The following is a 72,089-nucleotide window of genomic DNA, read 5'->3' on the forward strand; positions in this document are numbered from 1 at the left end:
CGCTTAGGTACATCGTTGGATCGGTGTGTTGAGCGCTATATAAAAAACCGGATTATTATTATTATTATTATTATTAAAGAATAAGTATTACACACTTTCATATAGTTCATTTGTCACAAGATCTAAAACAAAATGTAAAACACAAAACGACAAATTTGAAATGAGTTTTTTTTTCGGCATCGGACTGTATGCATTCAGTTCCACTATGATGAAAAAATGTTCATATTCTGCTATGGATGAGGTAAAAAACATTCTTATTAGACAGCCGTGTCAATTGTTATTGGAGAAATATATATGTACAAGTGAAAACGAATGGTCTGTTTCGCAAGTGTTTTTTGTATTTTGTAAGCAATAGATGCAGATAGTTTATAAGGGAAAGAAGAGAGAGAAGAGAGAGAGAGAGAGAGAGAGAGAGAGAGAGAGAGAGAGAGAGAGAGAAGAGAAGAGAGAGAGAGAGAGAGAGAGAGAGAGAGAGAGAGAGAGAGAGAGAGAGAGAGAGAGAGAGGGGGGGGGGGAGTGAGGAAGGGGCAGAGTATCAATGTTTTATCAGTACCCAATTCCTGTAAATTGTACCATCCTATATTCATCTGATCTGTATTATGTCTATGATATGTCTGTCTGCCTCTTTCAATCTCTTAATGAATCTCTCTCTCTCCCTTTCTCTGTCTCTCTCTCTCTTTTGTTTGCCGTCATTCGATCTCTGCAATTCTTTCTCCCCTTTCATTGTCTCCTCTTCGATTGAATGAAGCCTAGCAAATAATAATAATCTAATAATAATAATGAATATAATGTTAGCTGATGCCGAAATATGAATAAAAAAGACGGTGAGGAATAGAAAGATATACGACCATACTAAGCAAAACGTTGACAAAGAAGGTTGGGTTCTGGGAAGAGGTGACAAATAATTTGTGAGCGTTATCATTCTTATTATGCAAGTGTGGAAGAACATCAGATAAGACATGTTCCCCGAAAAGCATGGCTCTTCAAATGCCATCATATTCTAAATATGTCATGTAACATCGTAAAACTCCAGGGTATGATTTTTACGCCACGTGTTCGTGTAGTCCCATATACATCTTTCTGTGTACAGTGTTTGTAACTTTACCGAGACTTGGCCAAATTTCTTATCATTTTGATGATTCCAGAACCTTGCAATACACACAAATTCTTATATGCTAGATGATCAACCTTTTCTGGTCGATTCCACACCGTTTCTTTCACAATGCATTCGCATGACCAGAACTCAACTTAGTCTTTAACCCTGAGTACAGCTACGCAACCGATACAGAAACAGAAACAGACATGTGCTTCACTAGTACATTTTTAATAGTCGAATTACATTAGGCCTAATTTTATGAAAAAGTTCCTATTGTTTATTAGGTGGACTAAATTAAACTCTACCCGCTGAAATCTAGTTAAGGTTTGAACATGTGCTACAAATTGTATTAGTATAATAATTGATACCGGACGATTTGTCAATCACAGATTTAGACACGTATAATAATAGATTTAGTGTTTATTAGGAAACTTGATAGTAAATTATATTAGCGGTGAAGTAATCATTAAAATACGTGAAAACAAAACCAAACATATTCTAACAATTTATTTAAAAGGAGATTTTAAAAAAACGAGCAAATCTACAGTCAGTCCATGCCTGCATGCCACACTGAATAAAACCAGAAACAGAAAGAGAGACAGAGAAGGAGAGAAAGAGAGACATAGAGAGAGAGAGAAAGGGGAGAGAGAGAGAGAGAGAGAGACATAGAGAGAGAGAGAGAGAGAGAGAGAGAGAGAGAGAGGGGGGCTGTATTAATCATAAGGGAGATAATTTTAATGGAATATGCAGGAGAAATGGAATCTTGTTCTTTGCTTTCATTGCAGGTCTTCCCAGTAGACCAACATCAAACGGGGCCCCAAACAAACAACAAAGGCAACGAAATCATCAACAACAACAAGGGTAACAGTAACAACAACTTTTTATAATTATATAAATAATATTTTGCCATCTGTTTTTCAAGAAATGTTTTAAATAGCTCAGTCCATAAAAACACGAGACATTCGGAAGAATTTAATTTACCTCTCTTGCGGACCCTCCTAGCCCGAAATGCATTCAAACAGTGCGTCCCAGAAAAAAAGAGAAATATCGAGATTTTATTATAACTTAATCACAATTGTAATTAATAAATGACACATATTTTGTAGATCCTCCTCTTTCATTTGGTCCAACTTACATGATGCATATTTCACGCATGAGTGATTAAAACAATTTGAAGAGAGGCCGTACCAAAAAGTCATTTGGCGGACGATATCTGAATTCCAAAGAGAAAATTACATTTCTAAAAAAGTTAATTTTCTGTCCTTGCATATAACACCTCAATCAGCAAAAAAAGAGGAAGAAAAGAAGAGAAAAAAGAAAGGAGAAGGGAATAAAAAAGGAGAAGAGAAAAGAAAGGAGAAGAGAAAAGAAACACAGAGAGAGAGAGAGAGAAAAAAAGACAAAATAGAAAGAAGATAACCATCCCACTCCGGGGTCGGAGGTACCGAATTTGTGTTCCCAAAATCTCCGATAAACGGTTACTTTTTAAGCAACAAAGTCCGGCCCGTAATACACAAAAATCCGGCCCGTACTGACTTTACACACCGGAGAAAGAGGAACACTGAGTACAGTGACAGTAACGACGAGGGGAAAAGGGAAAAACTGTAATCGGGAGATTTGGGGTCATTCTAGAAGGCTTGGAGAACCTTTTTGAATAAAGGGGGCCTGGCCGGCCGCATAAATCTCGAGCCGCCTATATTCAAGGTTAAACGTTCAAAAAAGCCCTGCGCTACAAAGGTCATCACTCTTTAGTGAGAAATTTGAAAAGGGCACAATACTTTGGATGTCGTTTAAATTATAAGCTATATACTCAACAGTCAAATTTTAAATTAACGGTAGGGCCGCTTCACAACTTTACCCTTCATTTGGATTCAGCTCATACCAACTCGCTTGTGCTTGTATTTGAACTCATGTTGGTAGTAATCATGGACAGGGCGGCGACCCTGGGTCCGATAGGGGGACAAGTCCTCCGGGAAATTTAGAAATATAGCTAGAAAGAAATATAGCGAAAGAACGTACATATTGGGCTTTGGGATTTTCTGGAATGCACAATTTCAGCATTCATCATTGCAAAATCTCGCTTGGCCGCTACGTCCCGGCCCTTGCCCGAACACAAAAATGTGATATGACGCTTCCGGCCGTGATTTATCCATGGTTGGTGTAATAGATTTAAAAAAAATTCATTTCTACTATTAAACCTAAATGTGTGCTATCACAATCATGATTGTTTCATTCCCCTTTAAAGCAGGGGCGTAGCCAGGGGCGGTAGGGAAAGTAAGAGGACATAGGACGAAAAAGGAGCAGACAATCAAAAACATTTTTGAAAATTCTGACAAATCGAGAACGGTCCAACGAATCGTCTTATTTCTCTAATAATTTAATGAAATGTCCAAGCTTCCGCACTTCGCTCGGGAGGGGGGCAACTGAATTCAGACAAGGATGAAGAGTCAAGAATGGTACAACGATTCGTCTTCTTTTTCTAATTTAATGAAGCGTCAAAGCTTACGCGCTACGCGCGGGCGGCGAAAAACTGAATTCAGACAAGGATAAAGAGTAGAGAATGGTACAAAGAATCGTCTTCTTTCTCTAATAATATTTAGTGAAAGGTCAAAGCTTCCGCGCTTTGCGCAGGAGGGGGAGAAACTGAATTCAGACAAGGATTAAGAGTCGAGAATCGAACAACGAATCATCTTTTTTCTCTAATAATTTGATTAAAATATAAAAGGTCAAAGCTTCCGGCGCGGGAGGGGGGGGGGGAACTGAATTCAGACAAGGATTAAAAGTAAAGAATGGTACAAAGAATCGTCTTCTTTCTCTAATAATTTAATGAAATGTCAAAGCTTCCGCGCTTTGCGCGGGGAGGGGGAGGGGAACTGAATTCAGAGGAGCATTAAGAGTCGAGAATGGAATAACAAATCATTTTCTTTCTCTAGTAATTTCATTACACCATGATAGGTCAGAGCTTCCGCGCTTCACGCGGGAGGAAAAAAAACAAACACTGAATTCAGACAAGGAATAAGAGTCGAGAATGGTACACAAATCGTCTTCTTTCTCTAATAATTCAATTCAAATATGAAAGGTCAAAGCTTCCGGCGCGGGAGGGGGGGGGGGGAACTGAATTCAGATGAGGAATAAGAGTCGAGAAAGGTAGACAACGAATCCTCTTCTTTCTCTTATATTTTAATGAAACGTCAAAGCTTCCGCTTTGCGCGAGGGGGGGGGGGGAACTGAATTCAGACAACGATTAAGAGTCGAGAATGGTATACAACGAATCCTATTCTTTCTCTAATAATTTCATGAAACATCAAAGCTTCTGCGCTTCGCGCGTTATGAGGGGGGGGGGGGGGGGCAGCGAGATGCCCGAATATGAATTTTTGATATCTTTTCTCGTTTATTTTAGTGATAAATAACATTTTCACAAAATACACATTATGCTCAAATTTTTAATGGCTCGGGTCCCTCATTAGCCGAATTGTGAAACCAGAAAATTACTTTTTCGGGCAACAGGCTTCAGCCCCCCCCCCCCCCCCCCCCCCCCCCCCCCCCCCCCCACCCGATGAAAATCGAAACCGCCCCCCTCTATTAGAAAATCCTGGATCCGCGCCTGCTTTACATAACAAAGATAGGAGAACGCGGTCACAATACAAAAAGTAGAAATGCCTACAAGAGCTAAGTCACCCGTGGCAAAAAACAAAAACACGTCACTGTTTATCATGAATAGCTTTCAAAGTCATATAGAAAAGCCTTTTGAGGTACACTTTTGTTGTATACGGTACGGCGTGTGTGGGATGTGATGACGCGCGCTGGTCAGCAAGGCGTGACGGAATCATTGTCCCATCTCCATGAGCATACGATATTCAATAACGTGTCTGGGTTATACCACGAGCGGTAGGATCATGGTTATTTATAGAGAAAAGAGAGGATCCCTGTGCATACATGTATTCGAAAGACGTCGTCAAGGCACCATCTACAGTATAGATTACAAACCACTATTAAACTGATAGCTCGCCTGTATCATGGATGAAGTGACGTGTTTTCAAATTACCTAGATCAGCAGCTGATTTTGGAACACATACTATGTAAGTACGTAGATCGAGTAGTATACTGTTCAAGTGTCGTTGTATATGCATGTAGTATAGTCAGGGAGTTGCAACTCCCTGGTATAGTATAATATACATGTACATGGTATTTTGCACTGTCGAGTAGACTACGTACATGACCCTTGGTCCTGTACTACTGACATCGAACTTGCACGCGACCTACATAAACATGTACTGCTCTGTGATAAAATCATGATGATAGTACATGTAGGAACTGCTACATGTATAACTCTCATATCCCTGGTATGACCATTATGTTGTCATGTACACGTACAGTTAGGTTTGTCTGTTTTCTGACAGACATTACATTGCTCAAAGTATATTTTACCTATTAAATATGAATTCTGTATTGATACACGCATTTTGAATTATGTAATTACTACTTCTTTCAACACAATAGGATGATGTAATGCAACAACATTGTAGAGCTGTTTGCTATGATATTAATTTTCGAGAGTCATATCATATTGTGAGAAAATTTAATAATATGTGCAAGGGTATATCGGATAAACAATTTCAGAGCTGCATGTATAGTCTAATGAACTACGAAGTTGTTGAGCCAGGAAGAAAACAACTTCTGAAATTTGATCTATAGCTTAGGTGTGGCATTGACGCTCTTACAAAATATGCAGGTGGTGATTTCGTGATAATAGTCATAATTGACTGTTTGCCAAAAACACTCATCAACGACAACATTAAAATACCTCTAGTCTCAAATCAAGTCCCACACGTACTTGTTCCTCTTTTGTACATGAAGCAGCTTTAGACTTTTAGAGGTAGGCTGCTGTTTGATTCAAACAGCAGCCTGTGACTGAACGTTTCAGGTATATCCATCGATTGTGATCGGAATCCCATTTCCTCCTCACTTCAAGACAAATGTAAAGAGGAAACTCATATTATATGTTATCTTCAAACCAACTTGATATATCTATAACAGGAATATCAAGTTGATTTGAAGATACAAAAAGTGGTCGAATAAGGCAAAAAGTTGAAGGTGTAAGCGTAATTGACGCGAAAGAGGAGTTTAATGTATACCCAATAGTTTGTAGGCGAAATTGATGTAAAATACATGTAGTAAAGTATAAAATAATATTAAGTAGTAGGCGTAATCAATCAATAGGCCTATAGCTCGTTGAATGCCCCCTGTCAACAGCACTCCACTTATTTGATTTATAATGTTTTAATATTATTATATTTCTTTAATTTTATACTGAGATTTAAAGGGACTTATTAACATTGTTTAGATGCGAGAAACTGATGTGTAGGTAGTGACTTCAATGCTAGATGTACAATTAAAGATAATCTGAAAGTTTGATTGAAATTTGAAAACTGATCTGATCGATTCCTGTATTCTCCCAACCATAATATTGATATAATTTAATTACATTTTAGGTGAATGAAATCGTCACAAAGCAAGGAATTGGCTTTACATACCATTCCAAACATTTCAATGTTGGAAGATTGTCAAAAGCCAGTTGTATCTCTTATATTCATGGAAAAACGGTTGAGTGCAAATATTGGTTTGGAGAATTTACTGTCAGAGGGTGCTGCCCAGTGACGCCTTCAACAACAAAAAACATCAATATATTTGTGTTTCGAAAAATTGTGCAGGGCTTTGTGCATGTTAGAGGGTTATTATAGTAGAAGGAATATAATAAGTAACAATTCATTAACAAATTACGCATTTTTTCATCAACCTTCAACAATGTTATCGGTTCAAGTTTAAAGACATTAGTCCTCTTGATATTGTGATGAAACAATAGTTCCATTTAATGAAGGGTGTTGGTAATTACATGTCTCCACAAAATAACCTATACATATATGAAAATGTTAGTAAATCAGGTAAATTTCTAATTTGCAGATTTCCGAATTTCTGTTTCCCCGTCACATCTCTGATAATCACCATTATACTCTCTTGTATTCTTCGTTTGATTTTAATAATAATAATAATAATAACGGTGCTTATAAAGCGCTTACCCCCGCAGTCTCTATAAGCGCAAGCAAAATACAATGATGAACAATTACATAGTAAACAAAACAAAACAAATATAAATAAACCTTCTAATTTCGGTACATATGAAATATACATCAATGCGAACATAGAAGCTTATTATTAAAAGCAATTTTGAATCAATGTGTCTTAAGACAAGTTTTGAATTGGTTGACAGTCTGACAGTTTGTTGACATGTAAAAGTACTGTGTTCCAAAGTTCAGCAGAAGCTTTGCAAAAAGAGCGATGATCATAAGAAAGAGTTGACACCGAAGTAGACACGAGGTTTAATTGTGAATATGACCGTAGATTGCCTGAGGGTTTGTATTCCTGGATTAGTCGGTGGCAATTCGTCTCCCCTTTAACTGTCATTGATCCGTTCCCTAATATTTTGAGAAGGAGCTGGGGGTTGAGGGGGGGGGGGGGGGTGACCACTTGACCAAGTTATGAAATAGTAAATTAAAATTGGGTGACATTGTGTAACTCACTTTATTTTATATACTCTTTTCTTCTGTATCTGCTTTCAACGTAATATAGATATCATCACAACTATATACCGTCCTCAACATGGGTGTGGGTGAGCGAAGAGGAGGACGCCGAGCTGGAGGTCATCGACGTGCAAATCATCGCCATAATCACCACAATCACCACCATAATCACCCTCGTCATATTCATCATCATGGTCGGCTTCATGGTGGGATTCATGGTAATCGTCGTATGTTTCGGGGTCCCGGCCTTTCTACTTTCGGCTGGAGACGCCGAGGTGGTAATCGAGGTGGTAACCAAGGGGGGCCGCCGGTGGCCGTCACCCCGGTGCACTGCGTCAGCCTTATGATGCTTATCATGCTTGGCATGTTCGGTTTTATTGCAGGGATGACATTGGCCAATATTGGAGGATGGTTAGCTAGTTCTGTTGGTATTGCGGGCATGGTTGTTCTCCTCATCAGTGCCATCTTGCTCATCATCGTCATCGTCCTCCGATGTCACATGCAGAAATTGTCTCCGCAGCCAGCGGTAGGGATGGAGGCCGGGACATTGAACCCTAATATGACAGTATCCAATGTAACTTTACAAGGAGGAAGCGCCACAGTTTCACAAGTCGGTGAGACGACATCCTATATCATCCAAACAGGTGCGATGCAGCCTGGAGGAGTTGCCATGGGAACACAGCCAGGGTATCCTGGAGGCCCCGCCCAGCCTTATCCTCCACCTTCACAGAAGTAAGTTCGCTCTTTCTGAGTCCTCATACTTACCAATGTCATTTAAAGTAAAAAGATACCAATTGATAGGAACCTTAAATAAATGATACGCAAATAAAAGTCGGCAAACTTATGACAAACTTTTAAAAAAAGATGGGAGGGAGGGAGGGGGGGGGGGGACATTGATTAATGGTTGTCTAAAGGGGCACGGTAACATTTTGTTATTTCGAAATGTATACCGGTATAATAGACACAAGTTTTAGCCTTACGCTTTTTCAATAGTTTGTGATGAAACAATATTTAGGTTAACTATTAATGAAAAGTTGACACATTTTGATAGTGGAGAGGAACGTTTTGAGGTGCTTTGACAGAACCGTACCCTTAGCTCCCTCTGATTATATTTTTGTAACGCAAATGCCTAGTAATTATATTACAAACCCAATGACTTGACCAAAAGTACATTGTTATAAATATAATTTGAACAGGATTTTTTGTAATTCCTTCTAAGAACTGAATATGTGTCAACAACAAAAATTATTGTACTTTCTTTCTTTGTTCTTTTAAAGCTACCCAGTCGCACCATATCCTCCCTATCCGAACGGAGCTGCCCAGTACCCACCCCCTACCAACCCACCAGCGGCATCCATGCCTTACCCCCAACTGGGAGCCGCGCCGCCGGTAAACTACGCGGTCCCTTACCTGCGCAGCCATCGGCTAACAGTCATATGGGCGTGGTCAATCCGACCTCCCAGGGGAACGACATCGTCCCGCCCCCATCATATAATGACGTCATGACTGGTAATGTAACATACGATGAGGGCCAGGGAATGAACCCGGGAAGTGCACCAACTTAGCTGAACTTTCAAATGCTTTGCAATCAGGCGATCCAATCTTTGGAATTTTGTAAACTTTTTTCATGATATAGGGTAAATGAAAACTTCTTTTTGAACTGGTGCCATATCGTAATTTTATATTTAACTTTTTATGAATATGGCTGATGTCGAACTTTACATACTCTTATACTAAAAACTTTGAAACCATTTGCATCTATTTGTTTCAATAATCTGTACCTTTATAAATGTATATTTGTATGTCTTGCCTTGATCCTATTTATTATAACTGTTAATGTTATTTTACTTGCCTTTTTAAACGGCGTATTTGTATTTTGAAAATACATATACATGTTATTTCATTTCAAATATTTGCCTTTAAAAAGTTATACCTTAGTATTCTCATATTTTCATATTTTCATATATGTAGTATATTTACAATACAACTCGGCTGAGAATTTATTTATTGTTTTCCGATTTCGTCAAACTTTCACAATGAGCTTCTCTTATTTTTCTGCTTTATTTCAGATCAATTTGCTTTTAAACTTTTTTTATATTCTAATCGCCTTAATATAAATGTAAATGTTTTCCTAAAAGATAATGAAAAACGTATTAACAAAAAATAGTTTTCTACTTAATACGTGTAGAAAAGGTACTGTAACGGGTACCAGGATCATTGTTACTATGGCATCCTAACTCTACACACAGTAGCTTCATTGTAACATTTTCCAGTACCATTTGTAGCGATTTTTGTTTTTAAAAGCACAATGCTTATATGCCTTACTGTCACTTCCAGGTTCAAGCCGCCATCAAGAAACGCAAAACGCTTTCCGCCAGCGAAAGTTCTTTCATTTTAGAAATTGCGGTGTATCTATCAATACTTTAGTTTACTTTTTGTTATTATTCACATATCATTCGATTATGTACAAATCTATATACTAGTCATAAGCCTATTAAAGGGAAAGTCCGTCCTGATATTAAGTTGGTTTTAATAGAAGCAGGCAGAGACATTAAGATGAAGAGATCAAATGAAAGTTTTGATATTTTATGTACAGGGCAAATTGAAGAGAAGCTCGCAATATACGTCACAGTGTTGCCAATTAGTAAATCATTCATCGCAACCTCAAAAGTTCATAACTTTCTTATTTTTTATCGGAATCTGCTCCAACTTTCTCTGAACTTTTCTTCTCATTTGTTCTGCTTCCATTCCCCATTAACATATTAATTTATATTTGATAATCGCAGGAGTAATTCAGTAGGATATAAATATACTTGTAAATTTATTTTAACGGGGGAGGGGAGAAGGGGCTAGAAGAATAAAATGGGAATAGGGCTTGTGCCCTCATAATCCTCTAGATGGGATCTGTGATTTGAAATCTAATTCAACTCGATTTGTGAACAACTTGTATTTCTTTGAAATGGTTTTCCTCAACATGTTGTAATAAATGCATCTTGAACTTCATGAAAGGCGTATCTTGTTTCCTTCAATTACCATATTCACGTATGCTCAATCACTGCCAGATTGAAAGCCGGGGGGGGGGGGTGACAATCGGCCTATGTCCATGAACCACTCCCCCCCCCCCCCCCCTTTTTAGAACTAAATTTACATACCTTTAGTACACAAATGTTTCAAATTTTAAAATTTTTCGACTACAAAAAAAAACAACTGTAAATTTGATTCTCATTTGTTCTTTCTTTTATTGCTCGTTTTAATACTTGTCAGAATATTTCGGAACCCCTCCCCCCCCCCCCTCCCCCTTTAGAGAATCCTGACTCCGCCCTGTCTGTGTGGTGGTCTACCAATAATGCAATACGGAATGGTGCGTTGTGTATAGAATATCGACGTGCTATTGTCATGCTCGCTAGTCATCCAGGTTGGTTGCATGAGCTTCACCGTGAAACGATTCAAGCAACGGGCTGGAGCAGGGCAAATTCAGTGTTAAGGGCTGGTGTTATCACCACACCATTGTTTAGCACAACATCGTGTGGAACCAGCAACCTTGACATAAAATTATTGGCCAGTATGACGTCACACTTCGGTGCTCTATCATTTGTATGGTGGCCTGAAGGGACATCACGAATAGACCAAATCGCGAATTATTCACGACGGAATTGGCGACGAAATTCACGATATCGTCAATTTCGTCGTGAATAATTGGCGATAAAATTCACGAAGACATTCACGCCTGCCTGGTTTCGTTTCCAATTACGTCGTCAATTTTATTTGTCCTTGCTTACGCGGCCTGCCTAGTCTAGCGGTAAACAATCCAGCCCCTTGAAGACGATTATGACGGGACGTTTTTATCATGATTTCTGTGAATATGGTAGGTTTTAACTTCATACTATGCTCTATTTGTATTTTATCTTTGACAAAATAAGGGTAAAGCACTAAGGGTAATTGTACAGCGGAGAAGTGAGAGAGAGAGAGAAGGAAAAGAAGGGAAATGGAAAAAGGAGAGAAAGTGAAAGAAAGAAGAGGAAGAAGAAAAGAAAAGAGGGAAAGAAGGAGATAGGGGGCGAGAGGGCCTTTCCCCCTCCCCCCCCCCCCCCGCAAAGAGAGAGAGAGAGAGAGAGAGAGAGAGAGAGAGAGAGAGAGAGAAGGAAAAGAAGGGAAATGGAAAAAGGAGAGAAAGGGAAAGAAAGAAAGAAGAGGAAAAGAAAAGGAGATCGGGGGAGGCCGAAAAGCCCTTGCCTCGACCCCCTGCAAACCTAAAAGAGAAAGAAGGAAGGGAAATGGAAGGGAAAGGGATAGAAAAGAAAAGGGGAAAGAAGGGTGAAGGAGATCGGGGGGAGGGGGGGTGACAATTGGCCTATGTCCATGAACCACCCCCCCCCTATTTAGAACTAAATTTACATACCTTTTGTACATAAATTTTCGACTACAAAAAAAATATATATGTAAATTTGATTCCGTTTGTTCTATCTTTTACTGCTCGCTTTACTACTAATTGTCATAATATTTCGGAAACCCCCCTCCCCTGTCTGTGTGATGGTCTACCAATAATGAAAATAATGAAAAGAAGGGAAATGGAAAGAGGAGAGAAATTGAAAGAAAGAAGGAGGAAGAAAAAAAGAAAAGGGGGAAAGAAGGAGATCGGGGGCAAGAGGGCCTTGGCCCCTCCCCCTCCCCCCGCAAAGAGAGAGACAGAGAGAGAGAGAGAGAGAGAGAGAGAGAAGGAAAAGAGGGAAATGGAAAGAGGAGAGAAAGGGAAAGAAAGAAAAAAGAGGGAAAAGAAAAGGAGATCGGGGGAGGCCGAAAAGCCCTTGCCTCGATCCCCCCCCCCTGCAAACCTAAAAGAGAAAGAAGGAAGGGAAATGGAAGGGAAAGGGATAGAAAAGAAAAGGGGGAAAGAAGGAGATCGGGAGAAGGCGAGCCGGCCTTGCCCCCCCCCCCGCAAAAAAAGAGAGAGAAGGGATATTGAAAAAGGAGAGAACGAGAAAGAAAGAAAAGGAAGAACAAAAGGAGTGAAGGAGATCGGGGGCAACAGGGCCTCCCCCCCCCCCCCGCAAAAAGAGAGAGAGAGAGAGAGAGAGAGAGAGAGAGAGAGAGAGAGAGAGAGAGAGATAAGGAAAAGGGAAGGAGGGGAAAGAAAAAAGGGGGAAGAATGAGATTTGGGGGCCGAGCGGCCCTTGTCCCCCCCCCCCGCAAAGAGAGAGAGAGAGAGAAAAGGTAAAGAAGGGAAATGGAAAGAGGAGAGAAACGGGAAAGAAAGAAGAGAAAGAAGATAATAAAAGGGGTAAGGAGATCGGGGGCGAAAAGGCCTTGCGCCCCCCCCCCGCAAAGAGAGAGAGAGAGAGAGAGGTTTGCAGGGGGAGGCGGGTGCCTTTCGACCTTCCCCCGATATCCTTCTTTTCTTCTTCCTCTTTTTATTTCCCTTTCTCCCCTCTTTTCATTTCCCTTCTCTTCCCTCTCTCTCTCTCTCTATTTTGCGGGGCGGGCGAGGCTTCTGCATAAGCATGTTTTGCCTGACTGTAAATTTAGGGATTTTTTTATTGTCCAACAATTAAACGGAAAAAAAGTATTATTTACAAACAGTGAGGAAAATTAAAAATCTATTTTTATCGACACCCCCTCCCACCGACCCTCGGGCTCGCCGTCCCTGAATACCACCACCATCATCAACAACAATAAAAACAAAACAATACTGATAATATTTGGCATAATATCACTGTGTGTGAACGAAGATTTTTAGCTCTTTGTTACGCGCATGCACGATACCATAAACCATACGAGAAGTCTGCATAATTTTGGACTGATACTGATAGCGTAGAGACGGTACTGAGCGACGACGTCGACATCGAAGCCTTTCCCGATGTCGGATGTAAACTAAATCAGGTGGAAAATGCAACATATGATTATGAGTAAAATTAGTAAACAATTGGGCTAAATTCCCTTATTTAGAATGGATATTAAACTGCTATTGTCATAATATTTCGGAAACCCCCCTCGCCTGTCTGTGTGATGGTCTACCAATAATGAAAATAATGAAAAGAAGGGAAATGGAAAGAGGAGAGAAATTGAAAGAAAGAAGAGGAAGAAGAAAAGAAAAGGGGGAAAGAAGGAGATCGGGGGCAAGAGGGGGCCTTGGCCCCCCCCCCTCCCCCCCCCCCCCCCCCCCCGCAAAGAGAGAGACAGAGAGAGAGAGAGAGAGGAGAGAGAGAGAGAGAGAGAGAGAGAAGGAAAAGAAGGGAAATGGAAAGAGGAGAGAAAGGGAAAGAAAGAAAAAAGAGGGAAAAGAAAAGGAGATCGGGGAGGCCGAAAAGCCCTTGCCTCGACCCCCCCCTGCAAACCTAAAAGAGAAAGAAGGAAGGGAAATGGAAGGAAAGGGATAGAAAAGAAAAGGGAGAAAGAAGGAGATCGGGAGAAGGCGAGCCGGCCTTGCCCCCCCCCCGCAAAAAAAGAGAGAGAAGGAATATTGAAAAAGGAGAGAACGAGAAAGAAAGAAAAGGAAGAAGAAAAGGAGTGAAGTAGATCGGGGGCAACAGGGCCTCCCCCCCCCCCCCGCAAAAGAGAGAGAGAGAGAGAGAGAGAGAGAGAGAGAGATAAGGAAAAGGGAAGGAGGGAAAGAAAAAAGGGGGAAGAATGAGATTTGGGGGCCGAGCGGCCCTTGTCCCCCCCCCCCCCCCCGCAAAGAGAGAGAGAGAGAGAAAAGGTAAAGAAGGGAAATGGAAAGAGGAGAGAACGGGAAAGAAAGAAGAGAAAGAAGATAATAAAAGGGGTAAGGAGATCGGGGGCGAAAAGGCCTTGCGCCCCCCCCCCCCCCGCAAAGAGAGAGAGAGAGAGAGAGGTTTGCAGGGGAGGCGGGTGCCTTTCGACCTTCCCCCGATATCCTTCTTTTCTTCTTCCTCTTCTTTATTTCCCTTTCTCCCTCTTTTCATTTCCCTTCTCTTCCTCTCTCTCTCTCTCTATTTTGCGGGGCGGGCGAGGCTTCTGCATAAGCATGTTTTGCCTGACTGTAAATTTAGGGATTTTTTTTATTGTCCAACAATTAAACGGAAAAAAAGTATTATTTACAAACAGTGAGGAAAATTAAAAATCTATTTTTATCGACACCCCCTCCCACCGACCCTCGGGCTCGCCGTCCCTGAATACCACCACCATCATCAACAACAATAAAAACAAAACAATACTGATAATATTTGGCATATAAGTTATATCACTGTGTGTGAACGAAGATTTTTAGCTCTTTGTTACGCGCATGCACGATACCATAAACCATACGAGAAGTCTGCATAATTTTGGACTGATACTGATAGCGTAGAGACGGTACTGAGCGACGACGTCGACATCGAAGCCTTTCCCGATGTCGGATGTAAACTAAATTCAGGTGGAAAATGCAACATATGATTATGAGTAAAATTAGTAAACAATTGGGCTAAATTCCCTTATTTAGAATGGATATTAAACTGCTATTGTCATAATATTTCGGAAACCCCCCTCGCCTGTCTGTGTGATGGTCTACCAATAATGAAAATAATGAAAAGAAGGGAAATGGAAAGAGGAGAGAAATTGAAAGAAAGAAGAGGAAAAGAAAAGAAAAGGGGGAAAGAAGGAGATCGGGGGCAAGAGGGCCTTGGCCCCTCCCCCTCCCCCCCCCCCCGCAAAGAGAGAGACAGAGAGAGAGAGAGAGAGAGAGAGGAGAGAGAGAGAGAGAGAAGGAAAGAAGGGAAATGGAAAGAGGAGAGAAAGGGAAAGAAAGAAAAAAGAGGGAAAAGAAAAGGAGATCGGGGGAGGCCGAAAAGCCCTTGCCTCGACCCCCCCCCCTGCAAACCTAAAAGAGAAAGAAGGAAGGGAAATGGAAGGGAAAGGGATAGAAAAGAAAAGGGAGAAAGAAGGAGATCGGGAGAAGGCGAGCCGGCGGCCTGCCCCCCCCCCGCAAAAAAAGAGAGAGAAGGAATATTGAAAAAGGAGAGAACGAGAAAGAAAGAAAAGGAAGAAGAAAAGGAGTGAAGTAGATCGGGGGCAACAGGGCCTCCCCCCCCCCCGCAAAGAGAGAGAGAGAGAGAGAGAGAGAGAGAGATAAGGAAAAGGAAGGAGGGGAAAGAAAAAAGGGGGAAGAATGAGATTTGGGGGCCGAGCGGCCCTTGTCCCCCCCCCCCCCGCAAAGAGAGAGAGAGAGAGAAAAGGTAAAGAAGGGAAATGGAAAGAGGAGAGAACGGGAAAGAAAGAAGAGAAAGAAGATAATAAAAGGGGTAAGGAGATCGGGGGCGAAAAGGCCTTGCGCCCCCCCCCCCCCCCGCAAAGAGAGAGAGAGAGAGAGAGGTTTGCAGGGGGAGGCGGGTGCCTTTCGACCTTCCCCCGATATCCTTCTTTTCTTCTTCCTCTTCTTTATTTCCCTTTCTCCCCTCTTTTCATTTCCCTTCTCTTCCCTCTCTCTCTCTCTCTATTTTGCGGGGCGGGCGAGGCTTCTGCATAAGCATGTTTTGCCTGACTGTAAATTTAGGGATTTTTTTTATTGTCCAACAATTAAACGGAAAAAAAGTATTATTTACAAACAGTGAGGAAAATTAAAAATCTATTTTTATCGACACCCCCTCCCACCGACCCTCGGGCTCGCCGTCCCTGAATACCACCACCATCATCAACAACAATAAAAACAAAACAATACTGATAATATTTGGCATAATATCACTGTGTGTGAACGAAGATTTTTAGCTCTTTGTTACGCGCATGCACGATACCATAAACCATACGAGAAGTCTGCATAATTTTGGACTGATACTGATAGCGTAGAGACGGTACTGAGCGACGACGTCGACATCGAAGCCTTTCCCGATGTCGGATGTAAACTAAATTCAGGTGGAAAATGCAACATATGATTATGAGTAAAATTAGTAAACAATTGGGCTAAATTCCCTTATTTAGAATGGATATTAAACTGCTAAACAAATGGATTCGGAAGTACACTAGCGCCCAGAAATTATGGTATAAACGTCTCGTCATAATCGTTTTCAAGGGGCTGGATTGTTTACCGCTAGACTTGGCAGGCCACGTTAGCATGGACAAATAGAATTTACGACGTAATTGGCGACGAAACCAATTATTGACGACGAAATTGACGATATCGTGAATTTCGTCGCCAATTTCGTCGTGAATAATTCGCGATTTCGTATATTGACGACGTCGTGAATTTTATCGCCAATTATTCACGACGAAATTGACGATATCGTGAATTTCGTCGTGAATAATTCGAGATTTGGTCTGTTCGCGATGTCCCTTCAGGGCCACCATACATTTGTCCCTCCTTCCCAGCCCCGTTGGCGTTGTTGTCATTGTTTGTATAGAACTAATAGTAAACAAATGCGTGCATCGTCCGGTACAAAATGATGACATCATACTACGTAACTGTGCATACATGGCGTCGAAATAAGAGGAAGAAGTACATTTATATAGCAGGCCAAAGTACAGCAGTAACTGATGTACTCACTATTATTTGTACGCGGCATACATTAGACTATAAACATCTTAAAGCTGGACTCATTTTACCATCGCTTATTCCCCTCACCCCGGAAGAAAAATGAACAAAACGTAGATCAAACAGGAGCTGAGGCCGGACAAACCATCACGGAAGTATCCTATCTTGTAAGTACTAATTTTCCTATTCATTAAGGGGTATTTTGTTGAGCTCGAAGGCATGCTTGCTCATAAACAAATCTTATACACGCATTAGATACAAGTATCTACCAGCACTGTTGCAATTTCTTTTCGCCATAATTGCCCTAAAGTTTGGAACACATTATCCACATTCTTTACAATCAATTCAATTCACCAATTCGTAAACTCAAGCAGCACTTCTTGTCATTGTATAAACCCTTATTGTGCATACCGGAATTAGATATTTTACTGAGGTATTCTTCAATGTATTATCTTTCAACTGGGCAAGAAGAAAAAAATAGAATCACCAAAAAGGACTTGTGGCGCCCTTTGATTCCTTAGAGACGGTATATGAATCTAGATTATTATTATTTTTAAGATGCACCCCCCCCCCCCATTATTTCCTTTTCTCCCTGGAATATGTGTCTGGAAACCTGCTATAAGTCCTTCCAGATTTACCGAGAGGGGCAGGAGGTGCACATGATAGTATAGGACCCACCACCCCCCCCCCATTAATCCCATCCACCCATGAAGATTTGTCGCAGGGGTGGGGGAGGGTAATACGAGTATCAATTTATTTACATAAACTTGTTGTTTTTTGGTCTTCCGAAATCGGACCTGCCAAAAAAAAAAAAGCTTAATGACCAGGATATCCTAACCATATTAGCAAAGAAAACAGATATTCGAATTTTCAACTCTAATTTCTATACTCTTCAATACTTTTCCTTTCAGCGTACTGTAATTGAGTTTTCGGTCACAGCCTCGCTAGAAATATAACACCAACGATATGGGTGTCGGTGAGCGAAGAGGAGGACGTCGAGCTGGAGGTCGTCGACGTGCAAATCATCGTCGTAATCACCGCAATAATCGACATAACCGTCGCCGTCGACGTCATCATGGCGGTGGTGCCATCTTCGCGGTTCGATGGGGGAATCGAACTGGTACTGCTGGCACGAGTGGGGAAACTGGAGCGGCCGTCACTCCGAGGTCCTATCCCCTCCTGGTGATATTTTCCGTGATCGCCTTTGTCGGCATCTGCATGGGCATGACGATGTTGACTGTTGGAGGATGGAATGATTCTTCCGTCGGCATTGCCGGTATCGTCATCCTCAGCATTAGCTCCTTGATCGCTGTAATTGTCGGCGTTATGCGATGTCACTTGATGAAGAAATATCAGACTTCAGACGCCCAAGAGCATGCAGGAGAGTTGGAAGCTGGGACAGTGAACCCTAATATGATAGCCTCCAATGAGACTTTGGAAGGAGAAGGCGCCACAGTTTCACAAGCTAATGAGACGACATCGTATATCGTCCAAACAGGTGCGCCGCCGTCTGTAGGAGTTGCCATGGGAACGCAGCCCGGGTATCCATTAGGCCCCGCCCAGCCTTATCCACCATATGCAACTAAGTAAGTAAAAGCTCTGTTTCACGAGAAGATATTATCAATGGGAAATTTAGAGCATAACTGGCAATGAGGATCAATATAGCATTAATTTTATGAAATAAGTAGATTGGGTCTAAGCGCCGAACACAGATCTTACATTTCGACATCCTTGCGGTCAGGGGCACATTTAGCTCCGATTGAAGTGAGGAAATTATAGGTTAGGGAGAGAAACAGAGAGAGAGAGAGAGAGAGAGGAAGACAGAGAGAAAGAGAGAGATAGAGAGAGAGAGAGAGGGGGAAGGGGAATACAGACAGAGAGAGAGAGAGAGAGAGAGAGAGAGAGAGAAGGGGATTACCTGACACCTTCTTAGACCCTGAGCCGAACGGTGGTTCCATAGCTGTCTTGTTTTTCAATCATCTTTTTAGCCCCCCCCCCCCCACACACACCACACACCTACCCCACCCCATTAAATGACAGGACATACGTTTGTAAAGTCATAACCACACTGACTACAATCTTCTGTATTGTGTTATTTCATGTTTTTCTTCTTCAATAAAGCTACCTAGGGGCAACTTTATATCCTCCCGACCCCAGCGGACCTCCTCAGTACCCACCCGCTACCAACTCACAGCTACACCTATACCTTACCCCCAACCGGGAGCGCTTCCAGTGAACTACGCAGCCCCTGGTCAACCATCCAATTGGGGCGTGGTCGATCCGACATCGGAGGGGGAAATTGTACCCCCGCCCCCATCCTATGATGACGTCATCGCCGGTAATGTGAAATATGACGAGGAAAATGGACAGTCCTAAAACTATTCCCGATGCTTTTACTCTAGACCTTATCTGGCGATGTCATTTTACAATATAATTATCTTTTATATAGACACATCATGATTATTTTTTTCAGTAGTATGTCGAAATATTTATTGTAATAATATAATAATATTTTATGAAATGCCAGTTGCACAAATTGTTTCAATTACACCATCCAAAGACATTCAAACAACATAAATGCCCACGTGCGGCAGTCTACACAAGATCTAGAACCATGAGAATATAATAATGTGATGGTTTGTGCGTGGCTGTCATTATCTGAAGGTCGTCTATTGTATTGTACATTTGATTGGCATTGGTTGATAACGCTTCGCGTGAAACGGGCTATTAAAGATAGTGACCCGTATTCTCAAAACCTTTCTCAAAACTTATCTGTTTCGTTTTTGTAATTGTTTACATTGCATTGATTAATGTATTATAATTGAGTATGTTACTCTTATTGGTTTTTCACGAATATTTGCTATCTGTATTAACTTTGCTCTTAATGAATTACTACTTTTATCTACATGTCTGTAGTTTAAGGTTTTTGTATTTCGTTCTTGTAACTAGTTAAATATATATTAATTGTATACATAGATAAATGCATCATAATTATATAAACCTAGCGTCGTATGTATCATTTTCATCTTGATATAAATTATGAACATTGGAGAACGTTGTCCTTAATTGAAATACATTTCAATTAAGTCATTATACAAACTTTATATTTTTTATGACAACTTTGTATTAAATGCACTTTTGAACACCAAGGGAATTATTTCCGCATTTCATTACACTACGTACGTGACTGATCCATAATTATGTATAATAATGAATAACGAGAGCTGAGGAGAGGCTTTAAATTCCATTTTTAAGAATGAAAATGTATTATCTCACAGGTTGATTTCTTTCTACATGTATGTACCTGAGGAAGATATTCACAATGATTTGCCTAACTTGTTTGTATGTCTAACGTAACATTGGGTGTAATATCGGAATTTTGGCAATGTATTAAAATTAATCTCTTTTTCGTTGACTCATTGGTTTCAAAGATCGAACTTTAAATAGATTGATACTTCGATAAATGACGTCAGCAATGCTTAGGGATGGAGTTTGACACAGTGAATGGATTCAAGTGCAAATGTGATTCTATGATTGAGGGCGACCCTAACCCCCCCCCCCTCTCTCTCTCTCTCTCTCTGCCCTGGTTATATATGGGTACGCATCGCCTTTATTAGAACCCCGAACCCCAGTGTATCTTTTTTCTGAAGTTAAATGACGGGGCATATAATCTGTTCATCAACATTGGACTTGGTACCCACCAGGGGCAGATACAGAATTTTCAAAGAGGAGGGGGCAAGCAATTAAAACAAAGTAAGGAATTTTACATTTTCGGGGGCATTTGGAGGTCTAACACTATTGCCATGGGGAGGGGTATGTGACACGCAATTCTTTCTCCTTTTTTTGCTAGTTTACTCCACTTTTCTCGCAAATGCTGTATGGTGGGTGACCATAGTTCGCTATCTCAAAAATCGTCAATACTTTAAAATCTGATGCTAACAATGTAAAGAGGAACTTAAAATTACCCAGAGACGAACATTTTTCGATGGAACTGATGTGAAACTATTTAAAATATTGACAAAAGATCGACAAATTTTGCAGTCTTTTGCGTTCGTTCCCAAAAATATGAACTTACCGACTAGGGTCTGGAAATCTTTATTTTTGAGAGCAGATGTCATTAAAATTGGAAGTAAAAATGGTACCATCTCATTGTATGATAGTTTGCCTTGAAAATAAGGCAACTATCTCATATTTGATGGATCATATTTTGTGGTTAAAATCATCTGTTAACTACCTTGCGCAAATTAAGGTCTCGTTATTTTTATGACTTTTTCGTAAGTTGCAGCGCTTTCCGATCCGACAGCGAATTTTGAGATCGCGATATCTCCGGAATTCTTGTTCACAAACTTTGCCGTCCATTTGATAATGATTAAACTACCGGTACGTAGATTTCTGTAGAATATGAAAAATTATGGATCAAATATATTTCATTCAGATGACACCCTCTCCGGCAATCAGAAAAGGGATAGAATAGGTGAAATGGACACAATGTGCTGAAATACTGTGATGAGGACAAACTTAGCAACCGGCTCTTCAAGGACACCCTGAGCTTGAAGTTTTCTTACTATTACCACAGGCATTCGACAGGCTTTGCATGGCCCTGTCAGGGTCTGTGAGGGTTGTGGGTCTGCATGTGGGGCAGGGATACACTTATGATCGACTGACCTGGACAGATTCCAGTCAGAAAGTTCTTCTTTAAAGTTATTCATGGCTTGCAACTGAGGAAAACATGGACTAATTGCTAAAAAGCCAACCTGTATTAAAGCATGTAGCTCAAAAGGGGTATTCTTAAGATGTGGTTTTCATATTAGATTATATAATGTATGGCCACTTCGTTTGTACATGTGTGCTTCGGGGAGCTAGCTCAGATGGTAGAGCGCTCGCTTAGCATGCGAGAGGTACCGGGATCGATGCCCGTGATCTCCAATTGAACGCTTTTTATTTCAAGTTTACTTAAAGATGAATTTCTTTTCTATTTGTTAATGTGTTACTAGATTTTCATGGGTTAAATTCCGAAAACGATGTTACCAATTAAATTTAGGAAAACGATGTTAAGTTTTTATAACAACAGATATTGGTATAAAACACAACAAACTAATATCAACTTTAGGCATATTATACACGCGAACGCAGCCATGCTTCGCGCAGATATCAACTAATGACTTGTCCTAATTTATTTGTTAATATGAGATTCTGCTCCTCTTTGTAAGGACCGGGCATGGCTTCATCATGAGTGCTTTTACATGTACATGAACCTTTTTTAAATAAATATATTATGCTGGATTTCGACCCAGATTGCAGAACCTAAAATGATAGGATGATCATCCCCAATACGCTTGCGGTATCAAAGTGTGCACTTCCTCCTCATTCCTGTATCCATCATTACCGTCACTGCCATTTTCGTATGGCCAGCACCTCTTTAATAACCCCTCCCAAGCCGTTAGGAATGACCCCAACAATAACTGAATACCATTCTTCCTCTCTTTTCAGAAGTGTTTTTACACTAACCTTTTCATGCACCATGGCTTAATATAAAGAAGCATGCTTAATTTTTTGAAAATAAGCTGAATTCCAATTCAGTTTTGCACAACCCAAAAATCAGAATACGTCCCCCCCCCCCCCCCCTGAATCCGCCACTGCATAATGATGACATCATACTACATAATTATTAACTGTGCATACATACCTTCAAAAGAGGACGAAGTACATTAGCAGGCCGAAGTACAGCAGAAATCTACATGTAAATGATTTACTCGCTATTATACGCGGCATGCATTTGGTAATAAAAATCTAGCTACTGCATCTGTATTATTACTGCTCAATTTTTACCATTGCCCCCCCCCCCCCCCCCGAAAAAAGGAAAAAGAGCAAAAATAGGACGACGGGGGACTGAGGCCGGACAAACCATCACGGAAGTATCCTGTCTTGTAAGTAATTATTATGCTATTCATCTAGAGGTATATTGTTGAGCTCTAAGGCATTGCTCATAGACAATTTGATGTTGAATATTATCATCTATACTGTTGCAATTTCTCTTTCCCATAATGGCGCTAAAGTTTGTAACACATTTACACATTCTTTACAATCAATTAAATTCACTAAATTGTTTAAAATAAAAGCTTAAGCAGCCTTTCTTGTCATTGTAGAGTTCTTCTTAAATGATATGTTGTTTATCCCTATACTCTTTTCCAGCATACTGAGATCCTTATTGTGTATTATATTGCGACTCGCTCAGGGTGCGCCCATTCATCAAGGCCTTGTGGCTTTTACAGATGCACCTTTTTCCATTCCACAGTTTTAGTAGATTTAAATATCTTCTTTATCTTTTGTTTTTCTTTGCCTACGCTTTACAACAATGTATAATGTCATTTGTTACTGTGATTGGAAACAAATAGGGTTTATTTGATTTGATTTGATTCATATATTTAACTAAGACCAGCATTTTGAAAAACCGTTCTGAAAAAGTTTATGCAAAATAAAATGTAATAGAAAATCTGACGTAGGTGAAACATATTTGGTTAAATGGCAGATGAACTTGCGGGATCCTGTATCTATTTCCTGCATGTACCTCGATTAAAATCATTAATAATCTATACAATTTGGTGTAGGTGAGACTGGATTCTTTTTAATTTTCTCTTTAAAATTTGCCTTAAGCCCCCCCTCCCCCCCCCCCCTCTAGCACCTTTACTAGTAAATGATTTGAAATTCGAAATGATAACAACAACGTAAGCCAATAACACCCCACTACCTAACGTTATCACGTTTAAAATGACAACAGTTTTATTATAATAATCTATTGATTTTTAGGCATGACATCCATGGCGTTAATTCTATTCCTGAACAATAACAAATCATTGATCTATCCCAAATCTCGTTGTTCCTGATTCATTTTGGAAGTTTAGTTTCAACCATTGATTATGACATTATAATATCATTTGGATAGAGATGGTTCCTCAATAGCCAAGCAAATGACAATGTGATTATTATCAGGTCGACCGTCGCTCTTACCGGTAAGTGTTTACAATTGTTGGTATGCAAAAGATAACGATAATAACTTACTCATCGTGTTTAAAACAATGACTCTTTAACGTAGCGTCGACTCAGTCTATAGTTCATACTCGGATGAGATATTTACATGTATTTACAAAGGAGAGAAAATGTTGAAAGGTGCTCAAGGATCAGTCATAATTATACTACCCCTAAAATATCATTTCGGAAGAGGTGCCGTAGTCGAGTGGTCTAAGCACTTGATTTGAAATTCTAAGGCCGTTGGTTCGAACCCCGACACGCCGAACTATAAGCGCTAATGCCTCAGTCACATCTTTGCGTATTGGCTTGCGTATTGCTGCGTATTTATGGCAAGCCGTTCTAACATTTATTCCTATTTCTTGATATCAAGAAATCGAATTCTTGATATCAAGAATTACCATTGCTTTACAACAGAAAATTACTTCTTCATATCAAGAATTCTTTTCTTGATATCAACAAATATGAATAAATGTTAAAACAGCTTGCCATAAATACGCAAAAATACTCAAGCCAAATATGCAAAGGTGTGACTGAGGCATACGAGGCGATTTTTCGTATTCAGCGCTTTATAAACTGATCTAGATTTTTTTTTTAAAGATGCAACGTCATCCCCCCCCCCTATTATTCTCTTTTCTCCCTGAAATATATGTCTGGAAACCGACTAGTCCTTCCAGAATTGCAGAGGTGGAAGGAGCTGAAATGATATAGGACCTCACCCCGTCTCCCCCCCCCCCCCCCCCAGTGAGCCAATCCAACCACAAAGACTCGTCGCAGGGGTGGGGGAGGGGGGGATACGAGGATGTATTTTACATGAACGAGTTTGTTTTTTTGTGCTTCCGAAATCGGAACTGTCAAAAAAAGAAGAGCAAAATTTTGACTTGACATAATTAAAACATTTAATTTTCTTAGAATTAATCAGCATATCATATATTAGCAAAGAAAATAGACATTCAAATCATTATCTTCAATTCTTATACTCTTCAATACCTTTCCTTTCAGCGTACTGTAAATGGGTTTTCGGTCACAGCCGCGCTAGAAATATAACGCCAACGATATGGGTGTCGGTGAGCGAAGAGGAGGACGCCGAGCTGGAGGTCATTGACGTGCAAATCATCGCCATAATCACCACCATAATCGATATAACTATTACCGTCATCGTCATCATGTCAATGGAGCAGGCTGCAATGGGGCCATCTTCGATGTTTGATCCTGAATTCGGAAATAGTACTATCGGCACGAGAAGTGAAACTGGACCGGCCGTCTCTTCTCGCCCTGGGATATTCTCCTTGATCGCCTTTGTCGGCATCGGCATAGGCATGACGATGTCGACTGTTGGAGGATGGACTGATTCTTCCGTCGGCAAAGCCGGTATCGCCATCTCTATCATTAGCTTCTTTATGTTTGTGATTTCCGGCTGTATGCGAGTGAGCTCGATGAATACATTTCAGTCTCCAGACTTACAAGAGTATGCAGAAGATTTGGATGTTGGGACAGGGACTTTGGAAGGAGGAAGCGCCACACTTTCACAAGCTGATGAGACGACATCCTATATCGTCCAAACAGGTGCGCTGCAGCCTGGACGGGTTACCATGGGAACACAGCCCGGGTATCCAAGAGGCCTCACACAGCCTTATCCACCACATGCAAATGAGTAAGTATAAGCTCCGTTCCATCAAGAGGGACTATTAAGCATAAGCATAACCGGCAATGATGATTAATATTGTAGTATTCATTTTGTGAAATTATAGTAGATTGGGTCTGACTGGCAAACAGAAATCTTACATTTCAACATCCTTACGGTCAGGGGCACATTGAGTTCCGATTGAAATTATAGGAGAGGGAGGGAGAGAGAGAGAGAGAGATGACGTGACAGTGACACCTTCCTAGACCCTTAGCCGAACGGTGGTTCCCTGGGTGTCTTGTATTTCAATCACCTTTTAAAGCCGCCCCCCCCCCCCCCACGAACACACACAAACTCACCTCATTAAATGACATAACATACGCTTTGAAACTCATAACCACACAGACTACAATCTTCTGATTTTCTGATTTCATTTTTTCTTCTTCAATAAAGCTACCTAGGGGCAGCTTATCCTCCCAACCCTGCACAACCATCAAATGTGGGCGTGGTCTACCCGCCATCAGAGGGAGAAAGTGTACCCCCGCCCCCATCCTATGATGACGTCATCGCTGGTAATGTGTAATATGACGAGGGAAATGGACAGTCCTAAAATGATGACCGATGCTAAATGCTGACGTCTCAACACGGCCCTGATTGAAACCAGTCTGCGAACTGTTTCGGGCTTTTACCGTGTATAAATAAAATAAACTCAACTTAACGCTAGACTCGATCTGGCGATGTCATTTTAAAAATATTTATCTTCTTATAAACACATCATGATTACTTTTTTCAGTAGTATGCTGAAATGAATATCATAATAATAACATATTGATAATGTATCAAATGTCAGTTGCACACGAGGCGTTATTTTAATCACACCATTCAAAGAAGTTCAAAAAGTAAATTCAAATTGACTCTTGGGCTAATTTCTCGAAAGTTTATGCGATCGTGTTCACAAAACATATTATAATTGCTACCCACTATAACCGTGTTGGCGATGCCCAACATCTTTGGCGGATTGTATACAGCTCTAATTTTGAGTGCACCCCTCACCACCCCCACGCCCATCGACCCCTTTGTATACAGACTCAGGTAGTAAGGATTGCAAATGCCAGTGCTTACAGAGTCGTGGCGATTTATAGGACTTGATTGACCCCATATCATTCTCGTTTTGTTGACGTAATGTGAATTTACACCATACATCGAATTTAATATTTTTACGACTGAACAAAGGCAGGAAGTTTAACTCGTGCTTTTTTAGCTCAGGCCTACATATCTTTAAAATACTAAGTATGATTTTCTTTGTATACTATGTTTATCATATTCATTGGTATGTATTAATCATTGGGTATTTTTGTAGTCACGCTTGGTATTACCTATTTTCGTGTCGCGGATTATTTCGTTTTGTTTCAGAAAAAAGTATCGAATTTACTTAATACCCTGTATTTTTACTCCTGTAAATACCCTGTATGATGTAATAAAGGCTCTCTGAAATGCATGCTCATGTTATTCAACCTTGTATTCAAACTTTAATTCGAATTTGTTATCATGGTTATGATTGTTGTGGAGTAAATGTTGATTGGGCCTATCTTATTAGAAAGTTATAAATGAGAAATGAATTATATAAAAACATAGCGTCGTATGCATTATTTTCATCTTGATACAAATTATATCCATTGAGAAAGTTTTTGCCATTAAATTCAAATCGGTTTAATTTTCCAGAAAAAGTATTTCTATGAAGTCATTACACAAACTTTTTATTTGTTCGTGACAATTTTGTATTAAATGCACTTTTCAAACATCAAGGTAATTATTTCCGCGTTTCATTACACTACCTGGTCCATAATAATATGATACTGAATTACAAGAGCTGAGGAGAGAGCGGTTTTGTATTCCTTTTTAAAGAATGAAAAGTTAGCATTTCACATGTTTTGTTTCCTTCTATGTACCTAAGAAAGATAGCCACAGTGATTTTCCTAACTTGTTTGTATGTCTAACGTAACATTGGGTGTAATACCGGACCTTAGCATGGTATAATCTTTTTTTCGTTGACGTCATTGGTTTCAAAGATCGAACTTTAAATAGATTGATACTTCGCTAAATGACGTCAACAATACTCAGGGATAGAGTTTAAGACAGTAAATCGATTAAAGTGCAAAAGTTGATCTATGATAGAGAACGACCCTACCCCCCCCCCCCCCCCGCCCCCGCCCCCTCCGACGTGGTTGTATAGGTACACGTCGTTTCTAAACCCCTAATTCCACTGTATCTTTTTTTTCTTCATTTTATACACTGTATATTCATCCAAATTGGACTTGGTACACACTAAAAAATAATGGTACAAATTTGCACCCTATCGGGTGCAGATCGCTGCTACAATAGCAGCCACCTATAGGGTGCAATTTTGCCGACTTGTACCCTTAGAGGTGCAAAAGAGCACCCTTAGGGGTGCAGACCGCTGTTACAATAGCAGCCATGTATTGCAGACTTGCACCCTATAGGTGGCTGCTATTGTAGCAGCCATCTGCACCCCAAATGTACCCCTATTTCTTAGAACCACCCTCTAGGACGACTACCCCCGAACAACTACCCCCAGAAAACTACCTCCTAGGACAACCACCTTCTAGGACAACTACTCCCTAGGACAACCATCCTCCAATACAAGTACCCCAGATAACTACCTCCTAGGGCAACCGCCCTCTAGGACATATACTGTACTTCCTTGACATCTAGCACCTATGGTAACTACCACCCAACTACCCCCGGACACTAATCACTTTAATAGGGTAATTATCAATCGGGGGTAGTTGTCCTAGAGGGTGGTTGTCCTAGGGGTAGTAGTCTGGCGATATTTGTCCGGGGTAGATGTCATAGTGGGTCATCCTAGAGGTTGTTAGCTAGTGGGTAATCATCCTAGAGGGTAGTAGTCCCGGGGCAATCTTCCTAGAGGGTGGTTGCCCTAGGGAGTAGTTGTCCAGGGGATAGGTGTCCTAGAATCGTGGTTTTCATATTAGACTACAAAATGTCTGGCAACTTCATCCGTATGTGCTTCGGGGAGCTAGCTCAGATGGTAGAGCGCTCGCTTAGCATGCGAGAGGTACCGGGATCGATGCCCGGTTCTCCAAGTTGAACACTTTTATTTCAATTAAACTTAAAGATGGAGGATAATTATGGGTTAAATTCTGAAAACGATGTTACCAATTGTATTTAAGAAAACGAAGTTAAAGGGGTGTAGCATGGCAAATCCCGGTTAACGCCATCTACGACTTCTTTTGGACAACTGCATGTAAACGAATAGACTTGATTAACGGTCAGCGCGCGCAAGCGTTTGCGAAACAGTCCGAAGTTCTCCTTCCGCTTTGGTTTCGCGTATGTTGCACGCACCTGAATACTGTCTTGCCTCTATAACTTTATGCATATAGTTTTGTCAAAGATATTCGATCATACACAGTATGTCGTTCGCATATACTTTTTTTTAAAAGAAAATTTGTATTCGGGGGTACCACCCATAATTATTCAGTTCTTTTTTTTTAGCTCACCCCCTCCCCCCTCGCCCCTCCCTCTCCCCCCCCTCCCCCAGCGCAATTACTAGGGATAACAACAAATTATTCCATTCTGGACTATTTCTTCATTTCTGGACTGTAAAAAATACAGAAATGCTATGAAATCCTTGTTTATTTGATCTTTTATAACCATCAAGTCACTAATCTCTGTTATTAATTGGTAGAAATAAAGGTAAATGTTCCTTTTTATTTCCTATCTTTTGCAAGAACAAATAAAATTCATCTCAACCTCTCTACATGACCATGCATTCACTCTCTTTCCTTGTACCTCATCTTAAAACACAAAGCAATTAAAACAAACCAGAAATTTGTATTCATACAGGTGCATTTTATTTTTATTTTATTGTTTAAATCACCAATTGACAGGTAACAATTTTACAAATGTCATATTCATTCCTTATCAAATAATAATGAATAGAAAATATAATTGACAGGTAACATATTTACAAATGTCATATTCATTCCTTATCAAAATAATAATGAATAAAAGATAATTGACAGGTAACATATTTACAAATGTCATATTCATTCCTTATCAGAATAATAATGAATAAAAAGATATTACCATTCTACAGGGCACTAAATGGTATAAGCGTTATACCAATCTACAGGGCACTAAATGGTATAAGCGTTATACCACCTACAGGGCACTAAATGGTATAAGCGTTATGCCAATCTACAGGGCACTAAATGGTATAAGCGTTATACCAATCTAAAGACCACTAAATGGTATAAGCGTTATACCAACGTACAGGGGCGTACACAGGATTTTTTTCAAGATGGGGTTTAAAATCTAAAATAGCGCCAAAAATTTTGCAACGACTCATATTTTAAATCATTTTTTTTAAATTCTAAGTTTTTTTTCTTCCCAAAAATAGGATTAAAAAAAAATTGATGCATGATATAAAACAATATACCCCTCAGCAAATTGTACTATCAGAGTGGCCTCTTGCGCATAGTTTTAACCAGAACCTATCAAGACAGTGTATATTTGTATACTACAGAACACTAAATGGTATAAGCGTTATACCAATCTACAGAGCACTAATGGTATAAGCGTTATACCAATCTAAAGACCACTAAATGGATAAGCGTTATACCAATCTAAAGACCACTAAATGATATAAACGTTATACCAATCTACAGAGCACTAAATGGTATAAGCGTTATACCAACCTACAGGGCACTAAATGGTATAAGCGTTATACCAACCTACAGGGCACTAAATGGTATAAGCGTTATACCACTTACAGGGCACTAAATGGTATAAGCGTTATACCAACCTACAGGGCACTAAATGGTGTAAGCGTTATACCAACCTACAGGGCACTAAATGGTATAAGCATTATACCACCTACAGTGCACTAAATGGTATAAGCGTTATGTTAACCAACATGCTTTCAGATATCATGTAGAATTCTTGATACAGTAACAAAATTATAAATTCACCAGTATATATATATCCAGTATATAGTTTTAAAAATCATTGTTTTAAAGCCAAAGTGATATTGATCTACATATGACACTATACAGCATAATCAGATTATTATTGAGATTTTAAGCAATTTAGCCTTGTTTTGGACTGTGATAACGATCATAGATGCTTCAATCATATACTTTTTAACCAAATCCATGACCCCATGCTAACACGTTGTATTATCTTTAAAAGCAACCTGTAAACTGACATCACTGATTTTCGCTAATGTTTTTCTTTCTGTAGAAATATACATTCCAAGTATCTTCAAAAAGCTACATCCCACGTGCAAAACTTTTGGAGATAAATTAATACTCATACAGGAAAAATGTGTTTTAAATTAACAGTTGACAAGGAATATCCTCTGTCTCTGCTCTAATACATACTAGATAAAAACTTGAGCCAAATAAAATATTTCAGAGCAGTTTCAAGGCGAACAAATTATCACATATGTTACACACATGTACCTCAAATTTAATGTACTAATTAAAAGTTCATTCTTTTTTGTAGCAATAATGAAATCAATATCATCATATTGATTATTTTATAACAAATCTGTTTAAACATGATTATTGAAGAAAAAATGAATTTGAGTTGTATGCTTACAATAGAAAAACTAAAATTCCTTTATTTCTATTATTTGTCTTTACAATCACTATTGTCTTGAAAATCCTTGCAGAATTGTGCTTTAAATGAAACCCCTATGTCAGTACGCATACTATGTGGATTATTGCCATCAAATTTGTGGGGGTCCCAACACTATAGAAGGGCTTTAACTAGACCTAATACCCCTCAAAATAAAGCAGAAACCTACTCAAAATAATCCCAATGTTTCTCCCTCAACCCATTCACTATCTGAAGTGGCAGTTTGTCTCCAGTGGTCAGAGTGAAAGGAAGGAGAATTACACTATCCCTTGGAATGGTCTCAACCCAAACCTGCTTCCGGCCACGCTGTCCTGTGACAGCAACCATCATCTTCTTCCACTTTGTTGTCAATGTCCCTGTAAACCATTCTAGTACAAGGCCATCCTCTGTGACCTTGTCCACACGTCCTATCTGTGGCCAGTGTGTGCTATACGCATCCGATGCGTATCTGGATATTTGACTATAACAGGTTTTTTTATAACTAATTTCTTGATAATGTCCTATATGGGCTAAAATTCCTCAATTATTTTTTGTAAAGAGCTTCATTTGTTCTTAGAGAGAACGTAGACCCCCCCCCCCCCCGGGCCTGACATTATCGGGTCAGCCGCTGTGCATTAGCAACTTGACATAAAAACTATGTGACCACATCTTCTTGTAAACGACCGTGTCGGTAATTTTAACAAAGGAGCCCCTTATATTTTCCTCCTCGCTATATATCAATATCAATATCAATAAGATCTGCCCCTGCCTCCCCCCCCCCCTCCCCCCCCCCCCCCCGCTGCCCGCTGTCTATTTTTTTCGACTTTTGTATGAAGGGTTGGTAAAAGTTCGTGCAGATTTTGACAATATCATAAAATCTGATATTCGATCTCTGATTTCTCATATTCTGCACAAATTTATTTATATAAATTATTACCAAATGGACGGCAAAGTTTTTTTACTACAAATCGGTTCAACTAAAAAAAATTATTGTCAAAGGATTCCGGAGATATCGCGATCTAAAAATTCGATTTTTGATCGGCTGCACCTTAACGAGTCGTAAAAACAACGAGACCTAAGTTCACGCACGGGGGTTTACATCTGATTTATCAAAAAATGCGATCCATCAAAAAAAAAAAATTATTATCGTAATTTGCAAGGCAAGATATCATACAATCAGTTGGTACCACTTTTTACTTACAATTTTGAGGAAATCTGCTCTCAAATTGAAAATTTTCAGACCCTTATCGGTAAGTTGATAATTTTTCGGGACGGCCGCAAAAGACTGCAAAATTTGCCGATCTTTTGTCAATATTTTCAAAATTTCATACCCAATTCCAAAGAAAATTTTTTTTCTGGGTTATTTATGTTACTCTTTCCATTGGTGAAATCAGATTTTCGAAATATTACTGATTTTTTAAGATAGCGAACTTTGGTCACACCATGTACCACCATGTAAGTGCTGCATCCTGCGCTGACGTCATCATGCTATATAAGCGTATGCGTAATTTTTGATGCGTAGACTTAACTTTAAGCACATGCATAATCTTACTTTTCCCTGGCCCTGGTATGTGCTGCATCCTGCGCTGACGTCATGCTAATATAAGCGTATGCGTTATTAATGATGCGTAGACTTAACTTTACGCATATGTATAATCTTACTCTTCCCTGGCCCGGGCCGCGCGCCTAGCCCCAGCTAGCTAACTCCGCCCAGCGTCGCATGCACATATGCATGCAGCTAGCAGTGCAGTATTTCCCAAGTGCATGCAGCCGCGAGAACCAGCCCAAAATGCATAGCCTACACTTTTTCGTGCTTCTCCGCTGGACCATATCACAGACAATCTGTATATTTGAATATTAATGTGAACAAGTTTTAACAGGTTGGCATAATAATGCAATACAAAACAAATTTGGATACATCATTATATTTGATATGATTCGAACGGACACGATCATAATTATGGTGATGAGAGTTGTTCGGGGACATGACGGCTAGCTGTGAAGGTCTAGACTCTAATTAACAAGAGTAAAGATTAAAAGGTAGGATACAATTTATCATCATTAATTTCTAGTTTCAAACATTTGAAGTTTTATTGTAGTTTTATGGCTAAGAGAAATCGTCGATTTAAGATCTTTAAAATGTGCGCGGCGTTTGGGACAGCCCCCTTTTTTTTCTTGTCCATGCAGGCAGGTAATTATGAATATAGTCTAGACTCCAAGCCATCTTGATTGTGTGGGTTGTTTTCACTCAAGTTTTCATGAAAATTTAAAATAGATGTGGATTACACTTGCGCGTCACATATTCACTGCTTGAATTAAACCTTTCGCATTTCTTTTTACTTTTTATTTGGACGAATAGGCCTAGATCTACGTATCACTAAACCGAATATGAAGATTTCGTGTTCGTTGCGTTATTTTTTGTTTGTTAGAATCTCACAGTTACAAAATGCGCAGACGTGGGCACTCTCCAAAATACTCGATAAAAGTTATCAATAAAGATGGATCCAACGAGTTTGGCAAATGTTTGGGAAGGGGAATATTTCATCACAGAAAATAAAAATCTTTGAGACCCCTCCCCTTTTACAAAATTGAAATAAATAAACAAAGAACACAAACAGGTGTCAGTTATTGCATTCGCACAGCTATTACGTTCACATTCCGGGTAATTCAAAATTGAGTAAGCTGGTCATGCGATTGCATTGTGAAAGAAACGGTGTGGAATTGATCAGAAGAAAGTTGATCATGTAGCATATAAGTATTGATGTGTAGTGCAAGGCTCTGGAATCATCAACATGATAAAATGATAAGAAATTTGGCCCCGTCTTGGTAAATTTGGCAAGCACTGCACACAGAAACATGTATATGGGTTTACACAACACATGGCATAAAAACAAGGTCCTCATTTTTGAGCTGTTACACGTCATATTTAGAATATGAATGCATCTGAAGAGCCATGTTTTTCAGGGAAGATTTTTTTCTGATGTTCTTCCACACTTGCATAATAACGATGAAAACGCTCACAAAATATTGTTCACCTCTTCCCAGAACTCAACTTTCTCTACAGCTTTAAGTATTACACACACCCTTTTCTTCCATTTGTTATCAGTTAAAACACGATAAGACGTCTGGACTGAGTGGATAAAACTCTCCGCAATGTTTCCAGAGGCCAAAGAAGAGGGTGTCAGTTATTCTCAAGCTCGTCAGCAAACTCATTTTCACAACCCTAATATCCAGTCGGGGAATCAGCAAGTTGGTGTCTCCTCGATCATGGGCACGTACAGGGGCTTAATAATCGGACCACGATTTACGACGTTGCCTGTCCATTTTAGAATCATCATTGCCATCACCGTGTTCTGTTGCTTCTTGGGGATATTTTTCGGAAACATGGGTGAATGGCATCACGGCGTTTTCGGCATCCTGGGCATTTCTTTTATTATCTTCGGAATCGCTGCGATGCTTATCGTCGCCTTTCATCGGTTTCATCGTAGGAATGTCCACGTGAACACAGTGTGGCTTCGGTAGATGGAACCGGAACCCTTGCTGGGACCATGCACCCGAACATGGCGGGGCCCACCGCGACCTTGCAGCAAGGAGCCCCCAACCCATCACAAGCTGGAGGAACTACTTCCTTTGTCGTGAAGACCAGTGGTATGCCGTCTGGATGGGATGCAATGGGAAGGCAAGCCTACCACACACAGCTCCCTGAGAACCCAGTACCAGTAGGCAATAGCACAGCACAGCATCATGCTCATCCTACACAAAAGTAAGTTTGAGCTTGTTGTAAGAAGACTAGGAATATTTATTTTAAAAAGGTCATTAGAAGATTTTTACAATACGCCATTTGAAAATTATTCTAAGAGAGCAAGCGAGAAAGCGAGAGATACACACTGTTTAATGGTTTTGAATTCATTACAGAGTATGCATAGGATTATAGAAAGGAGATGCAGCTATTTTTTTGGGGGGGATGTGGCTGGGTGGGAGGGGGCATAAATGAACAAAATATAAGTATTTTTAAGTATCTACATAATCATTTTAACATCACTTTAGAGCTACAGTTATATCTTGTATGTGTTTTGTCATTATATATCTAATTTCAGCTTTCCGGGAACACCATATCATCCTCCTCCAAACGGGACCCTCCAGTATCCACAACCACCCCCTACCAACCCATCTGCGGCACCCATGGCTTACCCCTCACCAGGAGCCACGCCCCATGTGAACTACCCAGTCATGCCGCCCCCTCCACCAACAGCTGACACCTACCTGGGCATGACCTCGCATGTCTCGGAGGAGCATGGGGTACCCCCACCGCCATCTTATGATGACGTCTTCAGCTCCAGATAGAAATGGCGACTAGGGAAAAACGCAGATTTCCGAGAAGAAGGAATTGTGTCAGACCTGTTTAGTATATACATGGTGGCATTGTCACTCAATTTTTACCATCTTCCTTTTCTCCCCTATCTCTCTCTCTCTCTCTCTCTTTTCTTTCTCTTTCTGGCTGTATTTTTTTGGATTCCTTATTATGTCGAAATCTGTTTCTTTTTGTGTGCCTGATTATATCTTTTCGATGCCCCTCTCTCTTTCTCACTCTCTCTGTTCCTTTCGTTCTCTCTCTCTCTCTCTCTCTCTCTCTTATTGTGTGTTTCTGACATTATCTCTCTCTCTGTCTCTCTTTCTGTGTGTTCCCCTTTCTCTCTCTCTCTCTCTCTCTCTCTCTCTCTCTCTCTCTCTCTTCTGCGTGTTTCTATCATTCTTTCTCATTCATTCTCCCTCCCCTATCTCTCTCTCTCTCTATTTCTCTCTCTTTCTCTTTCTTAGTTCCTTCCTCTCTGTACATCTCACCAAGTTCTTCAACCTCATAACCCCCACTTCCGATATTTTTGCTTCTCTTTCTTTATTCTATGTCTCTCGATCAGTCTGCTCATTTTTTCCCTAGCGCCCTCAAGCCTCCTGTCCCATCTCTGTCTCTTCGACAGTGGGAAATAAATGACGGACAAAATATTTTCAACATGGTCGAGGACTTGTCACAAATGATAATGAATACATTACACATATATATATATATATATATATTACTTTTGCTTTGAATTAACAGACAACACGTAGTTAAAGGTAAAGACCAGTTCTGGTCATGCGATTGCATTGTGAAAGAAACGTTGTGGAATCGATCAGAAAAGGTTGATCATCTAGCATCTAGCATCTGCAAGATTCTGGAATCATCAAAATGATAAGAAATTTGGCCCATTCTTCGTAAAGTTACAAGCACTATACACAGAAAGATGTATATGGAACTACCCTATATCTCTCACAGACCATGAGAGAAACAAATTTACCAAATATATGATATAGTAGGCGGTTTCCCGGCAATTTTTTGATCATAATGTATTAGTCAAAACATATTCTTTCACATGATTGGTAATGAGAGCTTCCATTTCATTTTTTGAAATTGGAGCGTTTCCAATACTGGTCTTTACCTTTAAGAGTTAAATTACAATATTTGAGTAATGGACAATTTATTGAAATCGAAAATATTAAACACTGGAAAAATATACTTCGAAAGTCAGTAGTCGATTACAGTATTTTGTTGGTTAAGTGAAGGCACGTATAAGGATTTCATCAGCACATTTCTTTGCACAACTATATATTGATGCTGCTCTACACAATCTCTGAATTTTTGGTTCATCAATTATTTGTGTTCGTTATTGTTTTCTTTTAGAAGAAATAAAGGTACTTGAATTTAGTGGTTATCTCGATGTTTTTTATTGCTCTTGCCTCCGAGCATAAATAGGTTGACTAGTCCCTATTATCAAAATGGATTCTTTAATGGTCGTGTGTATAGAAACGTTCCCCATTCTCCAACAATGTATTGTATATTTCAAAAGTGTTAAGGGTGATGATTTTTCGTTAAATGTTTTTAGAATAAAATCTACATTCTTACTCTGTCCATGACTTTGAATGTTAACATTATTGAACTTTTGTTATCTTCTTCCTTTTAAACTTTCTCCCCTTATTTGTTAGTGTTCGCCAAATGTATTATTAACCCGTAGCAGTTCTGATTTTTTTTTTCTTCAATTGATCAGTTTCCCTTCCTCAAATTAGCAACAAATTTTATCTTATTTCCACTGTTTCGTAGAGATCATTGCTTCAAAGTTTGAGAAAAGTGTTTCTTAAAAATGTACTATTGTGAAAGTAATTTGCAAAATTTAACCGAAAAAATACCAAGTGTACAAGGACAAAGTGATTCTGTATGTTTCAACACGTCTTGCCAATTCAAATACTTCAATTATCAAAAATTACAATAAAATCGCTCTCTGTTCAGTTTGCGCTTTATATGCTCACGTATAATGTATCATTCTTAGCATTCTGGATTAAAAGATAATGCAAAAACGTCACTGTAAAGAAGAAATATTTCCCAATCCATTTTTAATCGGAATTATGTCTCTTTCTTTCTTTCTCATGTCATTGATATCCTATAAATCAGGGCGTCGCAAGAGGGAATGACACTGGGTGTCACCAGCCCCCCCCCCCCCCCCCACCCTATTAAAATATGTCGGCAAATCTAAAATAAATTTGCTTTTCTTATTTTCTCGCTCGGACAAAATGAAGGCTTTACGCCACTTGGACAACATTAGAGGACGTTAACAACGTTTGAAATAGCCCATAGAGGTCAAGTCCCTGAATATTAATGTAAATAAAGAGTTGGAAACACGCATCATTGCCGGGAATAATAATGACGTCATGCGACGTTTCTGTGCATTCCAATGCAGACAATTAAACTCTGCAAATAGTAAGTTGTGAGTACACATTTGCGGTATAACTATAAGCGTACGGAAAAACTACATTGTACGTTGAATATCCGATACGTGTAATATCTGCATAACGACATAACTACAATGTAGTTGGATTTCAATTCGATATATGAAGATTTTCTTGTCTTTGTCATCTTAAAAGGAGTAAGTATATAATGATATCTTGACTTTTGAATACTAATGGTTTTTAACTTGTTTACATTCCTTCCTAATTACCAAAACAAGAATTCCGATGATAACGGTTTTATTTCTAGAGCAAATGGAATGTTTGAAAAAAACCTGAGAGTACTTGAAGATTCGGTTAATATTTGAATATGTCTTAGACAGAAAAGACTGCTCAGAAAGTCTCGATAGGTCTATTACCCATTTAGTATTCAAATTTATAGTAATATCGACATTTGAGAATAATGTATCCTTTCCTGTCGGAGAAGATATCCAACAGTTCTGGAAAGTCATGGTACTCCGCTGAAATTACCCTGAAGTGCACCAGCTTCTTTGTCCTCATTGTATAAGCAGCAAAAATGTGGTCAATGCCTTCATTTCGATATTCCTCATAAAAACACAAAAGCAATTTAATGTCAAAATCAAATATGTCTCCTTCTTTTGTCGCCGTAAGAACGTCAACCATTTGTACCGGGCTTGATAGTTATGAAGATAAAAGCATTTAAACCTCGTACTATATTTTTATTTATTTTCTGTTTGTTTCTTGTTTATCATCTGCAAAATTAATAGAAAATACAACTGAAGCATAACCCTGTGACACCATGCCTAGAGGAGGACGGCGAGCTGGAGGTGGAAGGCGAGCAGGTCACGGGTTCAGAGGTCACGGCATTGGAGGTCATGGAATCGGAGGTCATGGCATCGGAGGTCGAGGTATCAGAGGGCACCATTTCCACAATCACAATATTCATCATCGGAATAATCTTTTTAACAACCGTAGTCGCCATCATGGCGGCAACTTTCAACATGGCGCTGCCAACTTCGCTATTCACTGGGATAACCAAAATACCGTCTCGGTCACAGGCGGCACTGGCATGGCCGTCGCTCAACCGAGGTCATCCAAAGTCGGTTTCCTCGTAATATTGCCTGTCTTGGGCATGCTATGTTTTGTTATAGGGTTGGTTCTAGGAAATAGAGGATTGTGGATGAACAGTGTTAATGGTATCGTCGGGATATTCGTCATAGGACTTGGTGGTGTGTTTTGGGGTTTGTTCATCCTGATCGCGTGCTGTCTAGGCTTCAACCGTTCAAACACACCATCGCCGACGTTGGAAGCTGGAGCCGCACCTGACCCGAGCTTGACGGTACCTACCGTGTCCTTGCAAGGAGGGGTCACGACCCCTTCACCGGGTCGAGACGATACAGTCTTTGTCATCCAAACAACGGGGTTCTGCCTGGAGGGTACCATATGGCGCCACAAAGTTGCAACATGCATACCACGGTATCAGGCACCACCCAATCTGTCCAACAACTGCTACAAAAGTAAGTTCTACATAATTATTGTTCAAATAAATAGAAACTATTCCCGTATTACAAATAAGGAGCATGGTATAACATGTGACGTCATACATACAGACTGGCTCGGGAGAGGCGGGGGGGGGGGTGGGTTTACACGCCCCCGTCCCATTCACTTAATTTTATTTAAACATTGAATTGTGTGCATCTCATGTGGAATGCCTTAATTTGTATTATGATTTTTTTATTTTTATTACTATTATTTATTATTATAGTAGTAGTAGTAGTAGTAGTAGTATAATTATTGTTATTATTGAATTTATTATTGTTCTCATTATCTCGTTATTAATATTATCATTATCAATATTCTTATTGTCATTATTTTCACTATTGTTTTTGGTTGTTGTTAGTATTACTTTTGTTTTATTATTGTTAATATTATTATTAGAATTGTTGCTATCATAATCATTATTATCATTGTTATTATTAGCTTTATAGGATCACCCACTCCAGCCACCACGGACCTTTGCCTACCCTGAAGCTGCGGCACCGCCCATCACTTACCCGATCGCTCACCCAACACCGCCCGCTGCCAACAAAATAGGCGTGGCCGAACCGGCTCCAAAGTCGGAAAATATACCCCCTCCGCCGTCCTATGATGACGTCGTCACTGGTAAAATGAAATACGACGAGGGAAATGGAAAGACATAGGAGATACAGCGTGATTGTTATATATTTACTTGAATTTGTAAGATTTAATCTAAAAGTGCTACAGGCCCGAAAATAAAATAGTTAGAATGTCTCTCTAATGCTATGTTCTGGTGATTAAAAGGTATAATCGTCAAAAGCATACAGGATTTATTTTTTTGTAGTTGATCCCTGGATTTTCTTTGCTGATATAGTATTTATACCATATTTGTAGTTTATACTAATTTAAAATATGTAAATGTATATGTTTGTCTTAAGCTTATGATGATACCCCCACCGTGTATATTTATTGTCAGTTTCAAAGATATATGATTTGTGTGCGGTCTGTATTTGTAATTATTGATTTAATAATGTTTAGGTTGTGAATAATAGCATTGTTTTTACTATACCGTTCTATCACAATTTTATGTACAAAATTCATTACGTTATGAAGTGCATTTAACAAATGCCTTGTTGTTGTTTTGTATATAACTATTTTCAAAACCTCCTTCCCAGATTTGTTTTAGACCATGCTTAACCCTGAAACATGTTTACTAACTAGAAAGTTAATTAATGCATTATCTTTATATCAATGATAGATAAATGATTGAAATTTAAAAAATTAAACACTGGAAAAAGAATATTTGGAAACTATTCGATTACAGTATTTCATCGGTTAAGTTATTGAGGCTTTACATATTCTCGGGTCTATCGGTTCATTAAAAAATATTATTGTTTTCTTTAGAAGAATTATAAGTACTTGCATTTAGTGGTTATCTTGATTTTTTAATCTTTTATTTATCTCGCCTCTGAGTATAAGATGGTTAATAAGTCTCTGTTATAAAATGGATTCTTTAATTGTAATGAATCATGGAGATGTGTATTGTATAGCAACTTTCCCTTTTCTTCCTATATTGTATTGTATATTTCATACGTGGTAATTGTTTTCGTTATATTTTTTAGAATAAAAATCAAAATTCTTGCTCTATCCCTTATTTTGAAGTCAACATTTGTTAGCTTTTCTGTGATTTGTGCTCTTTCTGCTCACGTATAAAGTGTAATTCGTACATTCTGGATTAAATAAATTCATAAGCCCACCCCCCCCTCCCCACCTCAACGTCCAGCGGTGCCCTTAAAAAAAACGAAAGCAATTTTATGTCCAAATCAAATACGTCTACATATTTTGTCGCCGTCAGAACGTCGACCATTTTGTACCGCAAGGTATGCAGATAGGCATTCAAACCTCGTACTTAATTCGAATTTTACTTTCTGTTTGTATTGTGGAGCTCCACAGAATTCCGAACCCCCTAAAGCTAACAATATAGGAATGACATGAGTATTTATAGCCCCAAAGTACAGTCCCTCATCTTTTATGAAAGGTATTCCCTCCTGCGACAGTGGCTTCACCAACAACTAAATCTAACTACACCAGCCGGGATACCATGAGTGCAGGGGCGTACGCAGGGGGGGTGTTTTGGGGTTCAAACCCCCCCCCCTTTGGTATGTTAATGTTAAAAACCCCCCTAAAAAAACCTAAAACCCCCCCCCCCCCCCCTTTTGGCTTTTTTTTTTAATTTATTTTTTTTATTTAAAAAAAAAAAAAAAAAATTATACCCACGGCTAACCTAAATAAGGTGACCTTACCCCCCCCCCCCCCATAACTACGTAAAAAAAATGTCAATTTTGAAATTTTGAGACCAAATAAAAAAAAGTGTCCGCTTACCCCCCCCCCCCCCCCCCCCCCCCCCCCCCCCCCCCCCCCCCCACTGAGCGACTTTTCTGCCGGCTGAGTCGTTGCGATTTTTTTGGCCTCCAAAAAAAAAAAAAAAATAGTGTCCGCTTAACCCCCCCCCCCCCCCCCCCCCCCCCCACTGAGCGAGTTTTCGGCCGGCGCGATTTTCAAATTTTCGGGAGCAAAATATTTTAAAACCCCCCCCTTGAAAAAATCCTGCGTACGCCCCTGCATGAGTGGCTCCTCACTTTGTTTTTCCACGCAACCCAGTCACCATCTATCTTTGTTGTGTGTTCCTTTCAAGGTAAGAAAGAAACTTATATTATTCAATTGCTGTATATTCATGTTCTTCATAAAATGTGTATAAATTACATATCTTGTAGTATTGTGTAATTAAAGATAATGGTCTTTATCTAATATATATGATATGTTTATATGATACTTTGACGATGGGCGGAAATGTAAGACATGGGAAGATATAATTTCATTGATGACAACATTGTAATTTCTAGTAGTAATGATAAGAAACTATTATCGATGTTTATGTTGTTTGACTTAGGTAACATTTAAGTTATGAAAAAGAATACTTTAAATTATTGCTGTCAGAATATTTGTCTTTTGCTTACAAGTTCATGTGTATATACAGTGAAAGTTGTTTAAGTTTTAGTTTTAATTGTTGTTGGTGACCACCTGTCTAAAAAGACCACATGTTTTGTCTCCCTTGAAAATGGTTTCTCATTGAAACATGTCACGACTACAGAAACTTGTACATAATGACCACCTGCCTATAAAGACCACTTTTATTGTCTCGATCCTTTGAGTGGTCTTTAACGACAGGTTTCACTGTATATTTATATTCTTAGCCAAGGACATGTGGCATTAACTATGTATTATGCCAAAGCAGGTTGTTACATATTCTATATAGTTTTAGTCAGTAACAGTTTGAATGGCGAAATGAGTTGTTCAAGTCCAGATTAACTTTAACTTCCAGTATCATGGTATGAGTGAATGTGGACGCATCATGTGTACAATACTAGTGTGTTATCATGATGTGGCATTGCGAGCAGTATGAACACGAGTTATCATCATGATTCATGATGTATTTGTTTATGAACAGATTATTGATGTACGCCAATGAAGTTTAATAAATACAATACAATCCATCAAGGTTAATATTCCCCACACTTCCGATCAACAATTTTCTACTGGCCACCTGTGCAAGAGAACACATTAACTCCCTCGGTGCGGTGTGGAGAGAGAGAGTGCATGGCACGCACGAGTACTATATGTAGAGTAGGCGTTAGGGATACAATGTGTTAACAAGGGAAAGGTAAACTAGCATCAAAGGACTGTCTAGACTGTGGACCGAGGGCTGAAGGGGAGATTTAAACGTACAATTTGTCCCATTTGCAGGCCAAAAAATGAAAACGTTGAATTCCAACGGTATTTAAAAGACAATACTAATTTAGAACTTCCCTCAAAAATGTAAGGGCTTAAAAATGGTTTTAGTGGGAAAATAACGACCATTATTTTGTCGAATCGGCTTAAGTGATTACAATCACCTAAATAATAGTCTGATTTTCAGACCCTTTTACAGAATGGTCGTACGTTTTGTGCTGCACAAAGATTCAATCAGTTTAATTTTGGCCATTACAAGTAGTGGGTTATTTATGTAGACAAATGCTCATGCACCTGTTACCGCTCATTTTATGTATGTCATCACCAAAGACAAAAACAGATGTCAGTCAGTCACTGAAAATGTCTGACAGTGAAGTCTAGAAACTAAACAGGTTTCCTTGCATAATTTGGATGCTAGGACACTGCTAACGTTTAAATTTCACAGATAGGACATACATGACATATTCATAATTCCTGCAAGGGAAGGGGCATAGTATCTGTCAGACAGGTACTTGCTCCGTGCTAATGGTATCCCCTTGATTTATGAAGGATCTCATCAAGTTCTTTATAAACTGATTGCCCTTTTGACTCTTGCTGGAAGGTGGTATTTTAGGTGGGAAAGAAAAAAAAACTTGGTTTTGGGGGGAACTTAGAGTTGGTTCAGACAGGAGTAGAGACACGGCCTGATTACAAAATGAGAAGACAGTAAAGGGATTGGGTAACTTTGTCTCAGATTCTGAAACAAGATCCTGGATTTAGCTCATGCTGCAATGATAATTATAAACCTTTAGGTCAGTCAGGAGGAACCCCGTGACTTTTACAAGCAGATCGCCTGTCTCATTATCAAGATATTTATGATTGGAAATCGAAATCAAATTGACTGATATCTCAATAAACATTCGTTGGTTCAGTTATTAGTAGCCAGGTAATTTAATGAGATCCTTGAAGGGTGATATTGCGCTTGTTGATAAAGAACGAATGTAAGGAAACTTTCCCAGATGATGTTCTTAGTGATATTCACAGAGAGAGAGAGAGAGAAGACTAACAAATTCATGAGTACAGATAGATTCATTTGTATTTAGTGCTCGAAGAGTATGCATGATTGTGCAATTTAATCAAATATAAATTATGAATTTTTATTGCTAGAATAGAATGATATTTTAGAAGATTAAGAATAAACATAACTTTGTTTTGCCACGCATCCTAGTCATCATCACCTTTTTTTATTGTGTCTTCCTTTAAATAAAGATATGCCCCCTCCCTGGGTCGGCTCTACAGTAGCTTGTTTATCGTCTGCAAAATTAATTACACAAAATAACTGAAGTAAAAGCCTGTGGCGCCATGCATCGGGATGGTCGGAGAGCAGGTCGCCACGCCACTACCACCTTCCGCCCAATTATCTTGGATAACCTAAACTGCGTCCTTTTTGTGTTGCCTGTACTGGGCATATTATGTTTCGTGATAGGTTCGGTTCTAGGATATAGAGGATTTTGGACGAACAGTGCCATTGGTATCATCGGGATACTCGTCATAGGATTGGGAGGAGTGTTTTGGAGTATTTTCATCCTGATCGTGTGTCGTCAAGGCGTGTGGCGTTCAAACCCCGGTTCAAACACACCGGAGCCGACGTTGGAAGCTGGAGCCGCACCTGACCCGGAATTGACGGTACCCAACATGACCTTGCAAGAAGCGGTCACGACTGGAGACGAAACAGTCTTTGTCATCCAAACAAACGGGGTGTTGCCTGGAGGGCGCAGAATGGCGCCACAGAGTTTCAACATGCAAACCACGATATCAGGCAATACCCAAGCTTTCCAAAAAATGCTACGAAAGTAAGTTCTAACTAGATTTTTGTTCAAATAACAAGAAACTATTTACGTGTGACCAAATATGGAGCAAGGTATAACGTGTGACGTCATACGGTACTGGCTCTTGATTGGTTTAACTTTAATGATGTCCAATATCAACGAAAGATATGATTGTATGCGTCTCTGCGAACGGGGGGGGGGGAGGGGGGGGAGGGGGAGGTATTAATTGAGTTGTACCTTTTTTTGAAATTCTCCTTTTCCCTTTTACTTTTAACTTTTATTTTCTCATGTTGGTAAAACTAAACATAGGGAGGGGCTGCACATCCCCCCCCCCCCCGTTCAAGCACGAACCATTATTGAAACATTTGTTGAATGTCTTTAATATTATCAATGTTATTATTATTATTATTGTTATTAGTACTATTGTTATCATCAATACTATTATCATTATTGTCATTATCATCATTGTTATTATTATTATTTTCATTATCATTATCATTATCATTATTAATATTATTATTATTAACATAAGCTTTACAGGAGCAGCCATTCCAGCCACCACAGACCCTATGCCTAACCCTGAAGCTAAGGCACCGCCCTTTACCTACCCGGTCGTTCATCCTCCTCCACCTGCCGCTAATCGTATGGGCGTGGTCGAACCGTCTCCAGGGGTGGAAGATTTACCCTCTCCGCCGTCTCCTGAAGACGTCATCACTTGGAGAGTGAATCTCGACAAGGAAAATGGAAAGATATAGGAAATGTATATACAGCGCGATTATTTTCTTTACTTTAATTTGTGAGTTTTAAACTAAATATAGTGTCATCTATAGACCGCTTATAAAGTCGTTTTTCTGTCTTTTTCTTCCTCCGTTATTATAATTAAAAAGCATAATCGTCAACACGACACAAGCTTTTTTTGTGATTACGTTTTTTAGTTGACCCCTCTATTTTCCTTTGCTGATAAAGCATTTATACTATTGCAGTTTATACCTATTTTATTAAAGTATGTTAATGTTTTATGTATTTTAAAAGTTTGTGGTAATACTCCATCCGTGTTTATTATTGTCAGTTTTATAATTATAGAATATGTATATTGTTTGCTGTCTGTATTTGTACCTAATGTTTTAATAATATTTATTTTATGAACATTGATTTTGTTGTTTATTCCGAGTGAATCACAGTTTTATGTACAAACTTGAATATGTCATGACGCGCCTTGTAAAAATGTCTAGTTGTTGTATAAACTATTGTCAGAAACTCTTTCACGGATTTTTTCAAGGACAGGCTTTGCCTAAAACGTGTAAACTGAGTATAAATTAAATGAATGTAAATCTTCTCTTAACAATTAACTTGAAACTTGAAATTCAAAGTTACTAATCATTATTTGCAATATGCGGACCATTGTCATTGATTCAACCGGTGTTACGTTCCGATCTTCGGATACACTCTCCGATATCGATTTATAGTCTATTCTTAACGCTCTTTAGAGATCACGTAACAAAGGAATGAAAATATCGATTATCATCTCCATAAGACATTGTTCAAAATTACACTAAGATCGCCCTACACGTAAAAGGCAAGCCGCCCCGTTGACCACAACATTATAATTGCTGTATGTACGCTGCGTGACTGTTTGCTTTCTTGTTGTTTTGAAATCCTCATACTGTGGTCATCTGTTGAACGAACAGTGCCAGCTTTGGACTAATTTCACTCAATTACAGATATATTATCAAAAGAATCGAAACGCATCTATAAATGTGAAATATCTACAGAGAGAGAAATAATACGACCTCTTTAGATTTAGCATTACACTTAGGACCTAGCCTTCGACGCAAGTATGATGGTGAACGAGTGAATGGGCGAGGATACGTCCATAATATCAGTTTATCATCTCAGAGTACTTTTGTATACTTCTTCTGTCGGAATCGTAAGACAGTAATTTACGGGGGATATATTCTACTGCCTAACCCAATATAGATGTGATACATCGCGGATGATCGTATTTCCGTTGGTGAGTACATGGTTTGTAATGTATTATGTATATTGTCTCGAATGGGGGTGTTTATTTACATTCAAGCAATAAAACTAAGCTGTGAGAACAAACTCCATGTTTTCTCCACAGTACAATCCTTTTCTATTTATCATTTAAAACGCTTTTTACAGTTTCTCTGGCAAATTTTTGTCTCGATGTTTAGCTCCTGATTTACAATAAATCTGTTTTTTCCTCTTTCAAATACGTATCTTAGTTTGAAACGGTATTTATTGAAACCATACTTTACTATTCAGGAAGATTTACATTTTGTATATATATACGTACACTAGAATGCGATAGTTATTACAACGTCCTTTCCTCTGCCAGTATCTATTTTTGTTCTGTTCACATTCAATAAACATTATGTACATGTACTATGTCATCTATGACGTGGCACTGGAGGCAGTATCTGTCGTCTGCTAATCCTCATTTGTAAAGATTCCTGACAGGTAGTATATATTACAGCAATTTAACATTTAGCTCTCTTAAAGCGTTGTTCCCTAGTAAACGTTAAATTCCTTTTGAACACGGAATACCAGTAAATGTTTCTTTGTAGTATATTTTGTAGAAATGTTTGCTGCTTTAATACGTTACTGATAATAGAAAAGACACTCCTCCAAATTTAAAATTTTAAGAGAGTGAATACGATCTACTGGTTCAGAATTTTCAATTGTAAATTCACTGAACCATATCTTTTGAATAGCTTTCTTCAGTTTAGTATAATCGAATAAAAGCTGTTATTTGCATTTCCTTGGTTCAAGGCGTACTGACGGGTCTTAACAGACAAAAAGTGTCCTTCTTCAAAGCGGTCATTTAGAAAACAAAGTAAAACGTAAAACAAAGACTTCGTATTCAAAACAATAATTATATTATGTCATATCTTTAGCTTTATATGTAAACAATTATCTTGTACACGAACATTTTTATTACCAGTAAAACTTATCACTTAATTGCAGGCGTTAAAGCCCTACTGCACTACTTATAGCTACTTGCGCCCTCTTTACAACAAACAATGCCTAATCGGTGCCTGTTGGTAATTGAGAGCTGATTTAATGAGATAACCACCTGCCAGTGATGATCCCCCTGGCAAAACTAGTGCAGATGGGCTTTAAGACAATTAATAGTCATTCTTCCAAATAATGTGACGTTTCTGCTTTTCCAATTATCTAGGAGTTTCTGTAGTTTAGTCATTTTCCCGACTCTAGTTTTTTTCATAGTACAAGTCTGCAGATACAGAACATTTCCCAAGTGTTGATCAAAGGGGATCAGAGTCGGAGAGTGACCACGTTTTCTTGTCCTCTCCAATAAGAAGAAAACAATGTTTTCTTTATTTAAATTCGGGCCTGCGACTTTTCCAAATAAATCTAATATAATTATTCATCTAAAATATTTTGTAAGGAGTTTTTGTTTTTAAGAAAGAATAAGGTTTTGTTAGCAAAAAGTATTGTTATATTGAATGGTGATGATGATTATGATGATGTGGATGGTGCTCATTATGATAATCACGATAATGCTAAAAGTAACGATATTGATATTGATAATGATAGTGATAATGATGACGACCACGACGTTAATGGTGGATAATGATGATGTTGATGATGGTGTTGCTGTTGTCGGTGATGGTGTTGCTGATGTCGATGGTGGTGTTGCTGTTGTTGGTGATGGTGTTGCTGTTGTTGGTGATAGTGTTGCTGATGTTGATGATGATGTTGCTGATGTTGATGATGGTGTTGCTGTTGTTGGTGATGGTGTTGCTGTTGTTGGTGATGGTGTTGCTGTTGTCGGTGATGGTGTTGCTGATGTTGATGGTGGTGTTGCTGTTGTTCGTGATGGTGTTGCTGTTGTTGGTGATAGTGTTGCTGATGTTGGTGATGGTGTTGCTGTTGTTGGTGATGGTGTTGCTGTTGTTGGTGATGGTGTTGCTGTTGTCGGTGATGGTGTTGCTGATGTTGATGGTGGTGTTGCTGTTGTTCGTGATGATGTTGCTGATGTTGATGATGGTGTTGCTGATGTTGGTGATGGTGTTGCTGTTGTTGGTGATGGTGTTGCTGTTGTTGGTGATAGTGTTGCTGATGTTGATGGTGGTGTTGCTGTTGTTGGTGATGATGTTGCTGTTGTTGGTGATAGTGTTGCTGATGTTGATGATGGTGTTGCTGTTGTTGGTGATGGTGTTGCTGTTGTCGGTGATGGTGTTGCTGATGTTGATGATGGTGTTGCTGATGTTGATGATGGTATTGATGTTGTCGGTGATGGTGTTGCTGATGTTGATGATGGTGTTGCTGATGTTGATGATGGTGTTGCTGATGTTGATGACGGTGTTGCTGTTGTTGGTGATGGTGTTGCTGTTGTTGGTGATGGTAATGACGTTGGTAAAGATGGTGATAATGGTGATAATATAATGATGATGATAATGAAAATTGACATGGAAGAGACAGTGAAGTATACAACAAATATATTCGATCTATAGGTCAGTGATGGTCGCCAGATATTACGCCTTCGCTTCAGTTATTTGCTACCTATAGTGACGTGTTGTGATCATGGCAAAAGAGGATGGAAAAGAATTGAAATGGTTGCTACGAGCAACATTACATCAAGATATTTCTATTTCTTGTTATTTTATGTTTCCTTCTTGTACAGAAGCGGACACGATGAGACGAACATAACGTGGAGAAATTTTGAAGTATCTGTGAATCGAAGACCGAACAAGAACTTCGAATGGCACGGATGATCTCACAGTCAACTGAGAAGAGAATTATTCACTAAAACTTCAAAGCGGTGACTACTTGACTAGCTTGCGTCATCTTGTTTAACTCGGTGAAAAATAAGATGGGAAAACATGAATATAGAGGGGTCCGTGCCCAACGGGCCCTCAATCTCGCAGCCGCCAGACGTGAAGACAGAGATAAAATAAAGCGTGTGAAATATGGCTACTCCGACCCCGGTCAACCGGAGTTCTACCCGCGGTCACTCGCTCGCCCGACAACAGCGCGCCCTCAGAGCGCAGGACTCGCGATGCGTCGTGCAGAGGCGAGTGATATAGGTTTGGATATGGGACCAACCCCTGACAAGCCGAAGGTGACGGTTAGGGCAAAGACCTGGCAGTATCTTCATACGTGCATTGGTGTCATGGCTGCAATAATGGTCGGCATCGGACTCCTAGTCGGTGTCACCGCCCACTGGACGACAAGCAGGGCTGGACAAGCGGGGATCGGCCTCATATGCGGCGGTGTCGGCATGGTTCTTGGCGTGGTCATCTTCGCTTTCATACGACTCAAGCACTCCAAGATGAAAGACAAGAGAAGGGAGAAAAAGAAGGTTAAGGCTGATCTGGAAGCCGGTCAGAAGGACGGGAAAAGGATTCAATTTAAAACGGAAGGCACAGCCCAGGATGTTCCAATGAGGCCGATGTCAAGCAGAAAGAAGAGAAAGAAGAGGACTGAGCACGAGACGGAGAAGGAGAAGGAAGACACAAATTCATATGAGGAAAGGTAAGCAAGACATCATGAGCTTCAATAATATCTTTACACACTCAATGCTTTTTTTCAGGCGGGGGGGGGGGGGGGTAAACGGATAGTTTAGACTGAGTTGGAGAAAGGGTGTTCTATCACATAATTATGCCAATGACTGGATAAAGTTAGTCCAGTAACTGCTCGTCATCACTGTACTGACTGTAAATTGACAAACTTCCATGTGTACATTGTAATGTATTAACCCTATCATTTGGCTAGTATCTAAAGAAGTAGTTAAACACTATTGTTTGTCTATTATCTGAAGACGCCTGCACTAAGAACTGGCTCAAAATATGAACATAATATTTTAGTAGAAAATTTATCCTCTTTTATCTTTTTCTGGTTTTTTTCTCTTCATTTTGTAGAAAGTTTAAACGAAACGAATTATCGCGGAATCATGGGAAAATCTTCACTACTTATTTAAACCTCTTTTTCATCTCAATCTCCTTCTCTTTCCATTTCCCTTTCACTCCCTGTAATCCACATGATCTATTTCAAATCATTTACTAGCTTTCTCCATCAAATTCCCCCTTTCCTGTCAATTTCTCTCTTTCAACCTCATCTCTCTCTCTCTCTCTCTCTCCCTCTCTCTGTTGATCGAGACTCATGACGACGTTTAATGTCACATACCTCTTCTTACACCTTCCATGACAGCGTGGCAAACGACGAGACGACGGCGGACACGACGTCGGACACGGCCGGCATCGTTCCCCGATCAGTGAGCCGGACCAGCATGAACCTCCAGGGTTCCATCAACATGAGCGCCATCCCGGAAGACCAGGAGGAGGAGGAGAACGACAAGGCGTCATCTGCGAAAGCGACCATGGAGAGCAAAGACATGGACAGTGATAGCATACCGGGTGTCATTGTGGCTTCGGGTGAAGACACCTAGTTGATCTTCAGGTCATGTTCCTGAATACAACGCCAAGTCAATACAGAAAACTTGTGGTGTATTGGTAAAGACTGGTGACTCTCATACGAGATGTTCTGCGTTCGATCCTTTGATCGATGCTTACCATATTAAACAAGCTGTTTCTCCCTCCCTGACCTCCTGACCAAGGTGTAAATTACTGGGCAGTGTTTGGGTAAAATTGCAGGGCCCACAAGAAAAACAGTATCAATGCTGATGAGGCTTCCCTGTTAAATATGATTAGTATAATCCTTTGTTATAATTACCCAAAAAGTTATCATAAATATAAGTTTTCTTATTCAAAAATATATATATACACAGACTTCGCCAATCACAGACACCCACACCGACAAAACAAATATATACCCTAATATCAGAGCTTTTGAAAAGCAAGCGCTTGAATACACGGTTCGGATAAGAGTTAGAGCCTATTATACAACACCTACGTGGATCGTTGTTATTTGATTGGAGGATTGTTGGTCACATGATATTCAATATATATATTGCACGGGCGTGCCTTTTTGGTTATATGCAGACTGCGTACCTAGTATACCTCTCTGCCGTGCGCGTATCCCTAGGCCCTGTGTGTAACTGACGCGAAGGCAATCTGAATGTAGGCCTATGTAATCGAGAAGGCTTAACTCCAATTTTAATAAATATAAGGAGTAAAGCATAATTTGTTGATTAAGGTTCTATTACATCTTCTTTGATGTTGTATAAAAAAAATAATGAATGTTTTTCATTCGTTCAATATTGCAAACATTTTCAATCGTTGAAAGATTAACGTTAATTCTATTCAACTCGGCTGACGCCTCGTTGAATAGAATGTTAATCTTTCAACTCAATGAAAATATTCGCACTATTGAACTCATAACCATTCATTATTTGTATACTATACATAGAGTTTGGCCAACTTGGTTCCGTTAGTCACAACATAAATGCGTAAATTCTTTAGTTTTGTTTCATGCTAAATCCCAACGAATCAGTACATGCCACATTGTGCCCACCTCGAATCTGTTTCACTAAACCCTCCTAATCAATGGCACTAATACGCGTATTTGTATGGCGCCATCTACTTTGAAAGTCAACAGAAATGTTTCTATTCTGAGTTTAGCTAAGCCATACGTAGCAACAGGTAAATAATTTTTTGTTTTATTTTTAGACAGTGGTCATGATGCTGTGCAGTACTAGCCTGCGACTGAAATTCCTGCCCATTCATGTGCGAAAAGCATGGGTAATAGGGACATTTCCTTGTATATATTATGTTACATGAACTTAAATCCTGTTTTTAGAAATTTTTTATTTCAAAAGTGTGGTTCCCTTTTCATTGAGACGCTTTATGTGTGTGAATAACATGTGATCCTCATCGGCCAGGATTTCGACTTTCCACTATTTATCAACATAGCGTTTACTGCTATTATGGAAGCCTAGGTCTTTAGGGAATGTTATCTCTAGATCATCTCGCATCGTTGGTTAATTTATTCACCTAGCGACACTACTTTTACCAATCGAGCTAGAGAGTTCAGAAATGCCGTGTGTCGACACAATGTACGTATATGCCCTCTTTTGGTTGCATGCAAATGAGAATAGCGACAAAATTAATGTTCTTAGGGTTATATCAGATTGCTAGGTCGATCTTACATGTAGGTAAAAAGTCATGTTCTTGATTTTTTTTTTGACGAATTCCTGCCAAATGGAAAGAGAGTGCTACTTTAATTGACTTTTTAAACTGCCAAATTGGAGGAAAGAAATGCAATCATATACTGTACAATATTGTAAATAAAATATAATTCCTAATGAACACAGACTACTTTCGTAATTTAATGAGAGTCGTGTCGTCTAATGGATAACGCAGTGTTTTACCACACCATGGTTGGGGGAGAGAGAGAAAGGGGGAGGGAGATATTAAGATAGATATAGAGATACGAAGAGAAAGAGGGATGACGAGGGCAGAAGAGAGGGAAGGGTAGATAGAAAGAGAGAGAGAGAGAGAGAGAGAGAGAGAGAGAGAGAAAGAGATGGTTGAGAGAAAGGGAGAGAGAGAGAGACAGATAAACAGACAGAAGGTTGGGGCTTTTTTACACTGGGGGTTTGAGGGATGCCCCGCCATTCCAAAATTGAAAATTGTCTGCCATATCTGACAAGCAAGGAGAAGAATAAATATCCTCACATTAATTTGTTGGACTGCCTTTCCAATGCTTGCAGCTCCCCTAACCCGGCAAACGTGGCCCTTTGCATCACACACTGGCTTTTATACAGATTGAAAATCTGATCTACCAACCATTCAATGTAAACAAATTTTTCATACAATATCTGGTGTTGTCATGATTTTGTGTTCGCTGAACCATCCCTACCCCGGCCATTGTCTGCGCTCACCATAAAAACATTTTCAAGGACCTGCATTACATAGTTGAGCGAGTAGAATGCCCATATACTCAACATTGATATGCATGTACACATATATCTAAGAAATGTGTACGGTTTTCGATACATGTATAGCTACCGTCGACGATACAGATTGCAGTTTGTCTTTTCATTGATTCTTCATCAGCGATTGTTTTCTTGCATTATACGATGTTTAGACATGTTTTAACTTTCTAGTAAACATTGAGACCATCTCTAGCATGATGGACTGATGAGACAGATATGAGGTAAATGGTAAAAGCTGATTAGATCCGAAAGTCAGTTACTCGCATTACAATCAAACCTGTACTTATGGACGAGGCAAGGGAAAAGTACCCACATGACGTCGCTTTGATCCACTGTGACTAAACTCCGACTAATGCAACAATGGCTCCCAAGGATGTGACGGACGAGTCTAATGCAAAAATGGTTTCCAACGATGTAACGGACATTGAATTAAGGGAAATCGCCGAGGAGATAGGGCACGGAATAGACCGACTTGGTGTCCATCTAGGCCACAGTTGGTCCAAGGTTCGGCTCTACCAGTTACGTAATTGTCTGACATTGTCTGTATCTGGCACGATGGAAATGCTACATTCTTGGAGGAGGATGCAATCCACCAGGAATAAGAGAGAGGTTTTGGTGAACAGTCTCAAACATTCCAACCTGGACGAACTCGCCGAGAGAGTGCAGAAAGGTAATTCGTTTATACAGCTTTCCTGCTGCAAGAGAACGTTGGAAATCTAAGTTGGGAGACCTTTTATAGATCACGTCGCTTTAGGTAGTGAAATCCACTCTCTCTCAAAAAAAAAATGAAACTACTAATTTGGTCATGTTGGTGTTTATTCAACTCTGCATTTAAGGTAATACAAAATGTTGGTATGGGATCATAAATTTGGTTAAAATGAACATATTGGAAGCATATGCGATCCTACAATATTCAGAGATCGTTGTCGCAGTTGAAATCGAGTCTAAAGTTATGAAATTGTAAATAATAAACTCTTCATGTTGTATAGCTCCCTCTCAAGGTCAAGATATCAATTAACCTATCCATTTTGGACTATGGGAGTGAAATGTATGATTCTGCTTGTATATCTTTAACAAAAAAACTTGACTCTATCCAATACAGAGCCTTAAAAATTATTACAGGCACAATACACAATGTGTCCTTGGAGGCTTTACAAGTTTTGACCGGGGAGCTGCCTCTGAGATATCGTAGGAGGTTGTTAAATGATAACTTTCGAGTTTATTTACTGTCTAGTACTTTAAACCACCCAACAAAAGAAGTATTGGGTGATGACTATGATTTAAATAACTTAGAATGGAAGATAGGAGAAGGACCTTTTAAACTGCGATCCTTTAGAGACGAAGTAGTGGTGGAAGGGCAAACCAACTTATTGCCGAAAATCCCAGAATGGCGGTTAGCACGACCACAAGTGTCTTTCGAACACCATGGCAAAGTGCAAAAAAAGGAAATGCCTCCATTTGAAATAAAATCGATTGTTCTAGATAGCATTGGAAATTCATGGAATGGGTTTTTACATATATATACAGATGGTTCTAAACTCAAGGATGGGAAGACAGGAGCCGCATTTTATGTGTCTCATTATAATGTGGTGAAATTTTTTAGATTATCCCATGTCTGTATTATGAGAGCAGAACTAGTGGCCATACTAATGGCACTAGAGTGGATTAATACATTTATTGAATCCTCTTCGGTGGTAATTTTTAGCGACGCTTTGTCAGCTTTACAAATGATCGATTCATACTTTATTAGATGTGCTATTGTAAATGAAATTTTATCCATAATTAATATTTTGCAGTTTAAGGATGTTTGTGTTGCTTTTGAATGGATTCCGTCACATTGCGATATTAGGGGCAATGAGATCGTAGATCGGGCTGCCAAAAAAGGAGCCATGAAAAGGTGTATAGACATAGTTATACCAAATACAAGAAGTGAATTGGCAGCCTCTCGTTTGATCCATTATAACAAATTATGGCAAGCAGAATGGGACAATGCAGAACACGGTAGATTTTTAAATGCTTTGCATAGCGACGTTTCAAAGCCCATACATAGACAAGGCCTATCTCGCAGAAAAGAATGCTTGATACAACAACTAAGAGTAGGTAACTGTAGTTTAAATTATTACCTTTTTCAAATTAACCAACACGATACTGGTCTTTGTGAAGTTTGTCAAGAAGATGAAACAATTAAACATTTTATTTTCTATTGTACAAAATACGACAAAGATAGACGTCTCTTAAAAGAAAGGATTAAATTGAACAACCCCAATCTGAAACAATTATTGATGTCTAACCCAATTTTTACTCGTGAATTATTGGGTTACATATACGATACTAATCGTTTTAGATAGCTTTTAAAGCTATCAGGGATCCCCTTAACTTATGTCGATCCTGTAATAATATATAAAATGAAGTATTTGCGGTTTTTCCATGAACAATTGCAACTAACTCCCATCTCGCCTTTTATGTGCATTTTATGCAATTTTAATATTGCAGCTTTTTTTTTTTTTTTTTTTTTTTTTTTTTTTTTATAAAACCATATCACTATTAATTTCATTTCACCAAGGAAAGTCGCTCGTGGGCTTGATTTCCGAAGCCCACGCCAAAGCTATACACGAAATTGACTGGCGCAAATAATCTTTCAGATTGAAGAGCGCCATCTAAACGAAGAACCAACCAACCAACCTATAGAACATTTTTTCTTGACTAAAATCGACCGATTAGCTATTCCCGTTTATAAATTATATATCACAACTACATATTCTGAGATTTTCGTGGTCGCAGCTACCATTGTACGGCTGTAGGCGCTATTTGAAATTCATCAACATTTTCTGGGAGAACCGGTAAATTTTTATATTCAATTTTTCTCAAAAGCAGAAATGTTTTAGGGGGTAAATTTTCTAATGCTTATAATACATCCACAGGGGCATCCAAATAAATCAAATTTGTGAAGAATCACTATCCGACCAATTTTCAAAATTTCCCAAAACTTTGTATTACCTTTAAGTTAAGAGTACTCAAGACATATGTGAACATAAAAGTACATTTGCACGATACCCATACCAGAATATTGCCTCTTTGTGGGCAAGGATTTTAATAAGTGCGGATTTGCCCCCACTGTAGCAATGGGGAAGCCCCTTTTGATCGAACTCTATATTCTTTATTGGCAAGGAAGTTTGTCAGATCATTCCGATATCACAAAGATTGTTCGTTTATTTATTTACCCTCAAACTATAACATTACCATTAGGGACGGTTTGTTTGGAGTAATGTAAGATTTCCTGTTTCCACAAATCGTCATGACATGCGTGCGTATGTTGAAGGAGTAGGCCAATAACGACAGAAAAGCCATTTTGGGGCGATAATTAATTGGTCTTGACTCCTGGCTGATTATCAAAGCTGGAGGCACACTTCACATTTTCCCTGGTTCACTGTCTTTTTGTTGTATTTTGATTGAGTAATCATGAAAATATAAGTTCCTATTATAACCCCCCCCCCCCCCACTTCATTAGGAGAACAAGTTCCACATTATTCCCCCATCCTTCCCCTTTAGCTGGTATCTCCTCCTGGGGACAACTGAATGTCGAATTAATAGTATTTGTGTTTTAGCACTCTTTTCATTACCTGGGCGAAGAATTAATTTTCCATAATTTCAGCGTAGGCCCTTATTCCAACATTTATGTAAAGTTTTGTTCAATGCTGATATAATGGCGTAGTGCCACTACTGGTAAACTACTTTTCATCAACTTGGTTTACGTAACATTCAAAGTTAACCCCAAATAAAACACATATCTTACATTTTGTAGCACCCGGTAATACTTAAGTAAACCATTAAATAAATAACATGTTGTGATGTATAATTTATTTATTTATTGTTAATTCGTGCAGGTGAATTCATCCCAGAGGCATGTGACATGAATGCTTTGAGTCCTACAAAGTTCAGAACCGTGAAGTGGATCATTTTCGCCAGCCTTGTGACTGTTCTGCTCGCTATCGTATTATATCGTGTGTTCTGTTTTAACCTCACCAATGAGCTTCGGGGACATCGCATCCATTATTATGCTTCAAGGTTTTGTTTCATCAAGCCAGTTCCTTGGAGAGAACGAGAGAGAATGATGGAGAGAGAGAGAATGATGGAGAGAGAGAGAGAAAGAGAAAGAGTGAGAGAGAGAGAAAGAGAGAGAGTGATAGCGATGGAAAGAGACAGAATGAGAGAGGGAGAAAGAGCAAGAATAAGAGAGAGAGAAAGAGAAAGGATGAGAGAGAGAGAAAGGATGAGAGAGAGAAGGAGAGAGAACTTTTTTCATGGGGGATATTGAGGGATGCCTGGTCATTCAAAAATGTCTGGCAATTGTGTAATCAAGGAAAATAAAGGAAAAAGAATGTTCTAACGCAAACTTTTGTAGAATTTCTTTCCGATTTCAAATTCGCTTACCATGTTTACAGTAGGCCTACCCTACCTTTCCTCTGAAATACAGCACCCTCTGCTAAACACACTGGCTGTCATACATGTAGATATATACTGATCTACCAACTATTCAATGAAAACAATCTTTGCATACAGTATTACATTATCTAGTGTCATCATGATCTTATGTTCGCTGAACCATCCATACCCCGGCCTTTGTCTGCGATCACAATGCAAGCCAATTCAAAGTCCTGAATGCCCTTAACAATGTGCGGTTTTTAATACAAGTCAAACATGTACTAGCTAGCTAGCTACGACAATCATATAGATTGCAATTTGTGCTTGCATTGATGATCCGTCAGCCATCGTTTTCTTGCATCGATCCTACGATGTTTAGAAAGAGAGAACTGTTTTAAAACTTTCTAGTAAACATTGAGACCATCTCTAGCATGATAGACTAGCTGATGAAATAGATATGAGGTAAATGGTGAAAGCTGATCAGATCTGGAATTCAGTTATTTTTATGAACAGAGTGGCATTACAACAAAGCCTGTATGAATGCACGAGGCAAGGGAATCAAACCCCATGACGTCGCTTTAATTCACAGTGACTAAACTCCGACTAATGCAACAATGGCTTCCAAGGATGTGACGGACGAGTCTAATGCAAAAATGCCTTCCAACGATGTAACGGAAATTGAATTAAGGGAAATCGCCGAGGAGATAGGGCACGAAATAGACCGACCTGGTCTCCATCTAGGCCACACTTGGTCCTAGGTTAAGATCTACTAGCTTAGTAATCGGGCACGGTCTTCATCTGGCACGATGGAAATGCTGCATTCCTGGAGGAGGATGCAATCCACCAGGAACAAGAGAGAAGTATTGGTGAGCAGGCTCGAGGATGTCGGTCTGGTAAAGTTTGCCGAAAGAGTGCAAAAAGGTATTTTTTAATACAGGTTACCTGCTACCATGACTACTGAAGTCTGTAAAAGGGCGTTCAAAATTATGTTTAACGTGTACATTAATGGCAACTACATGGACCTGCTCTCTCTCTCTCACACACACACACACACACAAGAAGGGTGATAGTGCAGGTCAATTGGGAAAGTGTGAGGGGGGAGGCAACCCTTTTGCCTATTATTCAAAGTTAACCCTAACATTACGCATCCAGTAACATATTGTGATGTGTGATACCTTATCATCAATTTGTTTTAATGTTTTGATTATTAATTTTGTGAAGGTGATTTCATCCCAGAAGCACGTGACATGCATGATTTGAGTCCTGCGAAGTTCACTATAAAGCCGATATTATTTTACGCCAGTCTGTTGAGTGTAATTATGCTCGCTATCGTATGGCGTGTGTTCTGTTTGAACCTCCTCCTCTTGCCAGCGGACATCAAGGAACTTCGGGGGCATCTCATTCATTATTATGATTCAAGCTTTTGCGATATCAAGACGGTTCCTTGGAACTCTTCCACTGTTCTAGATCTTGAAGACCTATGCATCAATCTAAATCTCCTACACCGTGACTTCAACCAAGGCAGCAAATTAGTGCGAAAACCTTTTAAACATACAGAGCTTTTCGAGCTAAAAGACAGGAAAGGTAGGGTTGCAAAACGGATTCTCTTAAAGGGGAGCGGCAGGAACTGGAAAAACAACGCTAACATGTAAAATAGCTCATGATTGGGGTAGGGGCCTTCGGGGTTTTTCTATCAGGTGCACTCCTTTAGTAATCATTCTTAAGTTACGGTGGGTAGACCCCAAGAACACTCTTGGTCAAGAAGTTCTGAACCAAGGTTTAGTTCCAAGAGATAGACAGCACATAATAACGGCTAAATTGATTGATGACTTTGTTAGCGATTATTCAGAAAGTGCTGTCATTATATTCGATGGCTACGATGAATATGTCGATGGAAGTTTGATGGACGAAACTCTAGAAGGATTTCTTGATATTCTAAGATATAAATCATTCCGAGACACAATGGTGATCGTCACATGTAGACCCTGGCGAATCGTGGACTTTGATGATGTCCCAAACTACACTCATATCGAGTTGACAGGGTTACCAATGAGAACGTGGTAGCCTACGTAAAGAAGTTCTTTCGATACAACGAGAAGTGGCTTTCAGGTGGCAAGTACCTCGATTCAGCCGACAGTTGGCTGCAGGAAGCAGAAGTCATGTCATGTGATAATTATTACTTTGATTGTAATATCCAGGACGTGTCCTACATGGCAAGGTATCCTCTCTTTTTGACCATGTTTTGCGAGCTTTCAAAGAACGAAAGTTTCCTAACTCAGATCATCACCGTGCCTAGGGTATTCAAAAACATCATAGAATACATGTACGAGCAACACAGAAACAAAATAAAAGACAACGAGAATGAGGACCATTTCAATTTTGACAATTTGAAAGTGTCTGTAGGAGAAACAGCATACCACGGTATCTGGGGTCAGAGCAACAAAAAGGGGAATAAAACTGTGTTTAGTGCGGACGAGTTCAAAAACGACACCATTTTCAGATTGGGCAGTGAAATCGGTTTCCTAACCAGCAATCCAGAAAACGACTCTTATCGAAGAAAGCTGCCCCATCGAAAAGTCTACAGGACGGAATTCTTCCATAAATTTATCCAAGAGTATTTTGCATCTTGCTATCTTGTTCATCAACTGGATAACTCCCCAAAAGAAACAGCCTACAAAATGCTGGACAAGTTAAAAGAGAGAGGTGACTTTGTCAGGGCCAGTTTATCCATGTTCTTTTGTGCCTCATCCTTTCGCATACATACTACAGAGAATAAGCAATTCGCAGAAGTCACATTAAAGAACCTCAATCTTCTCTATGTTTATAAGTTTGTTTATACAGGTGACTGGGGTGAGTTGCCAAATAGCTTTTCTAGTCTTCATGACGGAGCGAAAGATGATGTTTATCAAAATTGCATGTTGATAACACCACGATGAGATCAACAAGCAAAAGATGAAAATACATTTTGTTTTTAATAACAGGCTACTATGGTTACGTGGTCTCCTGAAACCCAAATTGAGAATAGGCCTATGTCAGCTAGTCTAATACTTTTAAAATGCATACAATTAGGAAGTTGCAACTCATACAAAGTTGAAATAGTATCTTTTTTGAAGAGTTTAGGATAACAGAGATGTATAACATGTTTTTAAAAAAAGACATTGGTAAAATCTTGTTTGGAGTTTTTTCAATTGTTGTTTCATTATTTCCCTTTTAAGGCAATGACATAATGTGTGTGAGTAATAATATGCTAATATTGTGATGCTTTTGCATGAATATTTTGTTTATGTTCATGTCATGAATAAGAGTCAAGACGCCCAATTATGAGTAATTTGTTGTGTATCGATAAAAGGAGACTTCATGCGCGGTCTGGCTTTGTGAAAAGGTGATTTTTGTTGTTGATTTTTTAGAGTTTTATATTGTAATAACAAAAATTAAGAACCGACACATTTCAGCATTTCCGAGTGATTATATCAAGCTCTAGGCTTAAAATTCCATAACCCAGAATAGCCAAGAACGGTAGACTTCATTTCGGAGTCGCATAGTTGGTGTTATTTAAGTTTTACTACGTAATCTGTAACGAAAATAGTGTATCTATCATGTTATATAAAGTAAACGAAAGATGTCGTGTACATCGTGAGATACTGATATTGAGATTGTGATTGTTAAGAGGCGTGGTTGGGCGGCAGGGCTCCGTTTCCTGTTCCATTTCTGATCTTTAAAAAAAGGCGGAAAACGAGATGTAAACATATTGCCGTTTGTCATAGTTTTATCAAAATGAATCTTATCAATTTGTTTTATTGACATAGACAATAAGGATATAATATATATTTTACTTTCGTTCACCAAACAAATAAATGCAGTGAGGGGTGACTTTTAGATACTATGAAGCAACACAGTAATACAAAACACCTTATACAATTCGATATAAGTTAAGCATACAACCCTTTTATTCTCTCTATATTTCTTTCATGTATTTGACTTAATGTATTAAACCACAATAACCCCACCTTTATAGACACCTTTATAGACAAGGCGAAACACTTACAATCTTATGTTTTTGGTTTAATTTTACAGTATGTCGCATATATGTAACGGTACTAGGCTTATTACGTCATTTATTTTAGGCGAAACGATTACCTATTGCATTTCATGTACTTCATTTGCCTGTTTTGTATAGCATAAGTTATGATTTATTTAGAAAATTCCTATATTAGGTTTTATATATCTAAATCTTTGGATGTATCATGGTACATAACATTATTTCCTTTATACATAATGTGTCATGTTATTACAAAAAAAAGAGTTTTTCTGCTGTATATAACTTTTCTTCCGTTTTGCTACACTACATAGTAAATTGATTTATATGATATATATGTTTACAAACAGAATATTGGTTTGTTACATTGCATTGTAAATTGATTTATATGATTTATATGTTCATAAACAGATTATTGATGTACATCAATTAAGTTTAATAAATACAATACAATACGTGAACAGTTGTAGTTTGTTTTTCTTTGCATGGCCAATTACTCGCTGAATCAATGAATGAGGAATCTAAGACCACACGATTTGATTAACCGAATGTAATCAAAATACATGTAAGTAGTAACAAACATGTTAACATGACATTTTTTTGTTGGGAAGGATCACACCAAAGGTCGGAATACATGGGGAAAGATGGCCGGAAACACAAATATTGATCTCGTGGACTGTCAGTCTGTCGGTCTCGTGGGCATAGGATCCAGTGAACCATCGGAAGAGTGACTAGAAGTCCTACGTGATAGAGAATGTTGTTTTTCTTTGTTCTCTGACTGGATTGAACCCCCCCCCCCCCCCCCCTCCAAAAAAAAAAAAAAAAAAAAAAAGACATTTTGTTGCTCGTTTCCTGTTGGATCAGGGGTTGTAGGACTCGTCGGAAATCGACTCGTATAAATTACAAATCCTCTGAATATTTCTTATGTAGTTATTTGCGGGGATTTCTCTTTCATCTATTGGGAATTAAAATAAAATATGGAAACTAACAACAACAACATTGGAATTTTAATGTGCATAATTGTAAACCAATTGACTTTGAAGAAGAAAAAAAAAATCCTCGTATTATTTTTCTTTTAATGTGGGGATGCATGAATAGATACGACACCTTACTTTGAATTTACCAAGACATTTCAAGACACCTTTTGTATATATTTAAAATACTAATTTTGGCATTTTTTTTTTTTTTGCCATAAATTTTTCGGTCGTGATGATTAATATCTTTGTTTAGCCATTATGTGTGGAAATCACTTCTTTGATTAATTGAATATAACTTATGGATTTACCGCATATGATGGAATTTGTTTTGAAAATAAAGAACCCTATCTGAAGAAGGGGGGAAACAAAACAGACATTCCAACTCTGTTTTCTTTTCTTCATCCTAATCTACACAAGCAGTCTGTTCATGATTTTGTTTAAGAACTTCAGTTCAATGGTTCAATAGAAGACAAGTCTATAGCACTGTAGTTGTACAGATAAAGAATATACATATAGATCCATAACTTGTGCCATATCTTTTCAAGAACACTAAACATAAAAGAATTGCTCAGAAATCCATATGTATCATGTCATGTGTGAACTAATTAGGATTAGAAACATTTTCGAACATGCAGATTATAAACGTATCATACTATTACTAATTAGAACACTAATAAAAACATTTATATTACTGTAATGGGCCCATAATGGGTCGGTGACTATGGGGTCAGAAACAAAATGAAAACGACAGGAGCTCAGATATACAGTTGAAGTCCATTTTATTATTTTTTATAAACTCAGCCGAAGCTCTAATAAAATAATTACAATTAACATTCTCTTTGTACAACAACAACAACAACATTTATTAATCTAATTAACGTATCTTTCTTCCAACCAACTGACCAGGAAGACTTGCAAATGCATATGTCTTGCCCACCTTGCAAATATAACCCAGCCAACAGAATATAATGTCAGGACGACGTTATGCCCTTCCTCTTCTTTGGAGCTGGTATCCCTAGACCTTCAAATCAAAGGCAGGTATAAACATCATCCCTCGATTTTAACTGCTCCCAAACATGGAAGGGTGTAACCGCTACAAGGACAACACGATGACATCCCAAAGTCAACTGGTAATTCTAATAATTAATAACATAACACAATCATATGGTACACAATGCTAACAACCTGTTAAGCATATATTACAAACAACCTACATGCATATATTCCTTAATTCCATTCTTTCCTCAAATCTTCATGAGAACAATTTCAACCGAACAATCACCCCTCCTTCAACACCTTCATCATGAAAATCAAACATCTCACTGGAAGTAATAATAAACATGCCTTATTATATACATGAAATTAACACCTTTTCTCATAAATCTTATGTATCATAATAATCTCAAAATCCCCAGTCTTAGCAATAACCAGCGGTGTCTAATTATCTCATCTGATTAATTTCCAACTTACATTATAAAACCCAGACAAATCTATTTTGTCACAAATTATGTATTATTCAATGTCTACTAAATGTAGACTTCAACTGTTTAATTTTAACCTTTTATTTTATTTACAGTTACAAAAAACAAGTACCAACTTGGCACAGGATGGCTTCTTAAAAAAGACGTTAAATAAACTGGTAACAATAATATTGTACATCGCAAATATATGGAACTGAAAGGTTTCAGGAAAAAACATCATACAGGACAACTAATGGAACTGGATTTCCCAGGACCTCCACAGCGTACTCCGTATGATGTCACCTTCTATCTTTACAATATTAATTGTTCACCAGTTCATTATTTCTTACAGCGATGGACTAAAGATTGCAGTCTGACGTCATCGAGGCATACACATGATACATGTCAACGATTCGACATAACTGATGAACAAATAAAAACAAAATACACAAAACTGTCATGATAGTATGGCGGACCAATTTCATTTTTACGAACATTTTCATTGAGTTGGATCAAGCTTTTCGTCCACCAGTATGACTCTGAATTTTGTTTGACTATCATGAAAACTAAACATCTAGGCTAAATAATGACAATAATACCAAATATATACATTTTTGTGCACATATCATTCCCAGGAGTGCCCAACATGTTCAAGGTGCCCACCAAATTGTATCATTACATTGGCTTAATTAAGCCCAGCTGCCCTGAGGCGCTCAAAATATTCAATGTATAAGTAATTCCTACGAGGTACCCATTTACTACACATGGGTAGAGTATGATGCATTTAGATAGATGTCTCACTAAATGATATTAGTGTCGCGGGGGGACTCGAACCGCGAACCATGTGATCCACAGTCCGGTGACGTATCCTTTAGATCACGACACATCTAGTGGGGTAATAATGTGGAGCGCCAGGAGTGTCAAGTCTGATAGACATGAGCGCTATACGAGAACCAATGCATTTTGATCAGTCGTTAATCAATTAATGTAATTTTCTATTCGTTTGGAATCCAATCATTCGTTCTTAGATTTATGGTCAGATATTTGGTCAGTTCATACCAGAAATACTCGTGTCCTCTTACGTCACCAGTCCAGTAGAGATATGGTCTACCATCACTGAGGTACAACCTGGCTAAGAATGGTATCTCCTCGTCTGGGATGTCTTCGAGAAAGACCACGACTACAAATTCGGTCTGGGTATCACTAACATGGTCCATCGCGGTGCGAAGCTTGAGCATGAACCAGCGATCATGCACAGCGGCTCGGCTGAGTAGAATGATGGTCTTGTAACTATGGCTAACAACGTAGTCAACGGAGTCCAAGTAATGCATTCCTACAACGAGGTCTTCGTCACCAAAGACGTTCCTCTGAAACTGCGGCAGCTGAGCTTTAAGAGCTGGTCGAAGATGCTCCCGAATCCATTCTTCGTCATCGTCGTAGAAGATGATATTCAAGTCAAACTCAAAGTCACTGTGGTCTCGGGCGTCTCGTACCTCCTTGTACCCAAGAGCCGCAAGTTTCAGCAGAAAGATCTTATACTTCACTTTCCAGCGATAGTGGTGCACGAGTACGATGATAACAATCAAGCAAATGGTAGCGAGGGGAAGCGTGTAGAAGAGGACAATACTGCGCTTACAGAGTTCATCGGGATCAAACTGAAGAAGAGGTTTCGCGCGAAGGGGATCTAAAGATGATTCGGAACAGATTGTTTCATCTGCATTGGTGAGAATTAATTGTCGATGGAGGAAACTGGGGAGCCACTTAAGATCACAGTTACAGACAATTGGGTTCATTGAAAGATCGAGAGATGAGAGAGATGAGATGATCGGTTGAAAAGTGCTTAGTTTGAGATGAGTCAAGTTATTGCTTGCTAACGAAATACTTGTCAACTTAGGATTGTTCAAAAATATTCTGTCTTCGAGGTATGCTACATTGTTAGTATCAAGATTTATGATTGTTACTTGCTCCAGTCCATTAAAGGCGCTATAAGGAAGTCGTTTGATCCTGTTTCCTGCTAAATTTAACTTCTGTAGCGATCCCAACCCCTTAAAGACATTAGGATTGACGGTTGCCACATCGCAACCGTGTAAATTGAGTTCTTGTAAAGCAGAGAGTTGCCGGAAGACCCCAGCTGTGAAGGCACCTTCACGGCCAAGAAGATGATTATTACGCAGGTCCAAAGTCGTTAGATTGAAGAGTTCGTCAAAAAGAGAGATATTCACAGTCGCATCCCATACATTCAACTTCTCAAGACCCGTGCTGCTCAAGTCCAGATGTTCAAGGAATGGTAAATGTTTGAAAGATTCGCTTGGTTTTAGAGGGATCCTGGTGTGTCCCAAGTTCAGTGACTTTAGTGTTAATGATTCCAATTGCAAACGGGAAATTCTACATAACGATAAATCGATGGTTTGGATTCTACGAAGGTCTGTAGAGTCTGTTAGTTCAAACACAAGGAGGTTGTTAAATCCCAAATCTATAAAGGTTAGATTTTCCAAACCGAGAAACGCAGATTGATAAATCACTGTCAAACGATTCGTAGACAAGTGTAATTCCAGAACACCTATGTTCCATGTCTGATTCCGGGGGTTTATATGGCGTATGTGGTTGTGGTTGAAATTCAGTACTTTAATCTCTCCCATGCCGTCAAAGAAGTTTGGTTCGATTGAATCTATACGACTATTGGAAAAGTTAAGTTGATCTAGTTTGGTCAGATTCGAAAAGACGAGGGGATAGAGCGTATAGACGTGGTTGTCGGAGAGGTCGAGCACAGAAAGAGATGAATCCATCAGCGGGTCAAAGAAGTCTTTGGGGAATGCCTTCAAGTGAGCATTCGTAACCGAAAGTTCTTCCATTTCAGAATGGGCAACACCGATGAATACGTTTCTAACCACCTCTAAGTCCAAGGGGTAGTTTCCCAGCCGCAATTGTCGCACATGCAGTGATGCAATCACTTTAGGATCGACCGATTTGATGGGGTTTCTTTCTAGAACCAGGGTCGTAGTGTGGCACACAAAGTTGAAAGCTTCTACAGTGAGGCCTTCTATTTGATTTCGAGAGAATTCAGCATTTTTGATCGTGCCACACACGCTGATGTTTATAATCGAGAGTTCATTGTTGTTACAGACGATATCCTCTAATCGTGTTGTCCATTTCAGGGTGTCGCTAGGAAGCCATTTCAAATGTGTGTTTGATAAATGCACCAAAGTCAAATTTCGTGCTAATCGGAAAAGGCCCGTATCCGGAAGCACAATATTGACGTTGAAATTTAACGATAAAATACTTAAAAAGCTGAGAGGGTAAAAAGCGGTGGAGTCAATGGTTCTTATGCCGTTATGTGCAAGATTCAAGTTAGTAATGAGAGGGTATCTTGCAAAGGAAGTGTTTGAAAGATAAGTGAGATTATTGAACGACATGTCGAGATACTCGATATCTTCATTAAGATTTTTTGGGACTAAATCAAGTCCTCTATTCTGGCAATGAGCTGTCTTCGACTGAGGGTCCTCGTAACATCTCTTATAACCATGATAAGAGCCCCCCGAAGCAGCCCCCGTTGCATCTCCAGCTAAAATAGAGGTGGAGGAGGAGAGAAGAAAACAAGTTAAGACCAACAAGAGAAGTCCTCGCCGGGTATCAAACGCCATTTTTAGCCGCCTTTGTCTCAATAGGAAAGAATTATAGAAGATGTAAATTCTGCCCTTATTAAATCAAGGCTGGAACAATAATTTTATAATTCCGCAATTTTGGAGTAGGACCATCGGTGAGCAACTGACTGAAGCACTCCACTAGATCAATTGATAGGATAGAAAAGTGTTAAATAAATGTAATGTTATTTAAAGCAATAATTATGGTGACAAACAGTTTTGAACGAAACCAAACATAACTTCAATTACAACGAATTGCAAAAATTCTGTATATAAATATTGTTGTAAATAGCTGTTATTATATGATGTGAACAAATAATGTCCCTCGAAAGAGGATACATACATGGGTAGAAAAGAAATATAACCTCAACATTCGATCTATTACACGAAACCGAAAGTCGCTCAGAATTTCCGTCGAAACTTCTGCAAATATCTTATGAATCTGAAGATGCCTGTTGTTATTTCCTGTTGTGTTACATGGGTTGCAGAGTTAGCGAAAATCCCCAATCCATCCACATTTCCAGGTAAAGCCAAACAAGTAAGATTGATTTATAGTTTCTCGTCTGGGTTTTTCGAAAATGAGAAGGAAGATATTGCATACTGTTTGATCTAACAGATCTCTACAGAAATGACGTCCGGTAAATTTCAAAACAAATTTTGTTGATTCAGATTTAATTAGTACATGCACCACAGAGGCTGAAATCAAGATGACATTGCATTGACCATTGTGTTCATGATTTGTGTTGACCCCCTTATCTCCGTGTCCCGCCTCAGATTTTCATTGATTTAATTTCAAAACAAAACTTTCAAATAATAATACATTTTCGACTGGCATAAAAAGAGTGGAAGAGACCGGGAACGAGAAACTAGACATTAATTTAATTTGGTCTGTACTAGTAACCTCCATTTTCTTGAATAGTATTAGTAAAAGGATTCTCCATGGTTTAAAAGTCATGCTGGTCCTATTTTCATCTGAAAGTTCTAATTGTTACGTTCGTGTAGTGTCAGAGAATTATCTAATTGCTGAAGTTCACCATGTTCCAACAATTGTAAGTACACTTTAAACTTTAAAGGACCCTCGATTACTACTCTATATATATGGCAATGACTCCTACTGTCTGTGTATATAGGGGACAAACATGCTCAGATTAATGTATACTTCTGTATTTTAGTTGAGATCTAAATATCATCATAGCCTCAAGTTGTGAAGACAAATCAAATGACTTGATACAGACTGAGAGCGACTCTGTTTGTCGCCCTCTCATTCCTTTTCAGAGCATGATTATAGTTGAATGTACCTTTAGCAGTATTTTAGAAAACCATAATCCGAACTAAAACAATTATTTGTTTGTGTACCTCATTAATTCTAACCAAATAGATTTATTGACTTGTAGCTAAAACTGAAAATGCCATAATGCTTCATATTGACATTTTGAACAGATTTAGTCACTCCATAGCCCGGGCATACTATATTCGTATATTTGTTCACTTGGCTATTAATGAAGAAAAAATCATTGTTTTACAAAGGGGTCTGTATAAATAAATTTGCAGAGATTTGGTGCTTTATTATAACAAATATTCTTTAGAGAAATTTAAAAAAAAATATTTTGTGTACAAAGTAAATGGAAGGGGACCCTTTAAAATAAGTCAAAGATATTTTTGTTTAATGGATTGCAACTTAAAAACCATAATTCTTATTTCTACTCAGATTTTGCTCAAACTTTTCACTGATCTTTTTCTCTTAATTTCATACTTTAAAACCATCTTTAGAAAGGTGGACTTCCACTTTAGGAGAGAGCCTGCTTTCTCAATATCTAATGTTATTATAGGGAAAACATGAATTAATCTATATTTGTTCCATAAATATCAAGTTGTATCACGTCATGTCCCTATAGGTTTTACGTAGTCCAGCGAAGTACAGTAATATGAAGTGTGTTTTATATCTCTGGGGCTTCGATGGAGAAAGTACAACGATCCCTTTTAAATAGATCGAATTCTCTGGCGATATCACCAATTTCATTTTGAAGTACAGTGTATAGATCTTGACGAATTTAACTCGCAAAATTGCTACGGTACACGCAATACATTAAAGGAAGTTAGATGTTTGTAATCAATTTAAACTAAACAGTAAGAGTAAACAAAAAATATATGTGTCCGTTAGGAATAATTTTGGAATAAGTAAATTTTGTTTGTTTGAGAGGGTCATACGTAGATAAACACAACTCAATTACAGGTGTAGCATTGGCATTGAAATTGACATGAAGCAATACTGATTTTCTTGTGATGCAGTTATTTGGTTCTTTGAACATTGCCCCCTGTCGATACAAACAAAATAATGGCAAATTGATGGAAATCACATTTCGCTGAACAGCATATTTCAAAATCCATACATGTTTTTGTTGGTATTCGTTTACCAATTTTCTTCTTCTAAAGTCCATTTTTTGTTATGAGGGTGGGAGGAGGGGGAGGGGTAAGTGGTTTATCGCACACTCCCCCGATCCATTCCGAAACCCGTCAGATACCAGCTTGTATTGTTTTCTTCTCTCGTTTTGTTTTCTTCCCCCAATTATAACGAAATGTAGGAAGTTTAAACAAAACGAAATATTGCGGATAATTTTGTTCTGGGATGCGTAAAATGAAATCTTCACCCCTTATACTTTAATATCTAAACCTCTTTTCTATCTCAATCTCTTTCTCTTCCCATTCCTCTTTCACTCCCTATGACCCATCTGATCTCTGTCATATTATTCATTAGGTTGTCCATCAAAGTCACCCTCTCCTGTCGTATATCTCTCTCTTTCAACCTCATCTCTCTATCCCAATCGAGACCCATGACCACGTTTAATGTCACATACCTCTTATTACATCTTCCATGACAGCGTAGCAAACGACGAGACGACGGCGGACCCGACGTCGGATACGGCCAGCATCGTTCCCCGATCGGTGAGCCGGACATGAGCGCCATCCCCGAGGACCAGGAGGAGGAGGAGAACGACAAGGCATCATCTTCCAAAGCGAACATGGAGAGCAAAGACATGGACAGTGATAGCTTTACCGGGTGTCATTGTGGCGTCAGATAAAGACACCTAGTTGATCTTCAGGCTATGTTCCTGAATACAGCGCCATGTAAGTCAATACAGAAGACTTGTGGTGTATTAAGACTGTTGACTCTCACACGAGATGTCCTGCGTTCGATCCTTTGCTCGATGCTTATATTATTAAACAAGCTGATTCTCCATCACATGACCTCTCGACCAAGATGTTAACTGCTGGGCAGTGTTTGGGTAAAAAATTGCAGGGCCCGCAAAAGAAACGGCATCAATGCTGATGAGGCTTCCCTG

General features: G+C 39.0%; 5 protein-coding genes across 5 annotated transcripts; 4 read left to right on the forward strand and 1 right to left on the reverse strand.

Annotated features, from left to right (window-relative positions):
* The first annotated feature begins 7,601 nt into the window (after positions 1-7,601).
* LOC115923868 lies at positions 7,602-9,180 on the forward strand. The gene is made up of 2 exons (XM_030985260.1): positions 7,602-8,406; positions 8,952-9,180. The coding sequence occupies exons 1-2, from the start codon at positions 7,754-7,756 to the stop codon at positions 9,178-9,180; spliced, it is 882 nt and encodes a 293-aa protein (XP_030841120.1). The 5' UTR covers positions 7,602-7,753.
* A 7,844-nt stretch (positions 9,181-17,024) lies between these two features.
* On the forward strand, positions 17,025-19,367 carry LOC115923869. The gene is made up of 3 exons (XM_030985261.1): positions 17,025-17,298; positions 18,043-18,717; positions 19,253-19,367. Exons 2-3 carry the CDS (start codon positions 18,098-18,100, stop codon positions 19,365-19,367), a joined length of 735 nt encoding a protein of 244 aa, XP_030841121.1. The 5' UTR covers positions 17,025-17,298; positions 18,043-18,097.
* A 15,635-nt stretch (positions 19,368-35,002) lies between these two features.
* LOC105443169 (leucine-rich repeat extensin-like protein 5) lies at positions 35,003-35,941 on the forward strand. The gene is made up of 2 exons (XM_011676046.2): positions 35,003-35,205; positions 35,540-35,941. Exons 1-2 carry the CDS (start codon positions 35,003-35,005, stop codon positions 35,784-35,786), a joined length of 450 nt encoding a protein of 149 aa, XP_011674348.2. The 3' UTR covers positions 35,787-35,941.
* An 8,868-nt stretch (positions 35,942-44,809) lies between these two features.
* On the forward strand, positions 44,810-52,289 carry LOC100891885. The gene is made up of 4 exons (XM_030984842.1): positions 44,810-45,355; positions 45,864-47,342; positions 50,001-50,851; positions 51,527-52,289. Exons 3-4 carry the CDS (start codon positions 50,190-50,192, stop codon positions 51,762-51,764), a joined length of 900 nt encoding a protein of 299 aa, XP_030840702.1. The 5' UTR covers positions 44,810-45,355; positions 45,864-47,342; positions 50,001-50,189; the 3' UTR covers positions 51,765-52,289.
* Positions 45,685-49,787, reverse strand: LOC115923870 (GATA zinc finger domain-containing protein 14-like). Its single transcript, XM_030985262.1, has 4 exons — positions 49,468-49,787; positions 48,972-49,432; positions 46,758-46,810; positions 45,685-45,795 (listed from the first exon to the last, which is right to left on the reverse strand). The coding sequence occupies exons 1-4, from the start codon at positions 49,785-49,787 to the stop codon at positions 45,685-45,687; spliced, it is 945 nt and encodes a 314-aa protein (XP_030841122.1).
* Positions 52,290-72,089: the final 19,800 nt, after the last annotated feature.

The sequence above is a fragment of the Strongylocentrotus purpuratus genome, unplaced genomic scaffold, assembly GCF_000002235.5.
Source record: "Strongylocentrotus purpuratus isolate Spur 01 unplaced genomic scaffold, Spur_5.0 spur5_scaffold_14, whole genome shotgun sequence".
NCBI lineage: Eukaryota > Metazoa > Echinodermata > Echinoidea > Camarodonta > Strongylocentrotidae > Strongylocentrotus > Strongylocentrotus purpuratus.

What these genes read in the sequence shown, in the direction of transcription:
- LOC115923870 (XM_030985262.1), bottom strand. Translation starts at nt 49,787, where the DNA reads ATGTCAATTTTCATTATCATCATCATTATATTATCACCATTATCACCA. An exon ending in CAACACCATCACCGACAACA is followed by an intron (nt 46,811 to 48,971) that starts GCAACACCATCA and finishes ATCTCTAAAGAG; the next exon opens with CGTTAAGAATAGACTATAAA. An exon ending in GTGTATCCGAAGATCGGAAC is followed by an intron (nt 45,796 to 46,757) that starts GTAACACCGGTT and finishes AATAATAACAAT; the next exon opens with GATGATAATGACAATAATGA.
- LOC115923868 (XM_030985260.1), top strand. Translation starts at nt 7,754, where the DNA reads ATGGGTGTGGGTGAGCGAAGAGGAGGACGCCGAGCTGGAGGTCATCGA. An exon ending in TATCCTCCACCTTCACAGAA is followed by an intron (nt 8,407 to 8,951) that starts GTAAGTTCGCTC and finishes GTTCTTTTAAAG; the next exon opens with CTACCCAGTCGCACCATATC.
- LOC115923869 (XM_030985261.1), top strand. Translation starts at nt 18,098, where the DNA reads ATGGGTGTCGGTGAGCGAAGAGGAGGACGTCGAGCTGGAGGTCGTCGA. An exon ending in TATCCACCATATGCAACTAA is followed by an intron (nt 18,718 to 19,252) that starts GTAAGTAAAAGC and finishes TCTTCAATAAAG; the next exon opens with CTACCTAGGGGCAACTTTAT.
- LOC105443169 (XM_011676046.2), top strand. Translation starts at nt 35,003, where the DNA reads ATGGCGGGGCCCACCGCGACCTTGCAGCAAGGAGCCCCCAACCCATCA. An exon ending in CATGCTCATCCTACACAAAA is followed by an intron (nt 35,206 to 35,539) that starts GTAAGTTTGAGC and finishes ATCTAATTTCAG; the next exon opens with CTTTCCGGGAACACCATATC.
- LOC100891885 (XM_030984842.1), top strand. Translation starts at nt 50,190, where the DNA reads ATGGGAAAACATGAATATAGAGGGGTCCGTGCCCAACGGGCCCTCAAT. An exon ending in ACAAATTCATATGAGGAAAG is followed by an intron (nt 50,852 to 51,526) that starts GTAAGCAAGACA and finishes CTTCCATGACAG; the next exon opens with CGTGGCAAACGACGAGACGA.